Raw genomic sequence first — 70,831 nt, forward strand, 5'->3', positions numbered from 1 at the left:
TCCTGTCCCTTCATCTTTACAATCTAGGCTTCTTTGATGGGTGGGTCCTGTCACATGGAGTCAGTCAACTTTCAAGGTAGGTGATGAGCTGTCTGGCTCCTCTTACTGAGGAATGTTAAGCTGCCAGAACTGACATACTCTCCTTTCTCTGTCCTGTCTCTAGTCTCTCCAGTTAACAGCCCTAGAGCCCCGTCCCAGCCAACCACCCCAGGAAACCCACTAAGAGCATCTTTTAAAGTAGGAGAATGGCAGTGCCTACCAGGAGGCCTTTCAGGGACATCCTTCTTCAAAGGTGGGCCAGACACTGGGATACCCAGGAGAATTAAGCCAGGTCCCTGACCCACTTTAAGTCTCCTCCTAATGGGTCTTCCTCCAGCACCTTCTTCCTCCATTGGTTCCTCCTCTAGGCAAGAAGGGTTGGGGCCACAACCTCAAGTCTCTAAAGTGACATTTTAGCCATCTGTAGACCCCCCAGCACTGTCTCCCATTCCGCCCTTCTGTATTAACTGCCTGCCTTCTGTATTTCTCTTCCTTTGCCCTGGGTGTGGACTATGCACAACCATCCCCATGCACCTTTGGATTCTCTGCAGGCATGAGGCCATCTCCTTGGGATGGAGACAAGGGGGCAGGGGTGGGTGGGACCTGGGCTTCAAACCTTGGAACCTAAGGACCAACAAAGGCACCAGAGGTACATCTTGTCTCCGGACTTTAGTAAAGGGTCTTATCCCTTTGAACATGTGAGCAGCAACAGTAAAGTAAGGACTCTCATTACACCCGAGGACTTCAGTCTGGTACTCTGGCCTCTGTCAAAACTACTGAGCTCACTGTCTCTACCCAGGAGACCCACGATATAAGCTCTCCAGGCCTCAGTTTGGTCATCTCTAAGATGGATACAACAGCACTTACCCGACCTGGCAGCTGGGAAGTCAACGAAATGGCAGCTCTAACGCAGTGAGCAGAGAGAGAACCCTCAGAAGTGATTTCTTACCCTCATTTCCCCCATGCTTGTACTGTATGAGAGATGTGGCAAGGTTTATAGACACTGCAGCATCTGCACCACTCTGGCAGGGATAGCCTTCAACTTCAACCCCCGCCCCCCAGGTTTTCTTGCCTTGCCCCAGAGAAAAGACAAGTACAAGGTCGTTCTCAGCTACTTGCTCCGGCATCTGTGCTGTGCCACCAGCTCTCCAAGTGGAGCACCTACAAAGGAAAGCCCCTGGGGTACTCTGCTCTGAGGGTTCGTGGTTGCTGGATAAGACAGTCAGCTGAGACTGGAGGTTCCAGGGGAGAGGGAGTGTGTCCCTCACACAGTGGTTCCAACACTTGCTTTCTAGTTAGGCTTCAAGTGAGGTGCTGCAACCTCAGCCCACTAAAGAGTGCTTGGAGCCCTTACCCATCCCCTCCCCCACACATCCTCCACTGCAATATTCTCCAGCTTTAACCACTATACCTGTCACAGCTGCCTTCAAGGGAAGGGTCTCACAGCTCGCACAAGAGCACCCCTAGGCTGGACACCTTGCCCTTTCCGAGCCTGTGTCTTCACCTATGATGCAGGAGTAATCCTAATCCCATCTTGCTAGTAAGATGACTCCTGAGCCCAGTTCCCCAATATCCGACGATCTCGTGGCCAATAACTATTCTGTACACGATGTTTCTATTCATTTGGGGGGTTGAAGACAGCCTTTTATAAAAAGAGAAGTTTGGTGCCTACTTATTCCAGAGCTGCTGTTAAGGTCCCTGCCTCCTTCCTGTCAAGCCTGCTCCAGTTTAAAGTCCTCCAGGGTCATGCATAGTGATTTCCAGTGACTGCTTCAGAGTTCTCCAAAGCAGACAGTGTGAGGGGTGAGGAGAAAGGGTCACAAATTACAGGACAGAATGGTAGGCACAGCTGGGCACCCAGTTCTAAAGCCTGTGGCTTCTGCCTAGCGTCTTGGCTGGAAATACTGCAAGCTTGCCTGCAGCTTCCTCAGCTCTGGGGAGGTGGGGGAATGAGGTCCCTACAATTATGCAGTTGTTCATTCTTCTCCTCAACATCTCTACCTGGGATGAAGCAGCTGGCAAGTCCTGCTTCTGCACACTGCTGTATGCCTTGGCTCTATTCTTGCCTGACTCTGGGCTATATTCTGTCTGCTACACCCATTGTCTCATGGTCACCTTGCTATCCTTCCCCTACTCGGGCGAAGGAAAACATCTAAGCCTCATGTGTGATCATGATGCCCAAACCCATGACCCCTACGGCACTCCTTCCGCAACCCCCATCCTTTTCAAGCAGCTCTTCTTGTGTCCTTATTGGTGATGACTTAGGGCCAACAGGGGGAGGGACAAGACTGCAATGCTGAGCAGCAGCCTGGGATTCCATATCCACTGGGAATGTCTTTTTACTTTCGTCTTCCTTCTCCTCCTCCTTTCACCCAAGGCAAAACTCAGATGGCTATCCCAGGTGGCATTGGGGCCCTTGAGGACTGCTCCATATTGCAGCCCAGACTTCTGGCAGAGACCAACACACAGTAGGAAATTAGTATGCTAAATATTTAACAGTGGTGACTTTTCACCCACAACTCTGGAATACTTCTGCAGATGCATCTGTGTCCCCCCATCTCTCTCCCTGGGAGCTCCAAGGGGGATGCCTTGGACACTTGTGACTTCCTGCACTAAAAAAGGCAGTATAGGAAATCCCAGACTGTTACAGTGATGCTGGCTGTAACACCAGCTACCCAGGAGGCTTGCAAATTCAAGGCCTGATCAGTGACCAAAGTGAGTTCAAGGTCCTTCTGGGCCACTTAGTACTTAGTGAGGACCTTGCCTCAAACAATTAAACAGAAGTAAAAGGAGGATGACTGAGTGGCTCAGTGGTAAAGGACTTGCCTAACCTATGCAAAGACCTTGATTCAGTCCCCATTATAAAAATTAAATCAGGCCCAGGATGAAGAACCATCACTGAACGGGCAATTGAACTTTAGTCACCAAGTGTTGGCTGAGCACTTACCAACTCCAGGCTTAACGTTAGGCACAAAGGGTTAAGAAAATGATTCCTCTCAGGGTCCCCCACCAGCTAGGCAAGGTAGACCGGCACAGCAAGTGTCTGTGTTCTGGGTTCTGAAGAACCCTGACCTGAGATGGAGCCCCACCCTGTGTTCAGCTTTGGGGATAGCTCTCTCTTGCCACCGCACACTGTTGTCAGATTCCAGTCTCCCCATTCAGATCCAGCTTCCTCAGAAGTTGGACTCTGGTCCTGGCAAAAATCCACTCTTTGAGACTCTCTCAGCTTGTGATCTCTGCTAGGTGCAGTGACTTCCCAGGGGACTAGATAGAGCCCTGCCCAGGTTGTGGGACAGGTGGCCCTGGAAGCCAGCTGACTTTCTATGGTGCGCTGAAAAATGTTCTGGCTGTTAGTGCAACTTCAGGCTGATGTCACAGGTCTTTGCCCTCCCCAAGATGATTTTACTACAGCCCTGTGCATGAGTTGACAAGCTACCCTGTCCTGTGCATGAGCTGACCAGCTACCCCGCCCTGTACGTGAGCTGACCAGCTACCCCGGCAGGATCTTCCGAGTTGCAGTGTCTCTGTCTGATTTGTTTCCTATGTTCTGACGTGGCCTTTTAGGGCCTGGGAAGACCCTGCAAATGTTCCCAAGCCCAGAGAGGCTCTGCCCGTTCAATGTGAGATCCACATCCAACAGGGCTTTCCCATGTGACCTCCAGAAAGGCTATACTCCGGCCATAGTGGATGCGAGGAGAGACTTCTGCCACACAGACAAAGGTCTGCCACACAGACAAAGGAAACTGGGAAGTTCTGGCAGGCATACCAAGTCACACACCTCTCCCTTCTGTCCCCCCCTTCCACCCACAAGACCTTTCTCCTGAGCCGGTCTTGAGGCCAGCTTCCTCCAGAATTGCTCACTGAGCACTCCTGGAGAAAACCCACTTTTTGAAGATCACCTTTTCAGGGCAGTGGATCTTTGGTTACACAATGTGGGTGTTTCCATGGTGCCCAAGTATCTTAAGAGACACAACATGTAGGGTTGGAAGAGCAGGTCACCAGTCTTGGGTAGCCAGTGTTGCCCCATGTCCTGTGGCGAACATGCAAGGATGAGACAGAGCCAGCCTCTGTACTGTCTGTTTGCAGGGAGCTGTTGTCCCCGAGCCAGACTGATGCCTTCCATTTATTTATGAAAAACGGACACAGTGGTGGGTAGAACCCAAGAGGTGAGGCTGGGGGACTGGGGAAGGCACAGAGCAATAGCTCCCTTCTGCCTTCACCCACCCAATGGACCCTTGCAATACTCCCGGTGGCCTCCTCCATTTCAGGGACGCTGGCTATGGCTGCCTGCCCTTTGGTGTGGAGGGAAGCAGGAGTGAGCAGAGCCCAGGCTAAGGCGCAGTAGTGTTGACCTTGCTGTGGGGGCAGGCTGTCCATCACCCACTGCGCTTGCTGTGTGAGTATGGTTTGGCCAGAGAGATATGAGAACCCCTCTGACTTGGGCCCTTCCGCAGTCTCAAGAGCAGAGGGAGCCATGGGAAAGTGCCCACTTTGCACTGCCCCCCACTCCTGCAGTCAGCTCCAGGCTTGGGAGACACCCAGAAACCAGCAGACATCACAACTATCCCCCAAATACCCCATGTTCTGTCTGCAGCAAGATCCTTGGCAAGGCAGGCAGCCGCCACTTCCCACCCTGCAGGACAGAAATCCCTGAATATTGGTTTAAGAAAAGTCTTTGTGCGGCCTGTGACACAAGACCCCACTCGGGTCCCCTGCACAGGGGGCACCATTGGGGACGTGAGAGGCATGGCAGGGCACAGTGTGGGCCCACCTGGCCCCAAGTTTGGCCTTGGAGCCTCAATCTTGGGGCAGCAGGGGATGTCTAAGATGGAATGAGGTTTGGAAAGGGTGAACAGGGCCGAACTGTCTCCCTGTCTCACGCTGGGTTTGGAAGGAGTCTTCCACCTGCAGGGGGCAGAAGATCAAGGTGGACCTGGCCACAACTGGTCAGACCAAAGCTGCAATGGCAGGAACTATAAAATCCATTCAGCTGCCCCAAGTCCCTGTGAGCTGGGGGTCCTGCCAGACCCCATTCACCTCCCAGCCAGAGGCTACCGCATGTGTGGGGATATCCTGCCAATCCAGGCCACCACTATGCAATGTCTTTGATTCTGCGCATGTAATTGTGCAGGTCCGGGGGTGGAGTGGGCCGCGTGGTTCCCGTCACATCTGGACAACCCCAACCCAGGTCCTCTTCGTCCTCCTCATCCTCTTCGCCCGCAGGCACCGAGTCATAGGCCAGCTCCTCTGAGGGAAGAGTGGTGAAGGTCGTGAACTTGACCCTCTTGCGCTTGGACGTGGGCGAGCTAGCAGGGTCCTCTGTCTGGTCCCTGGCTGAGCCCCCAGAGGAGCCGTCCCCACGGCCGTGCACTTGGCTCTGGACGCTGGTCTGTGAACTGCCACTGCTGTGGTGATCACCATGGCAGCAGGCAGGCACGGTTTCCAGGGCGCTCCCTGCGGGCGGCGACAGCTCACCTTGCACCCGCAATGGCTGCCCGTTGCCCAGGAACACCCAGTGGTGCGAGTGGTCCATGCTGGTCTGGCCCTCGGGAGGGATGCGCTTGTGCCGGTATCGCAGCACGAACACGATGCAGTTGATGAGGAAGACAAGGATGGCGAGGCAGAAGACCCCCAGCAGTGCGTACATACCAATCTCTAGGTCCGTCAGCCCCCGGGGCATCTGCAGGAAGCCCGTGGGCAGCGGTAAGTAGTCCTCTGTGAGTGGCACCGGGCCAGAAGTGCCCAATCCAGGGATCTCACCAGCGGGGATGGCAGTGCCTGGCGGACCAGCTCCTCGGGCCTCGTCCTCGCCCCCACCAGGCCCGGGCTGGCTGGGCCCTGGGTAGTCATATGTGGGATCCTCCTCATCCCGCCCGAAGTGTACTCGCAGACCCACGGGAGTAATAGCCAGCACACTCTTACGCTTGGTTTTCTGGCAGCTCTCTGAGATGGTGAGCTCTGCACGAAGCAGATCTCCTGAGCCCTCTGCCTCAGCCACCACCAGTGGGAAAGCCTTGTCTTGGGTCACAGTGGCCACCCGCTCATCCAGGCTGCTCACCAAAAGCCCGTAGTCCCGGGGACTGTATAAAGAGAGCGGGGCTGTGGTTCCATCACTGTAGGATAGCCACAGACTCAGCAGGGCTTCCTGAAAGTGAAGACGGGACAGAAGTCAGGGCTGGTCTTAGCATCTTCTCTGATAGGTACCAGCTCAGCCTGGCTCAGCACCTGAGATGCTAGGTACTAGGTAGGACTCGAGACCACTTCTGAGGTATAATGTGAGGCCCCTTGCACTGTGGGGACCGGGAACACAGGGTAGGATTTTCAGGTCTCATCCACCACCCTGAATATTCCCCCTCTTCTCTTGACCTGAAGGTAAGTTCCTGGCTGGGTTTCCCTCATCAGCCACCGAGATAATCCCAGCTCTTTATGTCTGACCCTTGGCTACTGAAGCCCAGAGAAAAGAGAGGAATCTGGATCAACGATTAGGGGACAAGGGACCCCTATGGCCTAACACCACCCATCATCTTTCCATCTTTATCCTATAGCCGATACCTATAATCCATAGGTATTGGTACACTATAGACTCATCCAGAGATGAGCTTGGAGGGTGGCCGACGAGAGCGCCCACTGAGAATCCAGTAGAGGACCCTTGACAGGGACACTGGAGTCCTGTCCGCCCCCATAAAAGACTGAATGATAAGGTGCAGAGCTCCTTATATATCTAAAGACCTCTTCGAAAGATGGATGGATGACCAGGGCGGTCCAGGTCTCATTCCACACCTCACATGCTGGCTGGGGTGGGGGTGGTTTCAGGGAGTCAGTTACCTGCTTGGCGAAGCTGAGGGTGGGCTGCGCAGCTGTGGTGGCCAAGATGGTGTGGCTGCTCCCAGGGCTGGGTCGCAAGGACAAAGTGAGACTGGCTACCACCTGGGCCTGCAGCTGTGTGATACTGACCTTCTCCTCTGTCACTGTCAGTAGGGTCTCCCCCAGTACAGCCTCGGTCAGGGGGGACACAACCTATGACAGAACAAATGGTGGTGGGGGATACCTGGGAAGCAGCTGCCTTGCTCAGGGTCCCCACCCACGGAGAACTCCCAGCACTGGTGGGGAGAAGGGTGAGAGCACAGGACGCCTGCTCTCCCCTAGGTCTGTAAGGAGGAGCATGGAGAGTCAGGGGCTCCCAGGGGCCAAGCAGAAATGGAGATGCAGGTGAGAGAGGCATGCAGCGGTAACAGAACTGGTGGTTGAGCTGCAGGGACAATTGTTTTATAAACAAAATACTTCTGTAAGCTGTGGTCATTTACAAGCTCCTGGACAGCTGGTTTCTGCTTGGCCACCCCACTGTCAGGGAGGAAGGCAAGAGCTGAATTCTTAGACCACCCATAGTTTCCTTCTAGTGACTCAGCAGCACAATTTTTTACCCATGCCTACAATCCCAGATCCTGTTCCAATGTCTCCCCCTCTCTCTCCCCACCCCCAGAGGGCTGCTGAAGGTTTGCCTGAGAACGTCATCAAGAGGCGAAAAAAGAGCTTGGTCTTAGAAGGTGCAACCGCAGGGAGAGGAAAGAAAGGAGTTTCTTGGGGGTCACTGCCACGGCTTTTGGAAGTAAAGGTCCTGAGTTCACCTGAGGTCTCTACCTGTGGGTAACCCAGGTTCCCAGGTCTACCACTTTGTGCCTGGACAGAGCCCTTTCCTACCTTAAAGGGGGTGGTGCCTGGCTCCAGTCCTGCCAGCGTGCTGCTGTCCACCAAGTGGGCCACTCTGGGGTCACCCACCCGCATGAAGTCACTGACCAGGTCAGTGACCTCCACCAGCCAGTCAGGGCCCAGCATGGTGACCACCTGGTCGGTGCCCTCGGATGATGTCGTGTGAAACTGGGTGAAGACCTGCAGGGTGGCATGCTGGTATTGCAGAGTGCAGCCTCGGCTGGCACTCTGTCTCCGTTCTTCTTCTTCCTCCTCCTCATCTTCGCTCTCCCGAGCTGACCTGGGAAATGCCAACATCAGGACTGGGGGAGCACTCTCTGGCTCAGACACATCTCCCCCCTTGTAATTGTACTGCACCCTTTTCTCTCTGCCAGTCTTTGCATGTCTCCTCTGTGACTGTGTATGGAGCCAGCTATCCCAGCCTCTCTCACCTGGAGAGGTTCCTTCTTTCGCCTTCCCAACCCATGGCTGCCAACAGCTGGTATCCCATCCAAACAGTGACAATGGCCTCTTCCTCAGCACTGAGCATGCACATGACACGGTGCAGAGCCTTAGACTCTGATAAGAAGAGATCCTCGTCACAAGCTCAGCTGACATGTCATACGGTCATGTGTGGAACATGAATGATAAGGGATGACGTTTCAGTCTGACCGAGGAGACTTCAGAGCCAAGAGTAGAGGTGAAGCCAATTTTTTCTTGATGCTTTTATTTATTTATCTCTTCCGAAAGGCAGGCCTCACAGTTCAGGCTAGCTCTCCCCTGAATTTCCTGATACTTCTGCCTCAACTTCCCCAACTGCTAGGGTTGTGCAGGCATTCACTGCCACACCTGGTTTTGTGTGGAGGGTTGAACCCAGGGCTTCATGCATGCTAAGCAAGCATTCTTTTGCATGAATTACACCCTCAGTCCCCTCTCACTGCTTAGACTGAGAGAGGGGGGGGCATCAAGCAAAAGGGAACCTGGACTTAATGGCTTAAGGAAATCCTCAGCCGACATCATTGAAAAAGGATGCTAAAACCAGGAGATTCCCTGGCAGGGGGTGTGCACTAGAGAATAAGCTTACTAGTGCTTTGTTAGAATTAACCAACCAAGACAACCATTCACATGGAAGTCTCTTTTTACCTGTGTTAACGAATTTAATCCTCACTGCTATCCAGTCAATACTGCCCATTTCACGGATGAGAAAAAATGAGTCAGAGACGTTGAATGAGTAGTGTAAGATGCACTACTAGTAAATGACAAAACCAGGGTTTAAACTATGCTACCTGGCCAAAGGGCTTCCTACAACCCCAGCACTCAAAGAAAGCAGCTACTGCTCTGCAGCTGGTTGGCAAAGCAGAGTCCCAGGTTGTGCCCCAGCCCTGAAGCAGAGGCTGGATGCTGACAAAAGCCCCAGCAATGGAAGGGCACATTCTGGCTATAGGGGCTCCGCTACTGTCCCTCCCTGCTGTTGGAACCACCACAGCTCTGGACGTGAACCAGCTCTTCCTTCCCTCCCTACTCCTCTCCAGAGCCCTGGCTGCCTACAGAGCTCTGTTGGGCTCCACTTGGTGAGTGGAGCATGGTAAATAAACACATATGTGCAGGTGGGCACTGAGGTCCTGCTTCTTGGCCAGGGAGCTTGTGCAGACCTATGCATTGTGGTGAATCTGTCCCTATGGACCCAGGAGTCTGCCCTCAGTGCTCAGCCGAGGCAGTGGATCTAGTGTGTGTGCTGCTATTTGTGTGGGTATCCCTGGCTGGGGGACACAGGTGCAGTAACGTGCCACTGAGTTCAAAGGTGTGTCCAGTCCCCTGGAACCTATGGATCCCCAGCTGACCCCTGTCCACTTGTCCTTTAAGACTTAGCTCAAGAATCAGCTTTTCCAGGAAGCCTGGCTTTATTTTTGGATAAAGAGGGACTCCCTCATTCACGCCCTTTCATTTCCTGCCCACAGAGTTTCCCACCATGCTCTGGGATGTCTTCCCACCCCGATTGACTGAGAGCTTGGCTAGTCCCACTCTTTTCACATTTCAAACACCTGTCAGTGCCCAGTACACAGTGGCTGCTCAATACAAGCATGCTGTTTGCATCACAGCCAGCAGACAGGGTCCACCAAAGGCCTTATATGCGGGCAGATCAGACTACTGTCCCATGTTTACACTATGTGCTGGGGCTGTACCTTCGGTCGGAAAGGATAGGTACCCTCCATCCCTTCACTTGGCTGAGGCGAGCATCCGAGAGCTCGATGTGCAGAGGTAGCTTGGGGACCCAGACTGTCATTTCCAGGGGGGCACTGAGGACATCGTAGCGGAAGGTGACTCTGGCGTTCATGGACCCTCGAGACTCCTTCCCACTCACAAACACATAGTCACAGCTGCTGGACACCTGGGGAAGGGCGGGAACACGTAGCATGGGTATGGCTTGCCTTCCAGGTCCTGCTGGGCAGTTCGGGGTACTTGGGTCTGACTACAGGGCCAGCAAGGCTGCTGGAGAGCAAGTGGAGAGGACCACTAGGGGAGAGGCTTCCCAGGGCTGCTCTCTAGCTCAGAATACCTAGGGCTCTGGGTGTCTGCCAGATGGTTTTCTCCACCCCTCAGTGGCTGTTTGACTAGGTGAAACAGAGAGTTGAAGTAAGGACCAGGTCCCTGCCTCCTCCATGCCACAGTAGCATGGCTTGCTAGGTGAGTGGGCAGCTCGTTAATTTCAAATGAAGGGCTGTTTCCTGGCAGGTAGGTAGGAGCGGGAACGGGAACAGAGAGGAAAATTTGGGACCAGAGAAGCCTGAGTACAGGTGGGTGGATGGTGGCCACTGAATATGTGTGTAGAGTTTATGCAAATGTGTGCCCACCGGGCTAGCTACACTATGCCCAGAGGCTCCCTCACGGAACCCACGTGTCTGTTGAGGATATGTTGCTGGAAGCAGTGCTCAGTCCATCCCAGGGGGCCACTGCCAAGGCTTCAGGGTATGTGCAGGTGTCTGAGTGTGCTTTGGGTATCCACGCACACACCTTGAGTGGATCCCACGTGTACACATACACCTGGACACTATTGCTGGAATACACTTTGGGGCACCTCCCTAAGTCTTGGAGAAGTTATCATGTGGCCAGTGAGCTGGCCACATCCCAAAGCCTCTGCAGTGCTGGGGGTGCTAGAGTACACCTTATGGTGGTTTGAATCAGAGTGGCCCCTATAGGCTCGTGGCACTGCTTGGGAAGGATTAGGAGGTGTGGTCTTGCTGGAGGAAGTATGTCACTGGGGTGGGCTTTGAGGTGTTAAAAGGTTACACCCTTCCCAGTGTGCTCTCTCTGCCCTCCTGCTTTGGGTCATATGTAGGCTTTCAACGACCATGGCATCGTGCCTGCCTACCTGCCTGCTTCGGATCATATGTGGGCTTTCATATGTGGGCTTTCAGCCACTGCCACGGCATCATGCCTGCCTACTTGTTGCCATACTTACAACTGTGGTGGTCACGGACTAACCTTCTGCCACCTTAGCCCAAAATTAAATGCTTTCTTTCATAAGTTTCCCTGGTTATTGTGTTTTGTCACGGCAATTAAAAACTAAGACATCTCCCAATAAACTTGTCTCTAAGTTGCCTTGGTCATGGTGTGTCAGCACAGCAAAAGGATAGGAACTAAGAAATGTCTCATCCGGACATATGGATCCCTGGACCACGCCAAACCATTGACCATTTGCTCCTTGTATCTTCTTGGGAGATGGGGTGGAAGGGAGCAGGAAATCTCCTCTCCCACCCTGGAAGGCAGGGGATTCCAACCAATGGTTGGCTCAAGTACCACTTGAAGGCTAGCAGCCTCCATTTTAAAAAAAAAAAAGCCATATTTCACAGAGATGTATAGCAGTTCATTTAGAATCCTCTGAGTCCTGTTGGTGTCCTAGCTATCACAGGATGGGGTAATGTGCCTGAGAAAGCACTACATGTAGATTCTTGGGAGCAGATGAATCTGGTGTCTAGAGAGCATCTGGGGGTAGGAGGGAGCCATACTTGGGGGCATCATGGGAGGTTGTAGGTACTGGGGCATGTCAGATTCTCTATTCCTAAAGTTTCCCTCCCTAGCTCCAGTTTCTCCACCTTGTTACTCGCCTACCCAGGATGCAGGCCAAATCTATCCACCTTTCTGCCTTATTTGAGTCTGTCTTATACAGATCTCAATAGTGACCTGCTGGCTTGGAGTTACATTGTCAACACTACCCGTCCCCTTTTGGGTACCATATCTCACTGTTTTACTCTGCCAGGACAGTCTAGGTCTGGATGGAGTGGTTCTTTCAACTAGGAGAGGGAATCTGAGTCTACATGGGGATACCCACACAGATGGGACAGAGCTGGGGTGCCTGCTTAGGATGGCAGAGAGGAAGGACAGCTGCTGGTCCACGGCAGGGCAGATAGATGCATACCATCTTCAAGGATGACCTGGAAGGGTTTGGGGGCTCTGCTCTCCCAAAGACCCACCTTGATGATGTCCTCATTGTCAGACTGGCACTCCACCAGGGCAGAAACATCAAGGACAAGGCCAGACACCTCAATGGCGATGACCTTGACGGGAATGGCCACAGTCCGGCCTGTCAGTATGGCAGTGTTGATGATCTCTGTGTCCTGCAGGGAGGCAGGGGTGGGAGGAGCTCTGCTCAGTGTGTTTCCCCAGAGACATGCCTGTCACCCACTGCTGCCACTCCTCAGACATCCACTTCCTCTGAGGAAGTGGCACATGAGCGCAAGGGTCTGCCTCTGCCCAGCCCCAGGCTCGCCTCAGATGATCAGCCCAGACGGACGGCTGCAGAAGCCATCCCTGCTTTCCGGGAACATCCATCCCGTCCTCTGAGCCAAAGCTCTCAGAGTGACATCAACACACTCTCCTGGCTGGTCACAGCACTCTGGGTGAGTCACCAGTCCTCTATTCCACTATGCTGGTTACATCCACCGCCTCTCTAAACAAACCACCCATATTCCTCTCCATGTGCCTTCTCCTACAGGAGCTGAGTCCATCCAGAGCACGCTCTTCTCTTCATCTTAGATGGGATGAGTGCTTCCTTTCTGATGACTTCCAAAACCTCACGGGGACAACCACTTTCTAGAAGAGCTCCCCTAAGCAGCCCCTTCTCAGAGCGTTCTTCTATGGTGATTTCGCCAGGAACAGAGCTGTGCTTGCCTCCTGTGGGTGGGCACATGCCCAGTTCCACAGGCATTGTCTCAGAAGTGAAGTGGTCCTTCTTCCCTCCATCCACATGTACACGTGCACAGCCCTGCCCAGTCCCACTACACACATGGGAACTCATGGACCGGGCTGGGGTGCTTGGTCGAGGCCTGCTTACCATGGCCAGGGGCAGGATGGCTTGCACATCCCTCTGGATGACCGTCAGCTCAGTGACAACCCGCTCCAGGTCGGGCAGGGCACTGTGGCCTCGATAATCAATGTGCCACATGATCCTTCGCTTCACAGACTGGCTGGTGAAGTTCTCCATCTCGAAGTCCAGCTGCAAGATCTCCAGGGGTCCCTGACCCTCCCTGCAAGGCAGACAAGAGTGGGGAAGACAGAGGATGAAGGGGCAGGGCTCTGCAGCCCTAGCAAGATTGTGCCTCTTACGAGTAGCTACTCCCCTCAGTCCACCAGAGTACCCCAACCCCAGAATCCCATTTCTGATTCTTGGAAATTGACTCCCACCAGCACTCTGCGACGCCATCTTTCTCCACGGAGGTTAGTTACCCCAGTTCCCAGGTGCCTGCTCTGCAGAAGTGGAACTCACCAGGGAGGAAGGGGTGTGCCCTGGGCCCAGGCCACATCCACAGTGGCTGTTGAATGCTTTGCCCCAGTCAGCAGCTCTGAGGTCACACGCCACTGGCCACTTCGAGACTTGGTGCCTAGGAGGGTCACACCCTTCTTGGCCTTCACCCTGGAGCAAAAGTGAGGAAGAAAAGGCAGTGTGTCAGACTTGAAGGTAAAGCTTGCTCACTTGGTTACCGGCCCTAGGTTGGAGCTGGGGACCAGGGAAGCAAGTGGTGTGAATTACCATGGGATCTACACTTAACATTTGGGTGGGTCATCGGTACTCTGAAGCTGCAACTTTGGACATTGTCATCCCTTCTGTCTTGGCCCTGGCCTATCCCTTACTCAATCTCTCCATACATTAGTAACACAACAACATCTCTGTACACTCTCAGGTTTTCTCAGGAAGTCCATTAGAACCCACAGCAGCTCAGAGAACACACCTCCCCGCCTTTTATAAAGACAGGACATTAAAACAAGAGAGAGAGAGAGAGAGAGAGAGAGAGAGAGAGAGAGAGAGAGAGAGAGAGGAACAAAGACAGGACCTTATGTAGCCCAAGCTGAGCTTCAACTTTCTACATAGTCATGGGTGACTCTGAACTTCTGAAAATCCTCCTTCCTCCACCTCTAGTGCCCTAGGGTTATGGGTGTGCAATGTGTCACCCAGTTTATGGGTGCTGGGGATGAAATCCAGGCTTCATGCATACTAGGCGAGCACTGAGCTACATCCCCAGCCCGAGAACCATACCTTTTTATTGACATGAGACACAGCAACCCTGAGTTCTGCTGGGCCAGGAAAAGAACAAGTGACAACGCTTCAGAAAGCAAAGATGTGGGGGTCTCCTCCGAGTCTACAGCTCCAGCCCCGCCCATTGCTTACTACTGCGGTGTTGGAGGGGCTCACAGCCTCATCACTCCCCTCTGGATGTACATGAGATGCATCCCACAGTTAAACAAGCTTTGGCTGTGCTTTAATTACTGCTGGCTAAAAGCAGGCTGATGAGCGCCTCCCCACATGGACACGCTCTACTACTGTTAACGCAGCCCAGGATGGCTGGGAAAACTCATTCACATTCAAGTCTCCATCACCGAATCAGGTAGACACTCTCTGGGAATTTGTGAGCACTGTGGGTGTGTGCTCAGAGGAGAGGGAGTCTGGAGAGAAGCTGCAAGGCTGATGGGGAAATTCAGTTCCTAGACATGTTGTGTGTTTGTAAAGATGCATCTTGGTGGGATCTACCTAATGTCCTCAGAATCCCCGTCCTGACTCAAACCATGACTTCCTACTAAAAAAAATACAATGTCAAGTGAGGGTGGGATATGATCAAGGCATCTGTGAGTGTGTGTGCTCTGTGCAGAAGGGACTAAGCATCCTTACTTCTTCATGTCCTGGATTCATCTGTGAAATTCGGGTGAGCTGCACCAGCTTGTGTCTGAACACCTTCCCAGCCCTGATCCTGCCTTCTACATCCATGCTTGTAAAAAGGCTCATAATCACACCTGTTGCAAATCTTTTTTTTTTTTTTTTTTAATGACACAGAGAAAGAGAAAGGAGTTGTGGTCAGGAACTGGGGATATGGCTCAGCAGGTAGAGGCCTTGGTTACCAAGCCTGACTTGAGTTGGATCCCTGGAATCCACACGATGGACAGAGAAAACCAACTCCTGAGAGTTGCCCTCTAACCCCCACAAGAGGGCAATACCAGACAGGCTTCACTCATACAAAACGGAACAAAAAGAATCAAATTTAAAAAAAGGAAATTGTGGTTGCCTTGGACATAAGGACAAACAGGCTCAGAAAGGTAGCTGCTCTAGTGAGGTGAATCTGGAGGAGACAGGATGAAGATGTTGAGGTCCTGAAGGGATAGAGATGCACTTCACCTGGGCTAGGAAGCCCCTCTCATTCCCAGGTGCCTTACCTGAGTGTGAAGTGCTCCACGCTGGGGTTGGCAGCGGAGGAGGAGTTGGGTGCCAGGTAGAGGAGGATGCTGAGTACCTCGCCAGGCCTGAGTGGCCTGTCGGGCAGGCGGATCATCAAGTTGCTGTCCAGCCTATGCTCCTGGACGGCTCTACGCGGCGGTGGCCGGAACAAGCTGATGCTGCCAATGCGCAGCAGCGGGTGCTGCGTGGGGGTTTCCGCACGCGCGGCTGCTCCGGGCCCGGGTCCGCGCCGCGCGTTCCCGCAGCCGCCCGCTGCATCGGGGGCGTGCAGCGTATAGTAGAGTTCTACCAGCTGGCTCTCGGCAGTCGCCTCGGGCTCCAGTCCGTCGGGGGACTTGCGGCGGGCGCTGGGCGGCGCGGCTGGAGCCGAGGGTCCGAACCAGGCCAGGGGCAGTTCAGCGCGCACCAAGCAGGTGGCTAAGGCCCCGCCCAGGCGACACGAGCTCCGCACCTCACGTGCGTCCCGGAAGGCGTGCAGGCGGACACAGGGCAGCCGCTCGGTGACCCCGAAGTCGTCCCAGTCGCGGCCAGCCACATAGAAGAGCACTTGTGCCACAGGCTGCGAGACGGGCACGCGGGCGCGCACGATGAAAGCGCGTACTTTCCAGTTAACCGTCAGGCGCTCGGGGATGTCCAGGGTGCTGGACGGCTGCAGAAGTTCCCGCACCACCACTTGGCTGGTGCTGAAGGGTCCCAGGGACACGTTGAGAACCGGCAACTCCTTAGTCTGGAACACCACGAAGGGCTCTGAGCGCTGCAGGGAGCCGTTGATTGTGGCTGGCGGCGGGGGCCGCGCCTCCTTCAGGAAGAAGGCTAGCCGCGTGTGCGACAGGCGGTAGCTAACCGGTAGCACAGGGCTGGCTTGCGATCCTGGGGGACTGGGGCTGGCTGGGTGGGAGCGGCTGGCGGCTATGGATAGAAAGCACAGAGGTCCGGAATGGTCAGAAGAGGCCTCTGGGGACCTAATGGCACTATTCCTCCCACAACCCCTCCCCCCACTAATTCATGCATCCCATCTCCCCAGAGAGTCTTCAGTGGGGTTGTATCCATTGGTGTCCTGAAAACCTGCAAAATAATGACTTTCCATGTTGGCTCAGTGGGTAAAGGCACTCTCTGTCCAGTCTGACAACCCGAATCCACATGGTAGAAGGAGAACACTGACCCACCGCGAGCTGTGGCATAAGCCCCTTCCCCACAACACACAAAAACCACTGCAAAATGAGTAAATGGTTGCTGCCTCACCTGCAAAAGTTCTGTGCATAAAGGATTACTGCTTGTGCCCTGCTCTGGCACCAAAGGGCTGACTTAGGTGATCTTTGTCACTGTACACTGGGCTGGCATTTGGCACTTGGCACCTTTTAAAGTATTTGATCTCCACATCAATTTTAGGAGTGGCACTGTGATCTCTATACACTCAAGTCACTTACATCTTACAGATGAAGGATTGAAGGTGAAGGGCACTTGTCACCGTAAAGTTCAGGAGAAAATTCAAACCTGCCCCCTCCCAAATGGTGTAGGATCCCAGGAGCCCCTGTTATCTCAAGTCCCTTCGCCACACACTATGTAACTGGGGGACTTTGTCCTCAGTCTCCTAATCCTAAATGTGGCTCCTCCCCTGAGCCTTCAAGGAAGCTAATGGCTTCTGATAAATTTTGTCTTGATCACCTCTGTGTCCTGAGCTGCACTCCCCTCACCCCTTCTGACTTTCCCCCTTTCTCCTGGGCACAGATGGGACTCCCCTGCTCAAGTCCTGGGACAAGGAAGGCCTGCAGATAAGGGTCTATGGTTGGAAGTCCATTTTGTGTTTTCCTGTAAGCTTTCTGAACTTATCCCTTCAACCTGATTCAAAGTGGTGCTAACGCCCAGCCAGGTGCTGTACGCCATTCGTGTTTGCGAATTACATTTTTTAAATGGGATTTATGCAACAGGATGGAAATCTGTTCAGGCATTAAAGACTCTCTTGCCTGCTCCCACCGGGCACCTTACTATGAAATTCAAGGTCTTTGATATGTGGCATCAGGGTCCCCTGGCCCTAGTGCTCTTTCCTAGCTCCAGCTTGTAATGGGGCACCTCACTGTCACCCCTCTCCCTTACTGCCTCTTGTTGTTCACGTTCTGCTCTTCCCTTCAATTCTCTCCTTATACAACCAGGCTGTAGCCTCAATGCCGCCTTCTCCAGGAATCCCTCCGGGATGCAGCCTCCACCCTGTGAAACTTCCTTCTCAGAGGGGTGCTCTCATCTCTGGCATTACGGGGCCTAGCCTCCAGGGAGCCTTTAGCCAGTCCAAGCGCTCTGCCATGAATGACCGCAGACCCTCCATCCGTGTCAGGCAGTGGAGACCCCAGTCAGTACGTGCCATTCCATACAGTTCACCCATACCTGTGATTTCATCAATGTTATTTAGACCTTGCCAGATTCAAAACCATACGGACTGATTCCTCACAAAAGCTGTGAAGTCCAAGTGCCCTGATCTTGAGGTTCCAGCGTCTGTAACCTACTTAAAACCTGCAGTTAAATTTCCTAATTCAAAGCTAAGGTAAGGCTAGGGAGGTGGCTCGATGGCTAAAGTGCTTCCTATGCAATAATGAAGGCCAGAGTTCGAATCCTCAGAACCCATGCAAAAGCTCAGTGGGCAGACCAAGCCACCTTGGAATTCCAACTTCAGCTCTGGAGGGTGAGGATGGGACCCTCAGGGCAAGCTTGCTAGTGAGATGAACCTTACAGGGGAGTTGTGGGTTTGACTGAGAGACCCCACCTCAGTGAAAAGGTGAAAGAGTGATCAAGGTTGATTTTCAACATCAACCTTTGACCTCCACATACACATTCACATGTGTGCAGGAGCAACTCTTACACATGTTCCTGTACACATGCAAACATGAATATACACACATAGATATCCCACACAGACACACACGCACATGAAAATGGAAAAAGGAAAACTAAGGTAACTAAATCTGATGTGCTGGCTATAATCCCAGCACATAGGAAGTTGAGGCAGAAGGATGGCAAGTTTGAGGTTAGCTTGTGCTACATAGGGACACTGATTCAAAACAAAATGGAAAACAAAACCGAAAGCAATGGGCCCTTGCTAGGTCCCAGAATCCATTGTGATATGAGGGGCACTTGATATCACCTCATTGTCTTCTCTCCAGCTGCCCATAGGGTCACCCAGGGGTAGCATTGGTCCCTGCACAAATGGCTTCCTACTTTGAGCCTCTATTGCCACCTACAATTGCAGAGGTGACATCAGCCGCAGTCCTCACAGGGATCCTGAGAGCGGGAAGTGCAGCCTCAGGAGAGTGGGGGCTCTGCTATCTGTGAAGGGGCTGTGAAGACTGTGGCTGAGGTGGAGTTGCACCATGTTTGTCCCTCTGGCTTGGAGTAGCAGCCAACAGTCAGTGGACTGTGTTCTGAATGCAGACAGGGAGAGCCAGGCAGGGTGGGAGGTCAAAACCCTGACCTTGCCCCTGCCCTCACCAACAGTCCCATGAGCCTCCTGGAGGCTGCTAAGTGGCACTTCGCCCCATTTGCCCCCTTTACTCTCTTCATGGCTGACCATCTGGAGCCTTTGGAGGCAGCCTGGGAGTGGAGGCCACCCAAAGGGCACTGGACTCTAATGGAAGGGAAGGAAGAGATGGGGACAGCCCCTCTGCCTCCTGGGGTAAGGCCAGCCTGGCAGAGTCAAACTATCAGATCTTCCAAATCACCTTCTGTGTCCCATGAATCTGAGGCGCCCTTCAGGGCCTGCCTGGGGGCGGTGGGGTTGCAGGGCAAAGCTGCCGGGGGCCCTGGGCTTGCCTGGGCTGTTCCCAGACCTGGAGCCCTCTCTCCTCATAGCATGCTTTCTGCCTCTTACAGTTGTGTAACAATTTGTCCTGAGATCAAAACATTCCATCCTGCAGGGGAGGTAAACAACCCTAAAACAACCAGCTTCAAGAACTCCCTGAAACTGACCACATTCTCTAGGTCCCTCCTGGACAGTGTAAACAACAAAAGTTGAAAGTCCCTCTGAGGGGGGGGGGGGGGGCTGTGCTGCTAAGACTCAGACAAGCTGACCTGCCAAAGATTCAAAAGAGCTACAGAGACTCAGACCAGAGCACCTGCCTGGGAGAAGCTGGGACCAGCGAGTTGCCACAGAGCTGCCCTGGAGAGGATTAGACCAGAGTCACCCAGAAGGGACACTCTCCAACCTGCAGAGCTGCTTGCAGGCTGTGCACTGGGCTCCAGGTTCCCAGCCCAGTGAGCGGTCACCCATGCTGGGGTGAGCTCTGGTAATGCAGCTGCCTTTGAGTCATTCCTGATCCTGTAAGTAACCCCTCACCTATATTCCTGTACGTGACCCCAATACAAGTCACTGGTTCACCAAGTTGGACTCTGATGTTATCTGTCATGGGATCCCTATGCGGGGTCGAGAGAAAGTTTGTCACGCAGCACCCATCTTTGGTCGAGGGTATCTTTCCTGAGTTGAGGGACGTCGTTGTCAGCTCCACCTCTGCAGTCATCCTAGGCTTTTCCCTCTTTCTCCCCCCCCCTTCTTTGAAGGTGAGGTCTCATGTAGCCCGGGATAGCCTCAAACTTGCTATGTAGCAGAAGATAACCTGAACTCTTGACCTTCCTGCCTCTACTTCAGGAGTGCTGGGATTGCAGCAGACTTTTTTTTTTTTTTTAAGTATTGGGCATTGAATCCAAGGTTTCCTGCAAGCTAAGCAGACAATCTACCAATGGAGTTACATCCCAAGCACAGAAAGCTAGAGAGCCTGTCTTGATTTTGTTCCCTCATAGGACTGCCACTCAACTAACTTGGTGGACTGTGCAGGAAGCTGAGGTTTCTGCCCACCAGAACTTTGCTCCCCCAGGACAATGACGTCAGCAAGTATCCTGTATTACTCAAGCACTTAGGACATGGCCGACACACAGTAGATCCTCAACCAATGTTCACTGAAAGGATAAATTTCTCTGAGTGGTAATTTTCTCCTTGGTGAGGCCTCCAGAGGAGCCTGGATGGGTCCGGATGGGGGAGGCTTCTGACTCTGGCTCTCAGCGGCTCTTATCCTCTTTCTGTGACCTACAGATACGGACACTAAGCTTCTGAAAGGGAGTGCCTGCCCTAAGCAAACAGCCAGCATTCGAGCTGATCAGAGCACTGCCCCTTTTCCTGTTTGTGGCATGGTGACCCATAGCAGCCCCTGTCACCCGCACCCCCTCACCCCCAGAGAGACTCTGAGTCACTCTACCCTGCTGGCTCTCCTCTGTGGTGGAAGAGGGTTGGCCTCTGCCTCGGATCCTGGGTCTTTAGTCAAAAGGAAGCTGCCTGGCCTGACCTCTAGAGGCTCTGGTTTCCTTTGGGAAATAGGGGAGGCTCTGGATGTTTTCTTGGGTGGCTGCAAAGTGCAGGAAGTAGGGTTGATGGAGTCAGTAGAGGTCACTCAGAGGCCATGGTTTCAGAGCTAGTGAACATGTGCCTCCTGAGTGTAAGTGCTGACATGCGCTCTCTCTCTTTCTCTCTCTCTCTCTCTCTCTCTCTCTCTCTCTCTCTCTCTCTCTCTCTCACACACACACACACACACACACACTGTCCTGAGACTTAGATGACAGCTGTAAACATTGGACTTTGTGGAGCAAGACCTCCTAGGGAGAAGCAACACCTGGAAGTCTCAGTTTCTCTCTCTTTGTCTCTGTCTCTCTTTGGTGTATTTAAGACAGGGTCTCCCTATGTAACCCAGCCTGACTTTGAATTTGGGATGGTTCGGTCTCAGATTCCCGAGTTCTGGGATTACATACATTTGCACCCCTGAATCTGCTTTGGAAGGTTGCTGAAGACAGACAGATGTGGAGTAGCGGCTGGAGGTGCACACAACGATGGAGGTCAGGGCATGTCAGTGGTGGGAGACGACAGAGTGGTAAGGACAGCTGGGATCAGCCTTGGCAGATTCACACACAGCAGCTGCCAATGACCTGCATGACGACCTGCAGACGGGCCTGGAAGCCTACGCATGCCCCCTGCCTTACGTATTGCATACACATGTAGAATCTCACCCGTGCCTGCTCAGTCCCCCTGCCCAAGCAGGCTGCCCATTGCACTTCACTGGCAGGACCCTAGGCTCCAAGGTCACCTGGCTCATCTGTTGCAGTTACAGTGCCTGGCTCTGCCTTTGTATGAGTGGCTTCCTTCTGCATTGGGCCTCTGGCCACATTTTGGTGCCTGGGTCTCTTTTTCTTGTTAGCATCTCCTGCACAAGAGGATTCTGTCTTTTTTTGTCTTCTGATGTGTGTCAGGAGCTGGACTATGTCCTCCCAGTTCAGACAACCAAGATCTCAGCATGCGGCTATTTGCAGATAAGGTCTCTAAAGAGGCCCGGCAGGTACTGGGAAGCTGCAGGCCCAGTGTGACAAGATGTCTTCATAAGGGGACAGCAGACAGGTATTACCCAGAGGCAAGATGACACGAGACATGAGGGACCAGTAGGAAGAGGCTCACTGCAATAGATTCCACCCACACCACCTCTGTTGTCTGCTCTTAGAACTGCGAGATAACATGTCTCAGGTGCCCGAGCCACCCACCTGCTACACCTTATCCTGGTGTTCCTGGAAAATCATTACTTGAGAACGGGCTGCTCCTGCCCCTTCACAGCCTCGGTCTCCTCTCGTACGTGACTGCGTAAGTGTGAGAGAGGAAGAAAACTTGCTGGGACTGTCCATCTTTTGCACGTGGGATAGTGATGGATACTCGGGACCATCCCAACGCATTCCAGGTTATGCCTAGCCAGGGACCCTTCCTACAAGGGCAGGACCAGGTCGATCCTCCCCACCACTGGAAAGATGAAGGAATGAGCACAGTGTCCTGCAGGAAGGGCATCCAATCTACCAGGACACATGGGAAGGCTTGCCCATGGGATGGGCAGCTGGGGATGAGGCATTTCTCTCAGGTGCTGGCAATCCCAGCCCCTGAAGCTCTTCTCGCCTCTGATCTCTCTGTGCAACTCCAGTTCTGGAGCCAGTATCACGCAGACCATCAAAGAGCTCCCACATAGTTACTCAGTGATTATTTTCCTGGGACCGGAGGATGCTGGATCACCTCAGTTGGTCTGTATGGAGGCCCCTCAAACCACTTCTGCCATTAGACCTGCGAGCCTGCGTCTTGTTGCATCTGACTTTGCATCTGAGCTGGGGTATGACAGCCAGGGGCCAGACTGGCTTTGTGCAGTACAGTGAGGCTCCCAGTAGATGCTGGACAAATGGCAGTCATACGCCTTTATGGTGATGGGGACACGTGCAAGAAGGAGGTGGGTGGACAGAGTTCCCGCCCTCGGCATTTCAGACGGGCCTTAGGCATATGTTTGATGACTGGGTGCGGAGGCTAGTCCTCTCCTCTTTCTTTATTGAATGTAGAAATAAATCTCCCTGGAGGCTCAGGGCTGGGGGCACTGGCCACCTCTCTGCATCTAATCAGGATCAGATGCCTCCTGCCTCTACCTCTAATTGTCCCTAAATTAAAACTAATCACTTTCAAATTAGAAAAAAAAAGTGTCATTAGCTTTGGTGAGTTTGAGGCAATGGAGCCTAGCTGTGCTCATGGGTGTTGGTCTGTGTGCTAGGAGGTGGCTGTGACTTGTGTGTGTGTGTGTATGTGTCTCTCTGTGTGTGTGTGTACACGCACACCCACAGGCATGTGGGTCACACAGAAGGTTGGTGTCTGGGGACCCTTCAGTTCCTGCTTTGAAGCTGGAACGAAGAAGAGCAGATAGGGCTTTGAGACCCAGGCAGGCCGACACAGTTGGGATCCCACAGAAATCAGGTCTAGACTTCTGTGTCCACCTGAACCCTGGATACATGTAGTTAGCATCACAGAAGTTTAATTGGAAGGGGGTGAGGGCACCAAAGGGGCAGATTCTCACGGCCCAAGGGCAGCAATGATGACATTTTATGACAAACACCCAGAGCCCATGGCTGTGCCTGGACTACCAGTGCCAGAGGAAGGCTGCTCATTGGACCTGTGGGTGGGTACAGGTATGAGTGGATGGACAAACAAGAGGGGAAAGGAAAGGCAGGTGATGAGTTTCCTAGGGGCCATGTCATCCATGTTCAGGGGGCATCCTGCCACCAACTATTGAACCCTACACGGTGGAGGAAGTTGAAGCTGGCATGAAAGAGGGCTCAGCCCCAGGGAGGAGCGAGCCCAGGCCTGCTCTCCTTGGGCTGAGCAGTGGGTCTGGCTTAGAACGCTGTTCTCTGCCCTCCGTGACCTATATCTCAGCAGGCAAAAGGAAATTGAATAAAATGGCAAGCAGTGTCCCTGTGGGGCAGACTGCCACGGGGGAAAGCTTGCTTCGGAGAAAGCTCATTTAGATAATAAACAAACAACATCCACTGTTTGCAAGTATTAAAGACGCAGGGTGTTCCCTGGCCCCACAGCAACAGCGCCAACCACACCAACTGTCTAGGAAGCAAGTTCACACCGTGTGCACTGTCCCTGCCGCCACCAGGGCTCGGGATCAAACAAAGGGCCTGGGCCTGGTGTGTGTCAGGCAACTGCCTACTGCCAAGCAACACTCCAGACTCAAAGGTGTCATCAAGGGACTGGGGATGCCACTCACAGTCCAGCTTAGCACACGCAAGGCCCTGGGTTCAGTCCTCCATCACACACACACACACACACACACACACACACACACACACACACACACAATTTTAAAGGATTTGAAACCCTTCACATCTTTTCCTCAGCAAACCCTCCCTCGGGAGACTAATAAGCAGGAACACGATGGAGGATTAGTACAGAAATTGGCTTTACAGTCATGAGCCGAGTAAACAAGAGACAACTTAAAATGTCTGAAAGGAGAACTGGGTTAAAATGCAAATGTATGCAAATGAATACCTGATCGGTTGTTGATGACGTGTGCTAAGGGGAGGGACTCGGAGAAGGTGTGCTGGCTGAGAAGGGATGCCAAGCACCAGGGAACAATGTGTGCAGATGCAGACCAGCACGGGAGAGGATGCATCAGGATACTAATGGTGTTATCTTGGGCTGGGGGGAGTTTGGGTGACTGTCAATTTTTTATTTCATCCTTTTATGTATTTCTCAGTTGTCTACAACGAACATGTATGGCTTATAAAATTGAAAACAATAAATGCCTTTTTAAAAGAAGAAAAGTGGTAGAAGGTGCTCTGAGAATAAAAATAAAGGACTGTTAAAAAGGAAGAAAACCTGTGGGGCTTTGCTGTTGCACAAACTCATATTTAAGTGACAGCTCTAGCTGGGTGGCCTTTTGCAGGTTGCTTAACTTCTCTGAGCCTCCATTTCTTACACCTGTAAAATCAGAGTCATGGTCTATTTCACAAAGTCATTGTCGATAAATCGGTGTCCTAGGGATGGAGTTGGTGTCACGCATTCATTTCTTCCTGTGTTTCTTTACCAACACTCATTGGTCATTTAGCTCAAGGGAAGGGAAACGCTGACCTGGTTTCCTCAGTACTTAGAGCACTGTTTGGCCAATGAGAAGTGTCCTGTCAATTTCTCTTAGGTTAAATGGGAGAAGTTAAGAGGTGACGAGTGCATAATGCAGGGTCCCAAGAAGCACAGAGACTGGGAGGGGTACCAGCTCTTGGGGCCTTAGAAGCCAGCCAGGAGGTCCTACCGGTGGCCTGCTGTGTGGCCCGTGTCAGTGCCCATGGGCTCTCTGGGGCTCAACCTCTTAGCATGAGAGAAGTAAATCCCTGCCCTGTGCCACGTGGGTGTGCCCTGTGCCACATGGGTGTGTCCTGTGCCACGTGGGTGTGCCCTGTGCCATGTGGGTGAGCCAGGGAGGTCTGTTCTGGACAAAATGCATCTCAAAGGGAGAAAGCATTGGTAGCTGGGCCTCCTTCTCCTCCTCCTCCCAGGCAGGGTCTCCCTGTGTCTGGGGGGGAAGATCCTCAGCTTAAGTCCGGGAACCAAGTAGCTCCAGCTTTGCATACCCACCCAGTGACCAGGATGGGGTTGCTTCTGGATGTTTCTACATACTCCAGGATGCTTCTAACCAGCAACAGGCTGGTTCCCACAGCAGATGGAGGCAGATGGGGGAAGAAGAGTGGAGAAGCTTCCAGCAGCCCGGAGCTCCCAGATGCTTCAGCAGCCTCCCGAGATCCTGAAGCAGCCCCAAAGACTGACACTCCCTACTCCCCTACCCTATGCTGTACAGAAGCCAAGGCTTCAGCGAATGCCCTGTGGGTGGGATGCAGGACAGGTCCCCTTCTCTGTTGCTCTAACCTTTTCGGGGGCCCCACCTCCACATCTGTCTGGGCACTTCCATCTCTTCACTGAAAGGGCATCAAGAAGACGACACAGGCCATGGAGGCTGTGGTCAGCAGGCTCAGCCATTATCCGCTGTGTGGCCCTGAGTAGGGGGCTCTGCACTCCACCTTGGGTCCCCTCCCACCAGTAAAATGGGACTGAGAACAGCACCTTCTTTCAAGGGGATGCCTCTAAGGACTGCCCACAGGATGTCCCCAGCCCGGCTGATGCCTAAAATGTGATTATCACCACCGTTAACAGCATCCTCACACGGCCTCAAGGGTCAGTGCCCAGGGGTCCTCCAAGACCCAGCTACTGAATGTCCTCCCTCCCATGTGGAACCCCAATACTAGTGTTCCTTTGCTGACAGGGAGTTTGTTTCCTGCTTTGGGTAGGCCAGGCTGTTCTCTTGATTCCTGGCACCCAGCACACAGTCTGGTACCAGTTTCTTGCTGAATGGAGCACTGTATGAACGAATGAATGAAAGAATGAATGAATGAGTGAGGTGGTCTTAGTGAGGAGGCTGTGCCTGGTAACATGTATGTGCACAGTCTCAGTACCTCTGCCAGGCTCCCTGCACCCCCTCTCTGGGCTCACCCGTCCTGAACTAGCTACTCCCTTTGCTTGCTACCCACAACCCTCCACCAGCGAGACAGCTGCAGCTCCTTAGAGAGAAGGCCAGACAGAGCGGGGGATTGTATCCGAGAGTCACAAAGAGCACCAGGTACCCCAAGACCGGTGACCAGGGGCCCACAAAGCTTCTGCAGCGACATCAGCTAGCTGGTGCTGATTCAGGGAGCCTGAGGCCCCGGGAGTACAGCCTGCTCACAGTACACAGCCACCACAATATCAGATTCAGAGCTCCCTGGGTCTCTGCGTGCCAGCCCAGAACCTCACTACCAGGCTGAAAGGCTCCCTCTCTCTCTGGTCTGGGAGTTGGCTAGTCCCTGCTAGTCTCCGTTGTAGTGGGATTCTGAGAAGGCAAAGCTGCAATGGGGTCTGAGTGCCTGTGACTTAGAGAAGGTTCAACCCAGGCTGCTGTCCCTGGGCTACCGGAACCCCAGAGGCTCAGGCCTAGGGGAGCGAAGTCTAAGCAGGGGAGGATAAGCCGCAGGGAGACAGCCTTCCCTTGCCAGTTCAGTGACTCTTTGTCTCCCTGTCTGTGTTGAGAGCCTCTGTCTGCTGGTCCATCTGTATCGGTGACCCCAGGGTTGCCTCGAGAGGCCTGTGAAGACCAAGAGGCTTTGTGCTTCCAGCTCAGCGGCTCATGCCCTGAAACTGCTTTTGTGGAAGGCCCAGTAGTCACGATCTCCCATGTGAGGACCCTTCTGTGACGGGGGTGGGTGGGCAGGGATGGAGGAAGTGGGGTCAAGGGCCTGGGGTCAGTTAGTGGGTGTACACCGAGAGATGAAAGGAATCCTTCAGACTCTGGCACTAGCCCTTCGTCCCTAAGTGTCTCTCCTATCTGCAGTCCCTGTCCAGGCCAGCACCTATGGCATGGAGAGCTCCCTGTCCAAGCATCACCATTTGAGACCCCATCATGACCTCCATAGGTAAGAGCCTCTTGCAGGGCAAGGCTTCTAGGGTTTGAAGTGAGCATTAGTGACTGGGGAAGATGGTGAGTGCCTTAGCTTGGGTGTCTATGGCTCTAATAAAATACCATGAGCAAAAGCAGCTTGGGGAGGAAAGGTTCATTTTGCCTCTCTGGTTGCAGTCCGTCATCAGAGGAAGCCAAGGCAGGAACCTAGAGGCAGGGTCTGAAGCAGAGGCCGTAGGAAAACACTACTTACTGGTTTGCCCAGTCAGCTTCCTTATCCAATACAGGACCCACCTATCCAGGGACATCACTGGACTCCCTATAGCAATCATTAGTCAAGAAAATGCCCCTCCACAAACGTGCCTACCGGCCAACCTGATGGAGGCAATTCCTCAACTGAGACCCCTTCTTCCTAGACAGGTCTAGGCTTAGGTCAAGTGGACACAAGGCAAGGAGCACAGGGATGAAAGCAACCACAGGGGTAGAGCACTAAAGGGCCTCGGAGACAAAGAACTGCCTTCGCCAGCCAGGAAGGGGCACACATACAGCAGCGAGGAGGGCAGTGTGGGAGGGACAGGCCGAGGGAGGGCTTGAGACTATCCTCTGCACAATTCTGACTTGCTCTGGAATCCACCTACCTAACCCAGCAGGCTAGGCAGGGTCTGCAGAGGGAAAGAGACCTGAACTAAGACAGATTGAGAGAAGGCTGGAGGGAAGGCCTGGGGGAGGGAGGGAGGGCGAGCACAGTCGCTGCTGCTGCTGCTGTAAGGAGAGGGAGGAAGGGAGCCAGGGCAGGAGGAGGGCTCGGGAGGACTGAGAAGGAGGCCAGTACCTGTGCGAAGTTGCAGGCCTAGGCTGGAACTGAGCCTGCGGGGGAGGGCGGGGGAGGGCGCAGCGCCGAGTTACACTAAATGACTAATGTGCATTATCCTAATTATAGCGGAGCAAGCTGAGCCCCCCACCAGCGTGGGCCGCCTGCATGCATCTCCTAATAAACAATTAGCCCCAAACAACAGAAAAGGAAAGTGTTTCAGTGTGTGTGTGTGTGTGTGTGTGTGTGTGTGTGTGTGTGTGTAGAGATGGAGACAGAGACAAAGAGAGACAGAGAGAGAGATTGCATGCTCGCACACCTGCTGGGTAAGGGGCGGGGCTTGGTAGGGACGCGCTCTAGGGAGAGCTGGGAAGACAAGTCATCCACCCAGCCTGTTGATGAGGGTTGAGCAGAGATGAGGACTATAGCAAGAGCAGGGCCCTACCTGTTTAGCGTAGAGCGCATGAGGATCTAACTAACCTTCAGAGCTGCATCTGAAGTGCTAGGCATTGGGCCACGTCACTGGCCCTCACCATAACCCCTGGGGAGAACAATGGTGTCCTTAGTTTTGTCAATGAAAGAAATAAAGTTCAGAGAGGCTAGGAGGGATGCCCAGGACACACAACTGAGTGAATGCCCATCAACCATTTCGCCAGGTGGGTGTCATTTGCGGCTTCCTTGCCCACGAATGAACTGGAAGTCTTGACAGTGCTACTGAGGGGTGAGACTGGTCTCACTGTGACTACAGACCAGAGACCACCCTACTTAGGTTCTAAAGATGAGACATAGAGTAAGGTCCGACCTGCCCAGCTCTGGTAAGGGCCTATAGGAACTTCAGCAAGGGCGGCTGGGGACGGTCAAAGTGGAAGGAGCGAACCTTATGAGCCCTAGCAGGCTGTTCTCTTTGCCCCTAGTACTCTGCTCCTGTACTTTGTCTGGGCTGCTGTCCCTGCCTCAGTTCCAAATGCATCATTTTCCAAGAGTCTGACGTAGCCCGCAGCTTGGACCAGGTCACCAGAAGCTGGAAAGCAGGATGCCTGGGAAGAAAGCCCAGGTGTGTGTACCATGAAAAACAAAAGTCTAGAGGACCTGCAAGGGGGGCTAACTGTCCACCGACGACCCATGTGGGAGGGCCCAGCCCACTGTGGGTAGCACTGACCCTAGGCAAAGATGGGTCCAGAGAGGAAGAAATCCCTGTTAGGATCTCACAGGACTTCTGCCTCACGGCAGCTCTGTCCTCTCGGCCAAGGTGCTGACTTTCTGTGCCCCATCAACATTCCCAAATGCCCCCCGAGTCTCTCAGCGCCATGCAACATTGGTCCCTACTCTCTCCTGTCCGCTCTTTCTGTAACCTCGCCTTTCCCAACCCACACCCCTGAGCAACCCCAGCCATCTTTCCCAGGCCTCTGTGCCTCACACTTGTTAGCTCTTCCATCTGCTAAGCTGTGTTCCACCTCCTGGGCTTCACTTCACTGGTGCTCGACTTCTTACAGACGGGCATCCTCCACAATGGGGCTTTCCTTTCTTCCTCCTCAGGGTGGGTTAGGTCCTGTTCTCTGAGATGTGGGCACCCACCTCTCTGTGCTTCCTCTCTACTCTGCCAAGGTTGGTTTGCAGTCCCCAATTTCTCATAGACAGTGGCCTTGCTACGGACAGGGAGTGGCTGAGATTTCATGGAGCAGCTGGCCTCGAGTGCTTTATGAAATATTAGGGTTTGGAGTCAACCCTCACAGACATTCACCAAATAAATATTTATCCAGCTCAGCTCTTCAGAGACCCTGCTGGGAACCGCTGGGAGAGAGGGCTGCAGAAGGTACAGTCCGCCCTTAAGGAATTTGCTGGCTAACAGGGAGGCCAGACAAGTACATAAATAACGTGCTAAAGGGTGGGAAGTGTTGGGAGCCTTCACGGGAGTGCCTGGCTCTAGCACCAGCAACCCACACAGAGAACCAGAAACATGACGTAGCAGAGACACTGGGTTGGGGACTTCTGCGTGCGGAGGGACTGGGTGAGGTCAGAGACATTTCAGGAAGGGAGAACAAGGTTACAAAAGTCAGGGCTAAAAGGCAGTTTGGAAGGCAAAACATGTGGCAGAGATGTGCGGAGTGCCGGGACTAGACTAGGCAGCCTGACACCAAGAGGCCCAAGCCCTTGAATGTCAGGCTGAGGAGCTGAGACCGATTCTGAAGGTTCTCCAACATTCCCTGGAGCCCGGGGCTCTACAGAGTGGCCTCACTCCCAGCGGCAGCTTCACTGTAGATTTTCACACAGGTTCTACTTGTCTTACAGATTCTAGCCCCTTAATAATGTTTATCCACTGAGCCTTAGCAATAGGGAGCCACTTGAGCCCTGGAGCAGAGGAATGGTACTTTGTTCTAGAGCGCGCCCCTGCCCATACATGCAAACAGCAGCCAGAGGAAGCAAGAGAACACAGGCTGCTGCTCCCAGGGGCCACCGGGAGCTAGAAGCAACAGATATCCAGAGTTCATCACCCATGACATCAGCTGGGCAAGGAGGGCAAGGCTCCCCAGCTAGGGCTCTGTTGGCATGGGGTACGGGGTGCCTCCCACTGCCCTCTGGGTAAAGGTGTACTCCATCTGTCTCATCCCCACATTCCTGCCCTTATCTACTTCTACTAGAGGGTCCTGGAAGCCCAGCATGGAGGCACAGGTGGGGATAGGCAGTCTTGCATGGAACCGAACCCAGAACCTTCCCAGACATCCCCAAACTCCTAGGATATACTTCCTCATTACTGCTTCATATAATTCACACCATTTGGATAGATTTAGAGGTGCGTCTGCCTCCAGGAAGCCTGTCCTGACTGCACAGCTGGGCTGGTTCACTGCACAGCCAGGCTGGCTCACAGGTTGTTTTTATTCCTTCATTCCAAAAGGCCTGAGATGATGGGAATTCAGATTCAACCCCAGCCTGGAGTCCTGCTGTGAGGGCCACGTGGGAATGAGGCCAGTTCAGCCATGCCTCTACTGCCCTCACCCTCTAGACTCCAAATGTTAAGTGGAACATTCAACTAGGCATTGTTGAGGTCATCTCAAGTCCACAGCTTCTGCAAAGGCCACATAAAGCACCTACATCCTCCTTATCGCTGAGGCCACCCGCTCCCCAGGCTTGGCCTAACAAGATAACCCCTGTGTTCTGTGTATTTGAAGAGCCTGCAGTTGGCGCTGGTGGTCAAGCACCAGGTCCTCCATTGTAGGAAGACACAGAGGGCAGAGAAGTTGGCAGTCAACACTCCCAAGTCAGCGGCAAGAGAAAGGTCCCACTCAGAAGGTTACAGCTGGGCTGGGATGTATCTGGGTGGCAGATTGCTTGCTTAGCCTGCACGAGGCTCTTACGGCAAGGTTAAAAAAAGAGAAGGTCAAAGTTGACAGAGACCTCCACCCTGGGGCCTTGTTAGCAGTGATGACAAGACAGCAACATCAAGTCAAGAAGGCCCTCATGACCTCTGCCCTACATCCCTTCTGACCACAGCCATGATCTCAACCTTGGACAGAGGTCACAGCAGCTCAGCTGCATCCTAAGCTCCGAATCTGGGACTCTGGTCCAGCTTTACTGTCCTGGGGGAAGGGTGATTCTGTGATTTAAGATCTGTGTACTTAATCTTGTCCTCTGTTCCCACAGGGACTGCCCAGACTCTGGAATTCCCCTAGAAAGGGTGAGAGGAGCAGGATTTGGCAACCACAGAAAGCCCCTCCAAACACACTTGAGCTAATTATGCCAATGTGCTGATATGGGGGGGGGGCACCTTGATTGGCAGAAGAACCAACCACAGGGCTGGAGAACTGAAACTTTTAGCCCCACCCATTGGCCCTAAGCACTTTGGGACTAGGAGCCTGGGCTGAACATCAACACCTCAGGGATTTCACCTGTTATGTCTACTTAGGGAATCCTCCATTAGAAGCCTACAGCGAGGGGCATGGGAAGCTGCTGGCTTGGTAAACACATGTGGCAGGACAGTGGTGTGCCCCAGACTCAAAGGGGCAGATCTCTCTCTGCACACCCCTTCATGGGGCCGTTGGCTGTGCTCTTTATCAATTCTCACAGGAGTTGGGAACAGTGAGTGGCTGCCCTGAGTTCTTTGAGTGGCTATGTCAGCAAGCCGCTGCAGCCCACAAGTGCAGGAACCTTGGGCACCTCCTACTTGCAATTAGAATACAGAATTGGGAGTGACTTTGTGGCATGAAGTCCTTAACCTGTGAGTTCTGCATATCTCTAGAAGTCAGTGAGAACCTAACTGAGTGGGAGGACATCTTTTTGGTGTCTTCAGGAAACTGTAATATTACTCACTTAAGTACTTACTCTGAATCTCTGTGTTTGTGTGTGTGTGTGTGTGTGTATAATGTACACATTTGATGTGTCAATGTATAATGCATACATTTGGTCTGTGGGTGTGTATGTAATCTACACATTTGTGTGTGTGCAATGTACAGATTTGGTATGCGTGCATAATCTACACATTTGGGTGTGTGTAATGTACACATTTGTTGTATATATGTGTGTGTAATCTACACATTTGGGTGTGCATGTAACGTACACACTTGATGTGTACAATGTACATATTTTGTGTGTAAGTAATGTACACATTTGATGTGTGTGTGTGATGTACTTTGGGTGTGCATATGTGCAATATAAACACTTAGTGTATGTGTGTGTTTGTAATGTACACATTTGGGGTGTGTGTGTGTGTGTGTGTGTGTGTGTATGTGTGTGTGTGATGTACACATCTGGGATCCAGGTATTATAAACAGAGTAACAGACTTTCTCTTAGGAAAAGAGGTGTTTTGCTGCCCATTTAGGATTAAGGGGTCCCCCTATTCAGGACAACCATGGGTCCATCTTTCTCCCATCTAAACACCTTCCACCTTCCCCTCACACCATGTTGCTACACCAGTCTGCTTCCCTGTGGTCTGCGGGCCACAGGGACCCTTACCTCTCTCCAGCCCTAGCCAGTATGTTCCCCACACCACTGATATTATCTTAGGATCTCCCTAAATCCTACTTGAACTGGTCAGAGAACACGACATTGGAATAGTAGTCTCGGGTCAGAAATACCTAGCAATAAATATCAAGGGTTGCCTTACAGTGAGCTCCCCGTCCCCGGGAGGATCCCAGACATGAGAAGCGTGAGCGTTCACTAGGGAAGTTTCACAGCCTGCGTCATCTATGTGGCTGCCACTCAGAGTACTCTATTCTGCTTTATCTAAGTGTGGTATCCAACTGGAGAGAAGGAGGAAATGGAACCATTAAAGTCTCTGCTCATGAAGAGTTTCATGGGATCCAGGGTGGCTATGATTAGGGTCTGGTGGTAATTTCAAAGGCTCAGCCTGGTGCTACTAGGAGGTGGTGGGGCCTTTAGGAGGTGTGGCTTAGCAGGGTCTTCAGCTCATGGGGAAGGGTTCTTGAAACACTTAATGGGACTCCAGTCCCCTTCACTTTCTGTCTTGAAAAGGGAGGGTTTTACTGGGCCATGCACTTCCACCAGAAGCTGAAAGGCAATGGGTTTACTCCACCGCTGTCTGGGACCAGCAAAGTCACGACTGAAAAGCAGCCCTTTCCTTTCTGAAGATGATGATGTTGGCTACTCAACATATCTGTAGAGGACAGGAAAGATGGATGGAGGCACTGCTATCATATTCTCTGCTGTACAGACACACTTGTGTCCCACAGAGAGCATCGTGTACACTGTGAACGGTTTGTTTTTCTATTAATCCCCACTCACACCAGCACACACACGCCTGAAGGAGTACAAGGTTAAGTCAGCAGGTACTATCTAGCGAGATGTGACACTTTTGAACTGCATGAACCCAGACATGCAGAGAGGAGAGCACTGGGGTGACAGTGAGACAGCCACTGTCTTCGTTAGGGTTTCTACTGCTGCAGAGACACCATGGCCAAGGCAACAATTAGAAGGAAAACATTTAATTGGGGGGGCTCGCTTACAGTTTCAGAAGTTCAGTCCATTATCATCATGGTGAGAAACAAGGCAGCATGCACAGATATGGTGCTGGAGGAGTAGCTGAGGGTCCCGCATCTTGCAGGCAACAGGAAGTTGACTGAGACACCGGGCGATATCTTAAGCATAGGAAACCTCAAAGCCCATCCGCACAGTGACACCCTTCCTCCAATAAGGCCATACCCACGCCAACAAAGCCACACCTACCAGTGCCACTCCCTATGAGATTATGGGAGCCAATTATATTCAAATTCCATAGGCACATATATTAGGTCTCAGGAACGTGTCTAACCACCTTCCCAGAGTAGCGAGGCTGAGTTCTAGAATGACCTTTATTCAGCTCCCTCCCCTAATTCTCTATAAAGCCTGCTGGCAAAGACGTTAATCTGTTGCCTTCTCTGATTGCAGGCTTTCTGAATAACAGCACAACTTGAAGATCCATTTCCTATCCCCGTTCACTGCCTCAGCAGAACACAAGCGGTGACATTCTAGCTGCTAGTGACCGATGACCGGCACACTGGTCGTACCTGGTTCTAGGCTATGCACCTCTTTTGCAGCAGTCTGGGAGGCAGCAAACAGGCAGAGCACATGGTGCACACCAAATCCAGGACCAACAGGCAGAACCTGCGGCACATCAGATCCAGGACCAGGCTGGTGGTTCTTCTGTTCTATCCAGTCCTGCTGTATGGACTCAGGCAGGGTATGACTTTTCCAGTCCCTGGATTTCAGTTCCTTTTCTGGGTGGCTGTCCAAGCTTTTTTGAGGTCTAACCTCTGGTGTACTCTGATGCTGGGCAACAGGGACACTTCTGGTCCCAATTCTTTAAGCTCTAACACAGCCTGCTCTTAGCCTGCGTGAAAGAACACCATCCTCTCTGGACTTCGGGAGTGCTTGGCTTGGGGCAGCTGGTAATATTTCCACCCACAGGGCACCTACCCATAGAGGCTCGCAAGACAGTATTGTCAGTAATGGCAGAATACACCATACTGCAAATTGGACCAGGTATATAAAGGGTGGCAAAGCCAGGTCTGGCAGTACAGGATTGTCACTTCAGCATTTGAGAGGCTGAGGCAGAAGGATACAGATACATAGCTGGCATCAGATACACTGCAGGTTCACAGTCTGCCTGGGCTTACTTACACAAGACACTGTCTCGCAAAACAGATCAAAGAAGTGGCCATTAGGAGTAACCTACAGACAGCCCAGTGTGGTGGCACAAGCCTTCAATCCCAGCTACTCAGGAGACTGAGGCAGGGGGATCATAAGTTAAAAACCTGCCTGGAATGTCAAGAAAGTTCAAGGCAATCTTGGTAACTTACTGAGACCCTGTTTCAAAATAACTAAATAAATAGAGGACTGGGAGACTTGCAAGATGGGTCAACAGATACACAAGCTTGCTGCCTGAGTCCAGCAAATGGACTCAGTTCAACCACCAGAGCCCGGGATGGAGGGAGAGAACTGACTCCTGAAGGTGGTCTTCGGACTTCCACACAGATGCAGTGGCATGTAAGTGTGAGCGCACACTCACATACAAAGAAAGTATTTTTTTAATGTAATTTTAAAAAGAGGACCTGGGGAGGTGGCTCTGTGGTAGAGGGCTTGTTTAGCTTGTAGAAGACTTTTGGGTCATTTCTTAGCAACAATCCCAACACACACTCACGACACACACACATAGATACACACTCACCAAGACAAAGACACTGATGTGCCTTAGCACAGAGCTCTTTCATCTTCTGCTTGTATGGGACATGGTTCCTGCCTGGGTAGTCACAAGGCTGGGGTAGATTGGTTTCAGCAGAGGGAGGCCTTCAATAGGTACTGGCATTAAAATACTCCCTCCATGACCCCATTCCCCACAAAGCGGGCACTGAGGGTACCTAGCTTCTGTTCCTAAGGCTTTGCTGTGCCCGGCTTTGACTCACAACACAGTTGCTGAGCTGGACCCAGCCTTACCTGTCATACTGTTCATGCTCTGAGGGCCTCAATTGACCATGTAATAGTCAAGAGTAAGAGACCTGTGTCTGCTCACTTACGACGTCATGGCTGATTATATAAGAAAATACAAGTGCCTTCCAGGAAGTAAAAGACCAGGACAGTCTGCTCTTGCAACTTCCAAATGTTCTGCTTCTTCCTGGGCTACCCGGTTCCCCGAGCCACACAGGACAGCTGGGTTCAGGCCCCAGAAGCCATAAGTCTCCCTTCTGCACCCAGAGAAGGTAGTTTCAAATCCTAGTCCAGCCTCTTTCCTGCTGTACAACTTTTAGCAATCTGCTTAACCTCTTGGGGCTTAGTCACCAGTCCTTTACAGTGTCAGCCACCTTCCCACCTTCCTCTTGGGCCCACAGAGGGACAGGCGAGGATTTCCAAAGCCCGGTCCAGAATTGCCTTGGTAATGAACGCTGGCAGCTGCTATAAATAGCAATCTTTTACTCAAGCCATGGGCTCTCTCTCCTCAGAGTGCATCTACTCTTTGGTTCCTTCCTTCCAGGCCCTGATGAGTGCCGGGGGAGGGGGGTTCATAGGGAGGTCACAACTGGTCTCTGAGGGGACAGAACTGCAAACAACTAACAATGCTTCTGAGGACGTAGTGCAGGGGTGAGGATCCCCACCCGGGAGGCCTGCGCAGAGCCGACAGTGAGGAGAACAGCTAGGGATTAGCTAGGAAGCCAGGTCTGATAGTGTCGAGCCATAATCCCGGCACTCTGAGACGGATGCAGGAGGATTGCAGTGAGTTCTAGGTCATCCTAGGTTATACATTGAGGTCCTGTCTCAAAACACAAAACCAACAACAGAAATACAGGCAGGAAGAGCAAGTAGGTGGTGGTCAGAGAGAGAACTGGGGTCCCTCAGATGCTAAGTTCTGATGTCACTGGTCATTCGTATGGGGTGAGGCACGTGTGTTTGAGGGAGAGAGTAAGGGAATGCGTGATGCACAGAAGAAGCAGTAAGGTCAGAAAAACAGGGTGATGGGAGTCACTACTTGGAACTTGGGGCATCTCCTCTCCTGATGGGGGACAGAAAGTGTTGGGGACAAGTTGGCTGACTATGTGAGAAGGAACTCGGAGAGCAGGCTGCAGGGGGCGCTCTAAGGATGCGATTGCCCAGGTCTAGCTGAGTGACAGCTCCTGAGCATCAAGAATGGCAGGAAGGACCCTTCCTGAGAGCTCTCTGAGGAGCACAGACTATCTGCTGAGGCCTGGCTGCTCCGTGGTGGTGGTGGTGGTGGTGGTGCTGGTGGTGGTGGTGGTCTGTGTGCGTACGGTATTTATAAATTAAAAGCCCCCAGTAATCGCCTCCTGCTGCTGCTGGTGTGTGTGTGTGTGTAGTTTATAAATGGAAAGCCCCCAGGTCAGGGCCCAGGACCATCTGGGCACATGGTACATGGCGCTTACTGTCATTTTAGGTGTGACTTTCTGGTAATAAAGTCCAGACACCAGGTGGGCTCGGGCCAGGTGTGGCGGGAAGGGTGGGGAGGAAGGGTATGCAGGACAACAGTTATGGCTCCTATCTGACATCTGAGTAAAGGGAGGGACAATATTGGGTCCAGTCTAGGGCAGGGGCAGTGTTGAGAACCTACACAGAACATTCAAAGGGCATCTGTCCGCTGGATCTTGAGGCTCTCAGCAGAGATGGGGTACCCAGGAAGGCACAGCAGCTAGGGGACAGGCACTGTAGAGGAGACTTAGAAAGGTGGGAAGGCACATCCTGGGAGCCCAGAAACACCCCCCAGGAAAAGGCTGGCTGGTGGCGGACCTTGTCAAGATCATACCTGGGAAAGGAGAAGTGGTGAGGGGCCCTCCATGATTTAAGCCAATGTGCCCTCAGCTTCATTATATGTACCCATTTGTCAGGCCCCCATGCAGGCAAACTACCACACACTTCCCCTTCTCCCCGGGTACCCAGACAGCATGGGTGACAATTCAGCATGAACAAGGAGGCCACTGGACCTGAGAACCATGGGCTGCCCCCATGGCATGTACCTTCACAGCTTTCTGGCTGGGAACCACCTGGGTCTCCATATCTACACCAGCAGTGAGAGAAGGGACCGAGCCATTCCCTCAGGTCCCTGTGGGACTCTTGTCCGTGAGCCCCTTATCAGCCTTTAGCATCACACCCTCAGTACTGATGCCTAGGCAGGTGAGCAGGTCACACGTGAGACACACCTCATGGGCTTAGCCTTGAGGAGGGCACTTGGTGGAGGAAGGGGACACGGATCTCTTGCACTGCCTCTGCACCTTAGCCCCTCACTTCTTCTCCCTTCTATCCACTAGGTTTGTCCACTCAGATAAGCACCTAGGACTCAGCCATGGAGACCACTGGGCCCACACAAAAGAGCTCAGAACAAGGGCCACAGCTTATGGGACGGTGTCTTTGATGCCACATAGGACAAGTCCAGTGAGCTGTATTTAGAGAGAAAGCACTCCAAGTCATGACTCACACCTCAACTTGTTTCTGTCCCCTTCTGACCTGTTCCCATCATCACCTGTCACAGGGTGGGCTCAGGAAGCCATCCTATGTGTGTGCATGACTGCCCCATGCGTGCACAGCTGGGACTGGATCCTGCCTAGCTCTCTTCCCCGGCTGCCTTCTCCCCAGAGACTGCTGCCCCTTCTCCCATGACCCACTGACCCGAGTAGTACCTCCCTCCACTGAGTCTGTGGAGATGACGCAACTTCTTTGGGAAACACAAAGAAGCTTTGTGTCTTCTTGGTCCCCACGGGTTCCTATATATGACAACAGTTCCCTGACTCATTTGTCCAGAGTGGAGAAAGAAGTAACGCGACATTTCCTAGGCAGGAACAAGAGAAAACTGCCCATCATACTGTAGCACTACCTCTAGGCCAACCCTCCCAATATGAGAGCTACAGGAGCCCAGGCCAACCATCGCCCTATGCCTCCGGGGCTAGGTATAGGTAAACTGAGGCCCAAGAAATGAAGAGGCATGCAGGGCTCACAGCAAGAGGAGACAGGGCTGTGTGGCAGTGTGTCTCTGACCTTTGTTTACCCAGGCTAACGGTGGGGAGGCCAGACTTGTGGGTAGGTTCATTATAATCCCACAGCCAGAAACACACTCAGGCAGCACTCTTCCCTCTGAAGCCATCAATTTTTGAGCCTTCTTCCCTTTCTTCTGAGCAAGGTAGAACCTGATTTACCTCAGAAGTGAGTTTCCAAGGAAACCTGAGGAGGGGGTTTCATAGCGGCAGGACCAGCCCAAAGCAGGCATCTTGGGGAAAGGGCAGAGGTCAGAAGGTACCGACAGAGTAATCCTGCGCCTTGAGCCCCACGGCTGTGTTCCGCTCCTTTCTGAGCAAACTCTGAACAGCTCACTCTGCTGCGAGACGAGGTGAAGTCTGGGGCAGCTGCCGGACGAGGCTGCTGACAACACCCTCAGGACAATGCGAAGGTCACAAGGGTCCAGAAGCCCCCTGAGCCCAGGGCTTTGGGGTGTTGTGGGGGGAGGAGACGAGCCTTGTAGTCAGGAGACTCCTCCTCCCCATTTTTTCCTCCCTGGTCCCAGAGGGGCCAAAGCCATTACAGAGAGGGGACATCCAGTCAACAAAGACAAATTGGCTTAATTGACCCAAATTAGCAGCAGGGAGGGCCCAATGGCCCAGCTGCTGGTGCATTTAATCACTGTCACCCTGTGTGGTCAGGGACAGCCCCTCCCCCAAGGCCACCAGGGTCATCTCCCCTGTGAATGGCTGCCTCTCTGAGTCCACCATCCTCAGGAAGCAGGGCTGGGGCTTTGGGGACAAAAGTGGCCTCTGGGTGAAGACCGCAGTCCCACTAGGGCTGACGGAACAGCTTCAGTGGAGACCCCAATCCCCTTATTCCAAGGGCAACCCCTGGGATCAGTGGAAGTGGGGCTCCAAAGACACTCTGCATGGGGTCTTTGGCAATTTGGGCCTCCTAGGGGGCAGCAGCAGAACAGGCTCCTCCCAGAGCTGGGTGCCACTGTTTCCCTCTCTTAGGAGCTTTCTCTCTCCTCAGAAATGAAGGGGCAAGTTAACTAACCCCCCTCCATGCCTGTCTATCGGCCAGAACTCCTTGAGTAACTTAGTCCCCAGAATGTCTGTTGACTATTTGCCAGAATTTTATACTTCAAGAAGGCAGCTAGGATGCCAGGAGTTGGGGATGCATGTCTTTAATCCCAGACTTAGTGAGGCAGGGGCTAGTGGATTTCTGAATTCAAGGTCAGCCTGGTCTAGAGAAGGGGGATCCAGAACAGCTAGGGCTACACAGAGAAACTCTTGTCTCAAAACAAAACAAAAAAAACAAGAGGAGGGAGAAGGACAAGGAATGAGGAGGCAGAGGCGGCAGACAGGCCACTTGTCCATCGATCTCCATTACCCAAGTCGGAGGGAGATCTTTCCTCTGCCACAGTGAATGTCAATGGGAGTCCATGTAGACCTAGGGCTTACGTACCCCAGCTCCCACAGACCCCTTCACTGGGCCTCACACTTCCCCCTCTCCAGCTGCATACCTCCTTTTCTTGCTTGGAATCTGATTTATGGGAGCTGTTTCTTTGGTCTCCCCCCTTCAGGCCCCTAGAAAAGCATCACCATGCTCTATGCATTCCCAGGTCCACTGTTGGCTCAGGGCCAGGCCTGTCCCACACCTGTCAGCTCTTCTCTGGTCTCAGCTGCTTCTCCTTGACTCCAAATCCTATGTCCACCAGTCTGCGAACGAAACACCTCAGAGAGGACCCTCAAGAGACTCCTGCTAGGAGGGGTCAAACAGGCTATGTCTGTCTAACCCTGCCCCCCCCCACACATTAATGTTCCACCCAGACTTTTTAATTTTAAGTTCACTACTTATGAACAGCTGACTGGAAATTGGCAGGTGGAGCCTGGAAACACTTCTCAGGGCCAGAAAGGTCTTGAGTTTCAGATTTTTTTCAGTTGGAGACATTTTAGGGATGGGACCCAAGAGTAAACACGAAATTCACTTATGTCTTGTTCAAATATGTACCTTGATGGTTATTCTATATATATAATTTCTAATGCATCTGCATTTTGACTATGGCCTGTTAAATGAGATAGGGTGTGGAATTTTCCACCTGGGGGATGTCACATTTGCGCTCAAAACGTCTCTGAGTTTGGAGCATTCTGGATTTCAGATCTTCAGGTCTGGAATGCTCAGCGTGTGGTGTCTGTACTCATGTTCCAAGGCTAGCCCACCAAACACATTATTCACAATTCATGCAATGAATAGCCCCATCTACATAAACAGAGAGACTGGCCTTGAGCATCTAGACCCAGAACAGAGAACCAAGTGGGAAAGGCAATGACAGACACAGATAGGAAATGAAAGGAGGTTTCCTCCAAATCATTCAAACATCGGTCTGGGGACTGAAATGAGATGGTTCCATTGGTTAAGTGATTACTGTGCGAATATGGAGACCCATATAAAAATCTAGGTGTGGTGGCAAGCACCCGTAGCCCTAGCACTGGGGAGGTAGAGTTAGTTAAAGAGTATATGAGGCTTCCTGGCCAGCCAGCCTCGCCAATTCAGTGAGCTCCAAAAGTTAGTGAGAGACCATGTCTCAAACAATAAGCCAGAGAGTGGAAGCAGAAAACATCTAACATGGACTTTTGGACTTTACATGCATGTGTACATACATATGTGCATGAACCTGTACACACAAACGCCAATAGCACAGACCCATCTCCAATAAACTTTCTCCTCTCCAAACCCTGTCCTCTGACCCCTGAGATCCTTCCAGATCTCCCATCTACCAGGTCTCAGCATTGGGGAATCTCCCTGGACCAATCTCAGGGCCAGGAGCCTTATGCAATGCTGGCTTCTGGGTCCCAGCTATTCTCTACTCCCTGTTTTACTTTAGCATTGGGTTAGTCTAAGAATTAACTAGGAGTAAATTCATTTGTTAAGCTGGATGGCAGACTCTACTGAGTGGCCAAGACCACCATCCTCTGACTGAGTACTTCTGTACCCAGACAACCCCAGATCCCAGACAACCCCAATTCAATCCAAGTCCTCAACACACAGTTGCAAAGGGATTTACCATCCACTTTGTCTCTGTCACTAATAAAGTCTTCCTGCCCTAAAAGCCGGTGTGCAGAATCTTACACCAAATGAACCATCCCACCATGGTTCCATTGCCCAGAGGAGAGTGGGTATAAATGATGTCAGCAAATGCCTCTGAGGGTGGGGTGTTCACTGCATGGGCTTCTAGGACACTCCCTAAAGTGAGTCATTAGTCTTCCATGCTCTGATTCTTCGTATATCTGACCTTGTTCCCTCTGTCAGGAAAGACAGACTATGGACAGTCCCAGGAGCACATCTCCTTCCTTAGAAAGCTTTTGCCTAAGGCTTCTGATGTTCCAGTTGGATTCCTCTCACTGTCCTTGGTGGCACCCATCTCTCTGCCTTGATTTACTTCCTATGCATGTTGGCCACTTATGAGGGGCGAGCAGGTATGCGTGAGCTCAGGGCTAGTGATCCATGCCTAGCACAGAGACAATCTAGCAGGGTGTGAATGTCTGAGCAGAGGCTGAAGCCTGGAAGGATTACTCTGCTCAACAGCCAAGAGTTGGGGTGGCGGCTGGCTGAGTTTTGTGGTAACTAGTGGAGAGGAAGAGTGGGGAGCTCTGGAGGTCAACGCACCCCACTGTGGGGATCCAAGCGCTAGGTCAAATCTGTCTCTAAGAGGCCTGCGGCTCATGCTGTGTGCAGGCCACATCCCCAAGCTGTGGAAGGTGATTTCACATTTGTAACAATTATTCACTTAATTGGGTTCCAATTAAGTGGGAGAGGGAGCGGAGGCTGTGTCTGTGTTCATCCTCCTTCCTTCTCGGCACATCAAAGGGAGCACAAGAAGATGGCAAACGGTGGTTCTGCGGCATCTGAACAGTCGTCCGCGGGAAGATAGACAGGACTAGTACGGGCACCTGGCTGCTACCACCCAAGCATTTCCGGTGCCTGTGGCTCTAATCCTACATCTAGTGTCCATGGGTGCTGGAGCCAGTCCATCTCCCTGGGGCTCACCTCCATTGGAAAACTGAGGTCTCAGGGAAAGGGAGCGTGGAGGTCTGCGGATGCTTCTATCAGCAATGCCCTGTGGGCTCTCAGTGGCACGGTGGCAGCAGACTTAGTGCCCGTCTACTGGCTTCATGGATGGGTTTGAGGGCTGCCATGGTGTCCTGAGGAATGTGGGACTCGTGAGTCCTCACTTTCCTTCATTCACCGGCTACCTTTCATCTGCGCCACCTAACTTTTGTACGTGTGTGTGGTATGAAGAGGTTATGACGTATTATGTTATCATGTGTGGCATACATTTCTGTGCTTAAAATTATTAGAGAAAATCACTGATTTCATCCAATTTTATTATGTTTCACACAGAGAAACTGGCCTGGGCAAGGAAAAAGGTCTTACGGCTACATGGTGATGTCAGGGCTGGCAATGCCAGGCAACCGAAACACTTCACAGTAGCAAGCATGGTGAGCACACAGGAGAGAAGCAGGAGAAAGTAGGCCAACTGTCCCAGAGCTGCATGCCCCTACCTCGGCCCTCCCGGCACAACAAAGCTGTGGTCACGATGGCATGGGGGTGGTCTGAACTGGAGCCTAGATCTGAGACCATTGGAGTGGCTTCCATGTTAGGCCTCTAGTGTAGGTCCTGCCCTAAGAGAGCCAGACCACGTCTAGGGCCTGGTTCTAGATCTCCTCTAAGTGGCTGTGCTTGCAGGAGGAAGTAACCAACCACTTTCTTATTGGGTTTCAAGTCCTCTTCACAAGATGGAATTCGTGCATGGTACAGTTAACAGAAACAAGAACCCATGCCGAATAGGTCATCAGCCTCAGGGGTGAACCTACTACTATTCTTTTGCTATAGACATAGTATCACACTGCCTCTTTCTGTTTATCTTTATGCCCAGAGATTAATGCAGCGCTCAGACCGCGTCAGGAAAGCTTCATCCCGAAGGCTCTGACACACAGCAGGTGCTGGGGAACGCTGTGCAGGGTGACAGATGATCAAACCAATCAGCATGTGCCCGAGGTCTGTCTGGGAACTGGCCTGTGCTGTCCGAACGTTGGTGGAAGAAACCAGGCTCTAGACGGGATCCGAATCCCTCTGGTGGGCAGGCTCTGCTCTTTTCCAGGGAACCCCTACACTGACAAGGGAGGTCATGTCCCCAAGGAGATCTGGAGCGGCAGGGCAGGTTGAGAGAACTGCTTCTGGTCTGATGGCCACCTCCAGCCTGAGGGAGGAGGCACTGTTTGGGATTGTAGGAAGAATAGGTGCAGGCAGGAGATTCATCAACATTCTGGTCAGGCAGCTGGCACTGACATTATTATTTCTTTTTCTCCTCTTTTCCTTCTTCCTTTTTTTTTTTTCCTACTTAGAGCAATTTGCAGAAATCATTTAGGGGCTGTTTAGAGAAAAGACAAAGACTTTTAAAGGCAAGGCCTAGGGATAGTTTTATGCAAACCAACTTATACAGTCTTAGAGCAGGAGTGTGATTCTTGGAGATGGGGCTACAGGGTTGTGGTACCCCAAGGCAGAGCATGGGACCAGAGGGAGCAGCCATGGACCAGGGAAAAGGAAACAAAGGGGTGAAACAGTGAGGGAGGAAATCAGCCATTCCGAGCCTCAGTTTCCCCCTTTTGTGTTGACTTGCCCACAAGGCATCTATCTACCATCTGCTTCTGGAACCTCTGCTCCCACTGGCTTGCTGACTCCCAGGATTCCCCCTTCATAGATAAGAAGATTGAAGCCAGGAAACAGTAGTGTGTCCCCCAGTGTGGTATAGAGCTGAAACACCTTTGACCCCTGCCTCACTGCATACTACATGGACCAGTGAGCAGGCTCCAGAAAAAACTCACATTCAGGCATACGTATGCATGCGTACACACACACACACACACAGCCATGGCACTGCTGTGGTTTACACGACAGGAAGCCACCTCTGGCCCCCTCCAAAGCCCAAGTGAGACCAGGTACCCTGCAGGCACCTCTGCCACCTGGCATCAACTGCACTGCACCAACCCTGCTTGCACACTTGCCCCGTGCCAGCCTGTGGCTGCCATATACACATCCAGGGTGTGCTACATGCTCCGTATAGAGAAAGCCTTCAACGGCATTTAGTTAGCAATAGCTACCATTTACTGAGCAAGTACCACAAGCCAAACCTTTCTCCCGGCCCACATTATCTCCTTTATTCCTTGTACTGACCTCATGAGGAACATACGGCTAGCACTCCATTATGTAAATGAGGAAACCAAGCACAGAGAAGGTAAGCCATCTCTCTGAGACGGCACAGCTAGGATCTGACAGACGAACGGTGAATGAGTTAACTGTGGGAAGGGATAACTTCTCTACCTCTGTCACTGTCACCTATTTAAGAACTAGTTTGTTTGCCCAGCAGCTCAGGAGGGGGCCATACCTACCTCTGACTTCTTCCTTTCATGTTACAGACTAAGAATCCCTGTGCTGGGCCCTGGTCCAGGCGCTGGGTACAACACTCAACAAAACAAATGTGTTCTCTGCTGGCAGGGGCCTCCCTTCAGCTGGGGGCTCAACCTCTTAGCAAGTAGGCCCAGCTCTGGACTATGTCACAGGAGAAGTCCCAGGGTTGTGGAAGTGGACAGAGGTAGTTAAAAAAGTCTGCACTGGTAAGAAGCATTTCAGAGACCAAAGGACAGAGGGGCCTGAAGACCAAGCCTCTGAGGCACCACACTCAGCATGCTGAGGACAGTTGGGAAGCCCATGTGGTGTGAGCTGAGAGGTCAGAGGCAGGGTGAGGGGAAATGACAGTCCCTGTAGGCTCAGGAGCTACTTCAAGGGCTCTGGCTCTCTCTCCTGGTGAGGTGAGGGGACACTGAGCAGAAGGGTGACTGAATTTGGCCTTGATGGCCAGAATCCGGCAGTGGGTTGGGGTGAGGTACAGAAGCTCCAGGCACCATCTCTGGGGTCACCATCATCTCTGGGGTCACCATCATCACTGGGGTCACCATCATCACTAGCATGAATCACCGCAGCTGGGAAAGGCAGGGCCAGTTCTAAGTTGGCAGGGGACTTTCAAGGATCAAGAGAAGCCTTTCAGGACTAGGGGGGTCCCCTAAAAGTAGACCTTGGAAATGTCTCTGAGGGGAAGAGTCCTGGGTGCCCCCAGCCAGCAGGGTGAGATATGTGTGGTTTGGAGCTGGTGTGCCTGGGGGTGGGGTTCAGAAAGGAACTCAGCCTGCTGCTGGCAGAGTGGAAAGCCAGAGTTCTGAGGCTGTGACCCCGACAGAAGGAAACAGGAACTCGAAACATCCACTCACAGCTTCCCATGGGCTTCCATGAGGAAACAACCATCTTTTGCACAGATGGATGGAAATATATTGTTAAAATTACTTTGCGGCAGACACATGGCTCCTGCTATATTACAGTTGGGTAATAAGGTCGGGGACCCTAGCCCCCACCCCCAAGCCCTGCAGGATAGGTTTGATCATTCATGCCATCACGGGGGAGGAGGATAGGTGGGGAAAGAAAATAGCAGAAGAAGAAGAAAAATGCAGGTGGTGGGGGCAGGAATGGGTGTGAGGGCCACTGAGACAGGCCTGTGGAAATCGATTCATTCCATGTTGTCCCTGTGAGCTTCCAGGCTGCTGGAGCAGGGAGACCAGGGTTCTGAGCCAGAACCCTGCCCTGGGACCCTAGACCTGGACCCTGACTATGGTGGTGGAGGTCATCCCCTGTCCAGCTTGAGGATTGCTTAATAGGGATGTGAATCTCAGGAGGTCAAGGCCCCTCTAGGCAAGTGCCATGCTTGTGCGAGGGACCTGGGCTGCTGCAGAGACCTGGGTAGCAGCAGGGTGGGGGGTGGGGGTGGGTATTGAGATGGCTACTGTGGTCCTAAAACCCAACAGTGTGTTGCTAGGAGGCATTAAGGCTTAAAATAAAAGACTCCAACAGAACAAAACAAAACCCCCAATCACCAGACAACTGCTCTCCGGGAAGCCTTTGGCACAATCTTGAATGTGCTTCCTGGCAGGCAGAGGCCTGACTCTGGGCAAGAGAGAAAAGAAGAAACCTGTGTTTACTCAGCCCTGTGGCAGGTGCCTGCTGGTTGTTCCCAGTGCTTCCACAGTGGGCTCTACCCCTGCACATCTTCCTGAGAGAAGGCTCCAATGCTCCCAGGCTGCAGGTGGAGAAGCTAAGGCTCTGGGGACCAATTTTCTGAAGTCCCTGGCTCTCAGGTCACCTGGCTTCACTGTAGTGGTAAGGGTTGCGCAGGCTGGGGTGCCATGGAGTTTCCCCAATAGCCCCCCTCCCCATGTGACTGGGCTCCTGAGCCCTCCCTGCAGACCAGAGGCTTGCAGAAGCCTTTGGCTGAGGGATGGACTATGAAAGGAAGCTGGCTGGGCCTCCATCACACAGTGAGGGGAGTTGGGGTCTCTGGGCTTGGGCTCTGATGAGTTGTCCAAGAGTCCATAATGCAAGTAACTCCAGGAACTCTGAGCCTTGACAGTTCCATGTCTGGAGCCTTGGGCCACAGGCTCCCCACCTTCCATCTGCACATCTGCATACCAAAATTTGTAGGTAGAGAATCCAGCACTTTCAGCTCCCCAGCCAGCCACAGAGGCAGCACTTGCCTTCAAATCTGGTTCTGAAAGCGAACTTTTCACCGTCCAAGGGGGTACACGAGATGACAGTTAATGGCCACTTCCAACGCCAAGACCCACAATTCCAGATGGTAGCACCACAACTTCCTTCCACTCTGGACCGATCTGCAATTTTTTTTTCCCCTGACCTGGTCGCTGTTAAGAATGCTACCTGTGCGGCATCAACCTCAACTCTCAATAGCTTCTGAGCACTTTGTGGAACATGAGGTCACAGCTTCGAGAGGTCTCTAGACAGAACATCTCGGAAAGGAATGGCTACACACATGCCTGGCATTTAGCTTGCCGTACTGCTCCCCAGCACGCAGCCTCAGTTTACCTGTTCACCTCACCCCTAGGTGCCGAACACTAGGCCAGCAGGTACCTTGCCCCGGTTTTGTCTCCCCTGGAGAAGATGACACTGACTACCTCACCTGCAGAACAGCATCCTGGAACCTGACCAGGGCTCCTGAGTCACCTCTTCCCAGATGCCTCCCATGTTCTCTCTAAATTACTAATTCTCCCTTCCTTTCCCCCTCCCTCCTCCCCTCCCTGCAGCATTCCCAGTCCCTTCCGTAGTGGCTCCAGTTGTTCAGTGACAAGTCTCCTCTCTCTAAGACATTGCATTAGAAACCTCTTTAAGAACAGATTAGCAGAGACAGATAGCTTCGTCTTCACACTCAACATGGCTCCTGGCACACACTAATAACATTAGTAATGATAATATTGACAACCGTCATTTTTATGCGTTTGTTCTGTGCTGGGTACGATCTGCTGAAATATTTGGCATAAAATAACTCATTGAATCATCACAATACACCCCGCAAGCGGAGTGCTTTGACCATCATCCTTTGCAGAAGAGGCGCGTAAGCAGAACGTGGTTAAACAACTTGGCCCAAATCACCACGCAAGGGGCAACGGAGTCAGGGAGTTTAAAGCCCAGTGCAGGGAAAGGGTGGGTGGAGGAGGAAAGCTCTGAATGTCATAGCCAGGTGGACACAGAACAGGGTCCTCTGCTGGCTCCAGGGATGACTCAATGCCCGACACCAGCTAGAGGGCACAATCAGTGCTCAGCAGACAGAGCAATGGCTGCCCAACACAGGTGTGTGGTCAACAGAGGCCAAGGCTGGGAAGGGCTGTCAGGGCCCCGGGGGGTGTGGGGGACTAAGCCCCATCACCACCTGTCCTCTCTGCCTTCTCAGGTCTCTCATCCATTGGCTGGCTACCGGCAGATTTTACCTCTCTGAGAACAGCCACAGAAAATTGAGATCTTTTTTTTTTTTTTCTGTATTGACAGCAGAGAAAAATGGCCATTTTTCCTATTTCCAAAGGAAGAGTTTCTTCCCATTACACAAAGGCCCCCAAACAGCTATGGAACCACAGGAAGAACAAGGCAAGAGACAGATGGACCCCTGGCTGAGATGTGGGCACCAGGGAAGACCAGTGGTTAGTGTCTGACGGTGGGAGGCTAGGCCAACACCAAGACACTTGCAGGTCAATGATGAGGGAGGCAGAGAGGTCCCAGAGCAGGTGACCTGGAACCACTGCAGGCGGCTCAGAGACTTACAGGAAGCAGGCTCTGTGGTCTCTGAATGCTGGCAGAGCCTCCACCTCTTGATCACAACACCCCAAATCCCCAAATCAAAATGGTATAAAATAAGGTCAAGTAAAAACATGTCACACATAGGTCCTAGTGAGCAGGATTATTTACAAGGTTAGATAATTAGTTCAAAGATGAGACTCTGGAGAAGGAGAAGAATGCTGTATGGTCCTGTGAGGTGACCACAATGGCATTCGGCCTCCTAGGGAGGTCAGGAGGCTCCTCTCTTTCAGACCCCAGTCCTGCCAACCTCCCACCTTCTCAAGTGACCACACCTACCCAGGGCTCTTCACCAGCCTTCCTCTGTGAAGGCCTGTAGATACCGAAGGGTCTCACTTTCATTCCCTCTCTCCTTGGAATTCATACTTAACAACGCCCTATTCAGCGGGAGCTCACTTTGCTATGACAGACTGCTCGGCTCAGTTGCTCTACAACTCCCCACTCCCCTTAAAGGATTTTTGCTCCCGACAGCATAGCATACCCAATGAACGTGTGTACTCCCGACTACTGTCCCCCACTGACTGCATCCAAGGACAGTTAGCCAGCAGCCTGCGGAGTTTTGTTCCAGGACTGCCTGGGAGGATAGCTGACCCCGTGCAATAAGTAAGTACCAACTGAATACTTTCTGAGGGCTGAAGATGGTGTTTATGTATACTTCAACATACGCAAGGGTTTATGCACTGATTTATTTAGACAATCAACATATACACCATGGGCCAGCATGCCTCTGGGGACACCAGGATGGCACTGACAGGAAAGGGTCACATGGCATCCAGGCACATTTATGATCATGGCCAGGAGGGAAGCCAGGCAGTGTGCCATTCAAACGGGGAAAAACCAGAATGGGTAGTAATGTTAGTGAGTCCTCTGTTGTCTGAGAACCATGGTGGGTGTCCTTGCTAGTTTTATGTCAACCTAACCGAAGCTAGTGGTATTGGACAGGGAGCCTCAATTCAGAAAATGGTTCCATAAGCAAGTCTGTGGGCATTTTCTTAACTAGTAATTGATGTGGGAATGTTCAGCCTATCTGGGCGGGGCCACCCCTGGGCTGGTTGTCCTAAGTTCTGTAAGAAAGCATGTTGAACAAGCCATGTGGAGCAAGCCAGTAAGCAGCACCCCTCCATGGCCTATGCATGAGCCCTGCCTCCAGACTCCTTCTCCATTTAGGCTCCTGTCCTGACTTCCTTTGATGATGAACAGCAACATGAAAGTATAAGTCAAATAACCCCCTCCTCCCCAGCTTGTTTGGTTATGGTGTTTCAGCAATAGAAACCCTATGACAGTGGCTTTCTGGATGGAAGGAATGAATTGCTCTCTTGAAGACTAGGTTGGTAAGGTGAAGTGTGTGTGTGTGTGTGTGTGTGTGTGTGTGTGTGTGTGCGCGAGCGCGTGCGTGCGTAAGCCATTAAGAGATTGAACACACCTAAAAGATCAAGGGAGAGAGGGAATCTGCAACAGTCTACTGGGTTCACTGGCCCCCACTTTCTCTGCCCACGTCAGTGCTGTCCCTAGTGGCAAGAGAACCCCAGGTACAGAGTGAGAAAGCCTGGATTTAGAGCTGGCATGGCCAGAACTGCTCACTGGGAAGTGGTTTCCCATGATGATCACCTGGGACCACAGTGGGAACACTGGTCTCAATTGCAGACAGGTAGGAAGGAGTTTTGTGCCCCTGCTCTTAAGGGTCCCACATTGCTCATGTTCATGCTCGAGATTGGTGATAAGAAATGTCTCTGAGAATCTGGACCACATCCATCCTGATGTCCCTGGACATGTCATTCTCCCAGGTACAAAGATAGGGCCAGGAAAATAAAGACAGGCTGACAGGCTCTACAAGCCAAGTATGTAATTACCAGCTGTTTGATGGACTGAACTGCAAAAGCCATTTGAGTGAAGAAAGCAAACTACTCGCCTATTCTCATGGACCAAAAAGTCTGGGGAGAGAATACAACAGGAAGGACTTGTGTTTGATAAACAGGGGAACTTTCTAAAAGCAGATTATTTCCTAAATAATTTAGTAAAAAAAAAAGAGAAAAAAACCCCAAAACAAAGGACTTTCTTCAATTACCTTTTCTACTCTTGCCTCTTTTATTGCAGTGAATTATTCATTTTTGCAACCATTCATTTATGCAGCAAGCATTGAATTATCTAGGTAATTGCTTCTATTTCCCACTCATCCTGCTGGGTGCTGAGAGCCAACAAGGCCTGGTTGGTTGTTTTTTTTTGTATGTGTGTCTGTGCGTGTGTACTGAGAGGTGGCAAGGAAGGAAGCAGAGCCAAAGGGACGAAGGGCAAGACACAGCAGTGACTCACGGACGCTAAGACCATGGGTGATGGCTACCCTGAATGTTGGCTTGTCTCTGTTACCCCACTGGCCTCACCTGTCCCCTTTCTAAAGTTCCATTCGTCCTCCATTGACAGCATTTGGCTGGCTGAGCATTGGCGCTGGCTTTGGTGGGTACAGCTAGACAGAGCACTACCAGCTTGAATCGATGGCAAGGCAATGCCCACTTTGCTTTTCAGCGAAAGGGACAGAGAAGGAAAATAGAAAAAGGCATTTGTTTTCTCAAAAATACACAGGTACACACCTGGCTCATTAATTTCATATTAAAATTCTGTGTCGGGTTCAAGCAGGGAAGAAGGGAGGATTGCCAGGGATGGGGCAAAGGAGCAGGGAGGGTCACTGGAGCCACGTGTTGGCATTTGCTGCAGGTGGAAGGGTGGAAGGGGGCAGAGAACTTGGAGGTTAAGAATGGCAAAGGTGGAAAGCAGACTCAGGAGAAAGGAACTTCCTGGGGCTAAGGCATGCTGCGTGTCCTGCAATCTGAGGACTCCAAGCCCCAACTGCCTTACAGAATTGCTTTTGTGCTGCTGAAGGGAATCAAACCCATTGCCTTGCACAGGGCAGACAAACGTTGTGCCATTGGGAAATGACCTGGATTTCTCTTTCACCTTTTGAGACAGTTGTCCAGGCTGGTCTTGAACTTGAGCTGTAGCCTAAACAGGTCTTGGGTTTGGGTTCCTCCAGTGTCAGTTCTCTGAGAAGCTGGGCTCATAAATCTGGATACAAAAATGCCTCGAGGTGGCTCAAGGTGGGGGTCTTTGGCCTCTGTGGCTGGGCTGGGAGGACCAGCAGGGAGTGAGACTCAGCCCTGAAGTTCTATCAGCTGTGATGTGTGACCAGAGGTGTTAGGGAAGCCTAATTAGGACTGTCAGGATGGCTGACCACTGTGAGCTAGCTTGGGACTTGCAGAATATCTTGGGAAGTCAGGGTACCCTGCCCTCTCTTAGGACTGGAGGGGGAGGGGGGGAAATGGGAAGCAGTGGAAATTTTCAATGGTATTATTTATAAATAAAAAAAATCTAAAAAAAAAACTGCCCAAGGGCTTTGGCCAAATAGGCTTCAGGGTTGGTTTATTTTTCAGCATTATCTTGCTGCATGAGTTCCAGGCCTTTTCCTGAATGTCTGCTTCCTCATCCGTGCCTACTAGAAGGCTGGGATTGGTTGTCCTACGGTCTCCTCTTTCAGTGTTCGAAGCTGACAGGGCCAGACCTTGCCCAGGTGGGTGGGCTATATCCTGATGGATGGAGGCTAGGCCTGTAGTCCCACCCCACCCCCAACCTCATGGGTGCTTTTGCAGGGCCCAGTTCCAGTCTTGGCCTTCAACAGAGCCTCCTCTAGCTGGAACCCTGCACCCAGCCATTCTCAGGATACATTCCAGCAAAGCTCATTCTCTGCCACCAAGTTTAGAACACACCCCCACCTACTGGCCTCACACGTTAACAGAGCTGAGCTCCACAACCAACACAGGCCTTCAGGCCTGGCCTGCTGCTTGCCCAATCCTCCAGAAAGACACAGTAGGGGGGTGGGAGACACAACCTCCACGAGAAAGCCGTGGGGTGTGTCAGAGGGCCCGTGGCTTCCTAAGAGCATGGCCCAATGTGCTACCTGCGATTTACAGCCTGGAGGAGTCACTCAAGGAGTGTGGTCTGGGCCTGCCTCCCCTTCTTCCTCTCCAAGAGCTCCACCTGTCTCTTTCCCTGCCCTCTTCCCTCCTTATCCCAGCGCGCCAGCTTCCCCTCATCCCTTTCTTCTGACCCATTGCTGTGTGTATGCGGCACAGGAGAAGGGACTGACAGGAGAGAGTGTGCAAAGCATCGGGCTGGCTTAGGGGACTTGATGCATGTGGATGCCAGCTCCAAAGGTAGCTGGTCAGAAGTCATAGGAGAACATTCAGGAGCCTTGAGGAGCTGGGGGTGGCCTGAGAGAGTCCCTGGTGGAGGTGCTTCTGGATCTGGGCTTTAAAGGCTGGGGTAAGGGTTTCTGAAGGCAGGGTGCTGACCATGGAAGGCTGGGAAGTGACACAGGGCACCTGAGGCCCCAGGAAGGACAGAGCTCAGGAGCACCGTGGGGAAGATGTACACTGGAACAAGGTCAGGAAGGACCCTGATACCAGGGCAAAGAATGGGTCTTCGGTCCCATAGGCAATTGGGGAGCCAATAAAGGTTACTGTGTAAGAGAACAGACCAAATCAGCTCCCCAACAGGCTCAATCACCACCCTGACCCCCAGACTCCTGTTGAAACTGAAAATTAAGGATCATCTCCCAAAAGACAGATACTAGAAAACAACCTTCTTAGCTCTTTTCAGAGGTAGTCTCGAGACTGGAAACGCCAAGAGGTAGCTAAACACCCCACTCTGACCACCCTGCAGGACTGAGCTGGCCCCACCAAGAGTGTGGTGCTCTGTCCACACAAGGGCTCTGCCCAACAGTCTGGTGGAACCCGTGGAACCCGAGAAGGAACTTGTGGGCCAGAGACCACATGTTGTGGCTGGGAGGAGGGGGACAGGACACTAGGGAGGCAGTCCAAGGTCACCCTGCCCAGTGGCGACACAGTCTGACAGAAGCCCAGGCTGCCTGACCTCTAGTCTGGCTGTGTGATCAGAACCCCGTGGCCTCTGTCGCCTGCCAGGCATTGTACACTGCAGCAGAATCCCCCATGCCCCTACCTTAAGATAGTCTAGAAAACCTACTCATAGTTGGCCTAAGTGACAGTAAGTCCGTGTATCTTCCTCAAACCGAGAGGAGGTGGCAGGAGGGTCCTAGGCAGTCCTGCGGGATGAAGGCCTGGAGCTCAGGTTCTCTTAATTTTCACATTATGTCATTTCTTTCATTTTGTTCTTGCTTGTTGGGGGTATGTCCGAGTTTTAAAAGTAAAACTGAGGCATGGGTTGACAAAGCGACACTCGAGCTTCGAGAAGGACTTAGAAAGGAGCCAGAAGTGGGAACAATAGGGCACTGTCCACCTCCTCCACTATCTTCTTCCAAGTCAGCCCTTAGTCCTAACCATGCAAGTACTGTGCTAGCATTGAGTGTGGACAGGTTAAGGACAGCAGTACCTGTGAGCTGTGGGGTACCCTGGACCCACAGACAGTAACATCATGAAGCCCTGGCTAAGGTTCACAGCAGGCAGGACACCCCAGAAGGCCTGCCTAAGACAGGGGCTTAGGAATCAGACCACTCTGACAGGCCAGGAAGAGAAACAGATCTCTGCAGCCAGGCCAGAGAACAAGCAGGGCATAGCAAGGATCTATGGATAGCAACTGAGCTGCCCAGGGGCCAACGTTGAGCTGGTAATGGGACCCAGGCACCGGTAAGAGCCACTCCTAGACAGAGGCCTGGCTAGCTCCGCAACTGTCTTACCCTTCCTTACCCACAGTCAATCTCTCCAAGGGATGAAAATTCTTCTCTGGATGCACCCTAGGTGCCCTCCGTACCCTACTCCTGCTAGCCATTGCCTGCAAATTTCTGAGGAAACAAGGTAATCTCCACTGAACCAAAGGCAAAACAGTTCACCCCACAGCAGGAAGAACCCAGCCACCCAAGGGGGGGAGGGGGTAGTTGGTTCCCTTCTGCCTCCCAGTCTTTGGATCCTACAGTTCCTAGAAATCATTCTTTCTTATTCTTTCAGCCATGAGAATGAACCCCAGTTGGGGTGAACAACGCCCCTGGTTAAAGACCTTAGGTGGATTCACAGTAGGCTCAACCAGGCTCCGAGGGATTGCATAGATTGGGGCAAAAGCTGACCACCACACGTCGAGGGTTCTAAAACCTCCAGATGGCCTGCTCCACCAAACCTCTCTCCTATTCTGTCCTTGGCTCACCTCTCGAAGTGGGACATCAGAGTCCCTCACCCCTAGTCAGACCTTTGTTGGTTAGAGAAATGTCCTGGGTCAGCTGCGTCCACGTTGGGCGCAGCAGAGAGCTGTACTCTCACCCCGCCTAGGTCAGCGCCCCTCGCCTCTTGGAGCATCTCCAGCTTGCGGAAGCTGCCACAGCATCCTCCTGGCTCAAAATCTGAGTTCCCACTCTGGGTGGGGAAGGCTGTCCTGAGACTGCTCCCTCCCTCCCCCCCGCCCCGTCTTCAACCTGCATCCTCGCTGTCTCACTGCACAGGAACACTACCCCAGACCCCTCTCACCTACCCCAGTCACCTCTTTCCCGCGGAGCCCGGAGCCCCGGGCGAGCCTGGGGAGCAGACGCAACAGATTGCAGAACGCGGGAGCGCGGTCCCGTTTCCTCCGCGCGCCGCCAGCCTCCCGGCCCGTGCCCGCTGCCCAGACCCCCGCCCGCCTTGCTCCGCGAGCCGGCCGGCCATCGAGATGCAGCTCACAAGCCTCCCGGGCCCCTACCGTGCGCGTCCCTGCCCGAGGCCCGCTGCAGGAAGCCAGGCAGCGGGCCGCACTGCTCGGAACCCGCTTGCGCGCCGGGGCCGGCTAGCCGGGATCCCGTGGGTCCCAATAGTTCCCAGCCTCGCGGGCTGCACGGGGCAACGCGGCCGGGTGCCGGGGACCCAATCTAGCTCATCTCTAGCATCCCTCTAGATCTTCGTGGGCAGACACGCCCCCAGGGTCTCAGGTTGGACCCTGCAGTCTAACTCGGAGACCACGGGAAAGAACCCCTTCTCCAATCTCCCCTGGACCGACCTAGGTCCCTTCAGCAGGCTCTCGAGGCAGGCGGGGACGCCGTGCTGGTAGCGCCGGCGAAGAGTCCAGGGGAGCAATAGGATGAGGGTGTTCCTTCCTACCATTCTCCCTCCGCCCCCTCCAGGGGCGCCCGCCGCATCTTCACCCCGAGTCTGCGCCGCGACACTTACCGTGGGCGAGCAGCGCGGAGAGGCAGAGCAGGGCGGCGCCGTGGCGGCCCGACATTCCTGGGGCCATGGCAGAGGCGGGGGCGGGAGGGGTCCTAGGGGGCAGCAGTCCACGGCGACTCGGTCTCAGGCTAGGATCGGTCGCCTCCCACTCACTCTGGAGTCCAACTGTCTCTGTTGAGGTTTCAAGGGCCAGAGAGCGCAATTTGGAGACACTCTGAGGGGAGGGGGCGTCCCAGGCACCACCGGCTACACCCTCGGAGCCAGCGCGGGCGCAGCTCCCGGCCGGAGGAGTCTCCACCTCCCAGGGCTGGTGCCCCCTGCAGGATCTGAGAGGCGACGGGGGAGCCTCACGTGCGGTCCCGGGGTTCTGTGGCCACCCACCTCTCGGAGGTTGTCGAAAGCTGCGTGCCAAAGCCCTTGGCCTCTCAGCGCCTCTCCTACCCGTCCTCGCTTCAAGGTGCAGATCCCCAACGCGAACCCGGATAGCTTTGGTTTCGGTGGTAACCCCACACACACAGCGCGGCTTTCTTCTTCCTCCAAGCACCCTGCAGCAGCCCGGAAAATCCCACGTCGGGAGCAAACGAATGATTTCTTTTGCAAAGAGAGAGAAAATCCAGGCAACTTTAATCCAAATGGGAAAGGAAAAGTTTCCTTGCAGGGATGAGACAGGCGACGCAGGTCGCCACCACCCTAGGCGACGCCCAGATGGAACGCCTGAAGTGGGTGACCAGATGTTTGTCCCTTCGCAGTGTTCGGTCTTGGACTCCAGCGTGCTCTCTCTAGTCTCGACTCAAGTCTGCGCTAGCACAGGCCGACTCGGCGCCTCCTGGCCGGGCTGGGGCTTGATGGCTGGAGCAAGGGTGGAGCTCTAGGCACCCGCTGCCCCATGGAAATGGGGCTTGGAGTAGCGAGGGAGCGGGAAAGCCAGCTAAGGCGCCCCGGCTCGAGCTATTTCTTCCCGGAGCGTCTCCTCCAGTATCCAGCCCGTGAGCGTCGTAGAATGGGAAAGGGGTTAGTCAGCCCACGGCAGCACTGGGCTACCCCCTCTCTCCTCTCGGGTGGGGTGCCGCTGTCTCAGTAGAGGTGCCCTGCCCCGCCTCGCATCGCATCGCTCCTCGCCTTCCCTGAGGGAACCTGCACAAACCTTGAACTTTTCCGGGGTTCAGAGTCTCCGAAGCCTTGTCCTCCCCATCACCCCCGCTTTTCCCCTAGACACCCGCTTGCCCGTTGCCTTGGTGCGGCAGGGAATAGGCTGTAGCTCTTTCGGAGTCAGTTTGGGCGAGCGGATCGCCGCTCCAGTCCCGGCTGCGGATGGAGAGAAGCGGGAGTGCGGCCAAGGGGCTAAGGCATCCGCACCTGCGCAGCCCCTGGCCGAGGAAGCAGCAGCTGGTGCTTAGGAGGCCCAGCGAAGAGAATGATGCCGGCAGGGGGGCCAGCTCTCCTTGGACGTGAGGGGGGGGGGGAGAGGGAGAAGAATCAAGGAGCGGGGAGGGGGGCGGGGAAGAGGCGGGGGGGGGGTGAGCCACAGTTGCTCGAAGCAGTCGCCACCGCCTCCACGGCGCTCCTCAGTAAATGATTCCAGAAAGAGACACACACACTGATGCTCGCCACCCTCTTCCTCGGTCCGGCATCCAGCGCCCACCAGGACCGTAGCGGGCGGGCGCCCAGCTTGGCGCGCTCGCTCCCTTCTCCCTCCCCCCTCCCAGATTCCCCGTGATCACGTGGCCCCGGAGCGCGCGGCCCACGGCTCGCGCGCCACGGAGACTCCCCCCTCCCCCGGCTCCCCTGTCTGTCCACGTGTCCATTCCGCATTCCCAGCCTGGGGGCGCGCGCGGCTCCTTAATGAGAGTCAGCCCAGGGCTGGCCTCGCCGTTCAGTTCTCTTCGGCTTTACATTTAAATTTTTTTTTTTCCTCAGCGGTTCAGGTTGGTGCTGGGATCCGAGTGGAGCCGGCTGGCTGCTGCGACTGCGGTTCTCCTGTGTAGACGCCACCGCAGACGCCGCCGATGTCCCTTTTCAAAGGATGCCAGCTCCCCGCTGGGTGCCGGAGATGTTTTCAGCGGTTCCACCCGAGGCGCGGGTAGGGGGCAGCCTCCCACAGCCTCTGAGTCCGCGTGGGTCTCTGCAGGGCACCCGGTGGGAATCAGCCCTGTTGCCGCGCCCAGCTCCTCTGGTTGGAGCTCCTCGGGCAGGGATGGGCAAGGGGCGCCGCTGGGGGCAGAGGAGGGATTTGCCACTGCCTACAGGTTGTTTTGCAAGCCTCAGGAGGGGCTGGGAGGATATGAGAAACTGTCTCTCTGTACTCCACCCAGTCATTGGCTGAAGAGGGAGTGATACGGGGCGGACATTCGCTCCCACCATCACACCTCGTCCATTAGAAGGGAACTCAAATCAGACCCGACAGTCAGCCGTCAGTCAGACGTGGGATCAATGGCAGTGACTTGACAGCGTTATTAGGTGTCATGAGGGAAAATCCTGAAAGGCTAGATCTTAATCGGCCCTATTCCGGAGGGGCAGACTCCGTCCCATGAGAGGATGAAACTTGTGTGTCACCCTTCTATACCGGATAGAATATGGGGCTTTGAGGTCAGAACAAAGGTTGGTGGACACCCTGTCCACACCTCGTCTGCCCATAAACAAGTCCTAGCTCTCCGTATCCCGTGAGTTACCTTTTCCTCCAGAAAGGGTCACTTTGAGGAAAACAGGCTTGAATGGCTATGGGAACCCTTTCCCTCCAAGCTGCTGATTGTTCCTGTTTGGGTTTCCTATTAGAACCTGCCTAGCTCTTCTTGCACCTCCCCCATAGCTGACTGACTGTAACTCAGAGATCCACTGGGGAGGACTATCAGGTTCATTGGAGGCCCTGGGGACAGATCTTGCTGGGGTAGTCACAGAAGGTAATTCTCATTAGGTCCCTAATGCCTGGTGGCAATTAATGTCACCTAAGGACTTCATAACCATCCCAAGGAGAGGCAAGCCAGCAATCAGCTGCATGCCCTCCCTCCCGGCGCGCGTGTGTGTGTGTGTGTGTGTGTGTGTGTGTGTGTGTGTGTGTGGTGTTGGCGTGAAGAGTACAGATCCACTCTTGAGGTAGGGATGATTCTGTGTAAAGAGGAATACAAGCTGATCCTTCTGTTCTGCCCCCTCCCCCTTACAGTGGGGACCCAGAACTTGGAAGTGGCCAGAGGACAGAGACACACTTCTCCCCAAGGTTCTGGCCAGCGGCTCTTCTCCACAGCTTCTGTCTCTGACTCAGGAGTCAAAGAGTCTGAGGGCTCACCCTCCTCTCCTGGCTCTAGCTAGAAATAGCATAGTGTGCTGGGCAGGTTGCTAGTAACATGGGCTTCATGGGTTTCTCTTTACCTCGACTCAGCTCCCCCTTCTTCCACCCCAGCTTTCACACAGTACTGTGACTCTCTAACCTCACAGGTGCCGTGGGACTAACCATGAGGAAGCGAGAATTAGCTCTTATTCCCATAGACCTTCTGTTCTGGAAGGGAAGGATGCTAAGCTCATGAGCCGGACAGTGGGGTTACGGTCACGCTTGCTTTACTCCTGGAGAAGATGCAGGCTATCTCAGGAAGGCTGAGGGGCCTCACCATCATTTTTGTATGTGTACATTTTGTATGTGTATGTATGTGGGTGTACATGTGCCTGTGGAAACCACAGGTCATTGTGAAGTCTCTTCCTCAATATCTCTCCATCATCATCATCACCATCATCAGTCTCTCACTAAACATGGAATTCACTGTTGGGGCTACACTGACTGGCCAGTGAACACCAAGGCTCTATCTGCCTGTCTCTGCCTCAATGTGGGGGTTACTAGACTCATTTCACTATGTCTGACTCCTACGCATTTTCTGTTGACTTGAATTCAAGTCCTCGTGCTTCGGTTGCAAGTACTTCACTGAGCCAGCTTGCTAGTCCATGGTCCTTTCATCCTTACAGAGTGGAGTTCTTTTCTCTAATCCTATTCTTTTCATACCGTCTATGGGCATATGCCCTTCATGGGCCAGGAGCTGCCTGCCAGGTCCCCAAATGCCACATGTCCCTCTTCTCCACCTCAGGAGTAAGGACTGTTCACTCCATCTGGAAAGTAGACTACCCAGGGAACCCCAGTTCTACTGCTATCCAGGTGCCCTATCCCGGCTTCCCTAGAGAGGGGCTAGGACCACCTCTTGTCTTCTGGACCATGTGACAAGCACCCTTGGTCTCACCAAGAAGTCTTGGTCATGGTTTCTAGTGAGCTATGCCACTGGGATCAAGATAGCAGAAGTCAAGTACGTGGAGGCTGGAGAGAGGCCTGACATGCTTTGTTAGGTCTGGCCCAGGACTGTTTTGTCTCCTTGCTTTTCTTTTCTGAGTGTCTTTCTGGATGGAACTTTGGCAATGGCTGGGGCTGTCTCTGTTGCCAGCTCCTTTGTGATGCCTAGAACAGATAACAAGGAATAGGGGGAGGGGAGGGAGTGGGGCTCTGCCCCAGCACCCTGTGCACATGCTCCTCAAGACCCAATCCAGAGCCAGCATGGCTTCCTATCTGCCTGAGGAGCTCCTTTGAGTGTGCCCTGGCTTTCAGAAGGCCCACTACTAAGATGGTATAGGCCAGGGTGGGCACTCCCAAGAGGGTATTCTTGGGACCTCCTGGAGCTCCTCTTCAGATTCCCTAAGTTAGCTTTCACTCTTGTTCTTATTGCAGACATCACAGCCTGTTAACTCTGCATTCCATTTCATTGACTACTTTGATTTCGTGAGTGTATCGTGTATGCATGTGTATTGGGTGCACTTGCCCTCAACCCTGTGTGTGGCGGGGGAAGGGGGAGCGCTACAGGCTGAGTTTAAGCATCTTCTTATAGCGCTTCAGTTTTCTTTTTTCTTTTTTTAATTTGGAAAACAGGATCTCTTACTGAACCTGGCGCTCACTGTTTCAGCTAGATTGGTCGATGAGCCCTGCGATCCCCTTGTCTCCATCCTGCCCAGCATTGGGGGCTTACACCTACACATTGCCACTCTTAGATTTTTGCATGGGGATCTGAACTCAGGTCCTCACACTTTGTACAGCCAGCACTTTCGCCACTGAGCCATCTCTCCAGGCAGAAACAAATCCTTTTTTATTGAGTGTTGTGTTAGGGATCAGAATGAATAGGCTGAGCTAGATAACACCCAGATGGTAGAAGCTAGAGAGCCTCGGAAAACTCATCAGGGACCCGGTGGCACCGAAAACTAACATTAGGAGTGCCTTTGATGTGCCAGGCACCGATCTTGGGATTTTGCATGCATTGTGTGAATCCTTGCCACACCCTTGTTCAATAGACACAGTTAATACTGCCTTATCCAGTTGAGACTCAGAGAGTGGACGTTTCTTGATTAGGGTCACTCGACTAGAAAGCAGCGGCAACAAACAAAATGTGTGATTCTAGAAACCAGATAGGCAGCTCACCTGACCATTTCACTCCCCTGGGCTCCATGGTCAGCGGGCTACTGTCTCTCCTTGGTCATGCTTATGGCTAGGAGGGTTCTAGGCACACACAGAACTTCCAGTCCAGAGAAGCCATTGGGGCAAAAGGAGGCTGGTTCTGGGTGTCTGGGAGCAAGGGACCACTGTTTCCTGTGTCCCTGTCCGCAGCAGTTCAGCCTGTCACGGCCCTCCCCACCCCCAGCAGTGACTCACAACTACACAGTCAATCTACATGGAGTCTAGCCATGGCCACACATGCTTAGGGTTATCATCACCATCACCCAGCCTCTGGCCTGCAGGCACCTCACCTCCCCCTGCCTGATGGGCTCCTAGCTAAGATTCCAGGGTCATTACTAATCTCTGTCCATGAGGATGTCAGCACTGAAGGCCAGAGACCTGCTTCCAGTTCTGTAAGGCAAGGCAAATTCCTTGTCTCCTGCAACTTCTGTAATAAAATGTCACAGGCTGTGTGAGTTAACACATTAGCAGGCTGGAAGTCCAATATGAAAGTGTTGGCAGGGTTGAGTCTTTGAAGGGCAGATGGATGTCTTCTGTGTGGTCATATGGCCACTTCTCTGTGCTCAGGAATCCTGGGTTTCTTTTATTTTAATAAGGACACCGGTTTGGATGAGAGTCCCATGCCAAAGGCCCCATTTCAACTTAATCACCTGTTTAGAAACCTTGTCTCCAAATACACCTGCATTCTGTTACTTAGAGGCAAACCTTGTTGATTTTAAGAGTTCACAGTTTAGCTCCTAACAGCTAACTCATGATCCACACTGGGGTGTTTTCCAGAGGAAGAGGAATGCTAGGAGAGATGATCTCAGCGAAGCAGCTGTACAGGACACAAGCAAGCAAGGGAAAGCAGAACACTGGGCCCCATTTCTCATCTGGTGGCCTTTTAAAAGCCCCAAATCCCTCGTGTCCTCTGAGTATTTTTCCCCAGCTCAGTTCCCTTTCCTAGCTGGTATCATCATTACCTGGTGAACCTCAGCCCCACATCCATCAAACATAGTGTCATGTGACCAGCTTAATACTCTAGATCAGAATCTGCCTTATTTTTTTTTGTTGTTGTTGTCATTTTGTTGTCTGGGACGAATGAATGGCTTTGTACAGGCCAAGCCAGTGCTCTACCACAGAGCTCGAGCCCCAGCTCTGTTTTTTATTTTGAAGGACAAGAAAACCAAGGTGTACCAAGAGCTAGTGATGGACCTGAAGTCCTATGGGTATCCGCTTAACAGTCAAGGAATCCCTACAAGAGAATGTACCTGGCTCCCGCCCCTCGATGAACCCATTGTGACACACCAGTATCACTGCCTGACTTAGCCACACAGCAGACTTGGGAGTTCATTTTCTCTTCCCCAGATAGCAGGACTTCCTGTCTCATTGCTCCAGGTGCAGCCTGGGCTCAGTTCAGACCTTGGACTGAACTACCAATAGATCGTTTGCACATGCTCACTCTGGGTGTGTCTTCCTCTGTGAAGTCCTCCCAGTCATTGACCAGCCTCTGCTCTATGCCAACCATCATCTAAGCCCCCATGCCTCCTGCAGCTGTGTGTCTATGGGGTCGCATTGATCTGTCTGACTTTCCCTGCAGAGAGGAGACCCAGGAACGCCGGCCTTCTGTGTCGCTCTCCACTGTTGCCCTTTGACTGATGTTTCAGTTGGTGGCCACTAAGTTATTGAACTGTTGGTGGTCCCTCCCACATGCCACTCTATGTGTTCAGAGCTTTGATAGATGCACAAAATGGTCCCTGGCTTTAAGGGACCCACCCAGTGGAGGCACTGCACGCCAGAGTTGTAGTGTTCTGGGCAGTGAGGACCACTTCAGAGGGGAGCCAGAGCCCTCAGGAATCAGGCAGATGAGGGAAGGCTTCCTGGGCGAGGTGACTGTCACCGCACTGAAGGAAGAATGAGCCGATACAGGAAGGCCTGACAGAGACAAGGAGGTGGTAGCAGAAAAGAGATTAGATTTTTTAAACAGGAGGTTGGGGGTCCAGAGAGTTCTCAGAACTGAGAATTTCATCATGACGGGGTGGAGTGAACAGGAAGCTGAAGAGGCCGGCAGATGCAAAAGTGTGTCCTGTAGGAATTATATAGTTGGAATTATCACATTCAGTCACAAGAAACCTCACAAAGAAGGACAAAGACATCAGGACCCTTATCCATACCGACATGATACGTGTGCATGCACCCACCCCCAATATGTAGCATATATATCATCTTTGCAGAATGAGGTACCCCCAGAAACATCTGGTTAAAGACCCTGGGGCTCACATTTTCCTAGAATCTTCACTTTGTTCCTCTCTTGAAGCATACTCCTTCCAGTCCCCATCCATGCCCGGCTGTCCCTTCCCTCCCTCCCTCCCTTGAATATACATGGCCAGTAAGCTGGGACCACCCTGGGCTCCCAGCCAAGAAAGGATTTGGATTTGGGCCAGACAGGCTGGACTCTGGGCTCCCCCTTTCCCTCCCATCCCCACACAGCCTCATTTAATTCCAAGACAAAGTGGTGGTGGTCGTGTGTGTGTGTGTGTGTGTGTGTGTGTATGTGTGTGTGTGTGTGTTTGTGTGCATGTGTGTGGTGGAACAGAGACACACACACAGAGAACACTGTGTTTATAAGAGAGATAAAAACAGAGATACAGAACCCTGTGGAGTTTGTGTGTGTGTGTGTGTGTGTGCGCACGCGCGTGTGTGTGTGTAACAGAGAGACAGAAAACACCCTATCCATGTCCCATCCCATCAGCTAAACAGCAGTTAACCCTGAGAGAGGAAGAGCAGGGGCCTCAGGGTCAGCCATAATCTCTGCTGCTCTTGTGCCTCAAGAGGCTGCCCATCCAGCGCTGCCTGGCCCTGGGGTTGGCACAGCCAAGTCTTCCTGCCTTGAGAGAGAATTTCAGTCAGGGCTACTGCAGAGGCAGGACTGGGAAGAAGCTCTGTCACTGCAGACTGCATGTCTAGACAGCCATTAGAGGACTCGTGTGCTAAGAGAGGAAGGCGAGCCCCAGCGCCACAGATACCTCTCCTGATTTCACATAGGGGCTGGGTCCAGAAAATCAGCAGTGGAACCCAGAATCTCCTTCCTTCTGTTTCCCAACCTACCTCTCTCATCTTAATTCTCAGATTCTTAAGTCTTACTTTTGCTGCTGTATGACCATCTGTGGCTCCCTCTTGCCTGTAGGACTAATTTCCACCTTACATTTAGAGCTTTACAGCCCATCTTCAATTGGCCACTACCCCCTTGCTCGGCCACTATTCTGTCCTCCCCATCTCTGGTGGCTTTATGAAAAGACTGTTTCTTCCAGCCTAGATAGATTAGTCCTATCTCCTAGTTAGAATTCACCCAGCCCGTCTTAGCTTCCTCTACTCAATTGCCAAACTCTTAAAGACAAAAGCTGTGTTTCATCCATCTTTAAACTCTCAAAACTAAATAGTTTCATATATAGAACCATGTTTTTAAGCATCTACTAACCAAATGAGTGAATGAATGAATGAATGGTGAATGAATGAAGGGCACACGAGGCAGCAGTTGAGATGCCAGTACTTGGCACCTTGTTAGGTACTTTCTAGCTGCCATCCTTGGTATCTTCTTTGGACTCCACATGGCATGCACTTAGCATCTCCACTTAGACAAGAGGTGGCTGAGCTCAGTGGGACAAAGCCATGTGCTCCAAGTTGCAACAGCTAAAAGTGACAGAACTGGGTTCAATCCCAGGCCTCTTGACCCCCCAACAAAGCCTCCCTGCTCAGAATAACTCTGATTATACATGTCCTGGAAGCTGATCTCCCTAGGACACCTCAAGTCCACTTCACAATCCTCCAGTAGGAGAGAGAGGGTACTAGGGAGACTTGAACAGCCTGCCAGCCCAGCCACTAAGCAGCTCCCTCCTCGAGGGGGGGAAGAACAGGGACCTCAGCAGCCCCCAGAAACTCAGAGAGGACAAGGACCCTAAAGAAACCCTCATTTGGAGGGTCCACTTCTTTCCTTAGGCCTAATGAAGCCTTATTTGAAGCTCAGGAGACAGCAGAAAAGTTATCCATGGTCCCAGGGGCCCCATTTCTACCTCAGCCCTGACTTGTTGGGTATTTCAGTGGTTCTCGGATGATATTTACTGTGCAATGTGAACTCAAGCTCCGGATCCAGGTTACCAGGTTACCAGCTAACTCTCCAGCTGTGAGATCTCAGACAACTTCCTTACTCTTGTCTGTGCCCAGTTCTGCATTGTCCCTTGGGACCATCAGCAGCACTCCCCTGTGGTGGCAGTGTGTTGTGGCCGTGGCTGGCCCTGGCGCTCTGTCTAGTTTGCCAGAGCTGTTTTATCTTCTTCCACCACACGCACCCAGACACAAGGCCTAAGGGACCTACCCTGTCCTCCTGCAAGGATTCGTCTGGGCATACTGGACAGGTCTCTGGGCTCTCTGGGCCTCCCATGTAAGGCAAAGAAACAAAATTGGGCTGGGAGAACAGCGCGAAGGAAAGCCAAATCAAAGTGACTTTTGTGGTGACAAATGCTTAATAATAACTTTACAAATCTAGTTGAATTACTATGAATAACAGCCTCCCTTTTCCTTCTTCGCTTTGTATGGATACGGCTCCCGTCTCCCAGAGAGCACACAGCTACAACCCTGAAATTCACCCAAAAGAATCATTACTGGGAAAACAAACTAAAAATAACTGCAGAGGAAACAGCGCCGGCTCAGAAGCAACCTCTTCAGAGGTGGGGGTGAATAAGGCAACTTTTCGGTTGCTCCTGGGATGATGGAGTCTAATGTTTAAATGTGAGGCTGATTGATAATGTGTCCTGTCTCCAGCCCTGCAGTCTGGGCCCCTGGACAATCTTTGGGGTTCCTCCTAGGCAGCTAACCCATTCCTGGTAGCCCAGTCCTGTGAATTAGCCTGACCCAGACCATCCCTTTTCACTGAGGAGCTCCCATGTACCAGGGGGTCTGCTCAGCCTTTCTCCTGCATCCTCCGGGCAAGTCCTGTTCACCCCAGGTAACGAAAGGGTACCCAGAGAGGGTGGGTGACTGACTTAAGAACACACAGGAATGTGAATTCAGGTCAGATTGGAACAAAGAAGGCAAGGATCACAAAGGCTCCTCTGGGTAGTCATGAGTGGAGGACTCAGTTTCTCCAGATCCCCAGGGGATGCAGGAAGGTTATTCATGACTGGGCAGAGGTCATGCCTCTCCTTCAGGTGCAGCATCCCAAGGTGGGTTCTTCGTATCTGTGGTTGAGGGAGGGACTTCTATCGCTTGTCTCTCAGTATGGGCTCTCTACATCAGAAAGCAGGTACCCAGGGGTGGGGCAACCCCTACTGATGTCCTCCCTTACAGCCTGGAGTCCTGAGGCAGAGGCTTCCCCCCATTTTCAGATTGCTTTCTAGAAGGGCCCAATATCCCCTATCAGGCAAGGGTCATCTGCCAGGGGCCATCAGCCCATGCCCTTGGAGTCTCTTCTCTGCACTTGCCACCAGGATTTCAGACTTTCAGGCTAACAGTGACAGATGACTGATGGGCTGGGCTGTGGGATGAATGCGGGGTGCCCCTTGGCAGGGACCAAGGCTGTTTGTCTCCTCCACAGAGATGGATGCCTGTCCCTGAGAAGGCTGACGGCTCTCTCTCTCTCTCTCTCGGAGTGTACTGCAGTTCCCTGTGATTGAAATGTGTTCTCAGGGTGCTGAGACCAGATCTGGGGCTGTGTGGTTGTGCGTCCCCTCTGTCTGTCTCGTGGGCTCCAATTGTCTGTCTGTCTGCCTGCCTGTCTATTTGTCCGTCCATCCAGCAAAGATAGATGATGTTATTATAAGCCGGGATGATGCAACCAAGGTCAGAGGGAAGTGTTTAATTGGAATGTCAGAGGCTGGGGATTGCTCTGCCCCGTGATTGATTCCCCAGAGATCCTGTCAACCACACGGTCACTGCAGGGGAGGAGTTAGGGGGAAGCTGGGGGGACTTGGGGAAGCCAGGGTAGAAATAGGCTACCAGGTTCTGCCTGCTTCTGCAGGAAGGCTACCCAATAGACTCTGCCTTGGTCAATGGCTGACCTAAGGCATAGAGGGAGGCTGTGCTCTTGACCTTTGGGTGTCTAGCTGTTCTGTTTCCTTCCTCCTTCTTATTCCCCCTGGGTTCCCTGATTGGTTCTGTGTTAAGTGGAGAGAAGAAGGAGGGGCTGTTTCTTGTCATAGAAGGCTCACTGTCTGTCCACGGCCTCTCTGCTCTGGCTGCCGCCCAATGAGGATCGGCTGGATGGCCGCAAGACTTAAGAGGCTGATGTTGCCTCATCTACACTCTGTGAAAAACTTTTCTCATAGGTCCCAGAGACTAAGAGGTAACTTTCTTGGCGGGGGGGAACTGAGGCAGAGAGCTGGACTTGGTACCACCCTGTCCCAAGGATGGAGAAAGCTGATGTGGCAGTAGCAGGGCTATGTCCTGCTGCCTCTTGTCAAGTTGACCGTGGGTGGAGCTGAGTATATGGAAGCCTAGGCAGTGTCCATAGGATGCTGCTAGGTACTAATAGCTGTAGTAAGTGCGCTCATGTTCCCTGCCTGGATAGCAGTGAGTTGAGGGGAAGAACAAGAATGTCTAAGTGTGTGTTGGGGGCAGAGTTAGCCAGGGCAGGGTGCTAAGGATGCAGAGGCAGGAATACATACAAGCTTGATACAGGGTGGACCCTGCAGGACAGAGCTTGGAGGAGATGGCTCAGGGGGCTAGAACCAGGCTCTGAGCTCTGGGGTAGTGTGAGGGGGATGGGAGATCTGAGTTGATTCCCAGAGGTGGAAAGGTGTGTGGTGTGGTGGAGGAACTGCTGCTCCCGACACATACCTGCTAGCTCCTGCCTCCATGCTGGGAGCGTGGTTCAGAGATGCACTGTGCTATTGTAAACATGATCTCCAACACTGACAGCATTCCCACTACCACCACCATCAGTGTTACCCTCACCACCACCAATATTGCCACAGTCACCATGACAACTGCCATTACCATCATCATTACCATCATTGTGCTCATCACCATAATCACCACCATTATCAACACACAACCATCACCACCATTATCATTGCCATCATTGATGACCATAACCACCACCGTTATCAACACACCATCATCACTATCAGCATGCCACCACTACCATGATGGTTGTTATCACCACACTGTCACCATCATCACCACCATCATAACCACCACTGTTGGCCTTTGTCACCACAACCATAATCATCATCACCACCACCATTACCACACCGTTATTATTACTATCATCATCACCATTCCACCACCGTCGTTACCATGGCCACCATTATGAGCATCACTATATTCACCTTTAAGAGCATCATTCCATCACTGCCATCACCACAACCACCACCCTCGTTCACCCTCACTGGCATCTGCTGTCACTGTCCTTTCTTTGTTCCCTATTTCTGCTTTATGGCTTATTTTTTAACTGAAAGCGTCTCCCTATTCATCCTCAAATAAGAAATTACCCAGAGGTTTGTAAAGCCAGCAGGGGTGCTCCCATCATGCCCTCTTCATTTCACAGAAGAGGAAATGGGTTCAGAGATGGTGGGTGGTATGTTCAAGGTGAAACAGCATGTTGACGGACAAGCTATCGCTAGAGTTGCCTCCTTGCCTGCTGGTCTGGAGCTCATCCTCCTGTGCGACCCTGATGTGGACTCACCATTGTCCTTTTCACCCCGCTTCTCTTCCTTCTCCGGGGCAGCAACACAAACTGATGAGAAAATTCTAGTTTGGGGAAAATGAGAAGGCTTCCAACCATAGCCGAATGAAACGATATGTGTGCTCACAGGCAAGAGAGCTCTTTCTCATGGTTTGGTTCCAATTCCTCATTCTCACAGTGTAAATCTGAGCCCAGGAAAGCCTTTTCTCATTGTCTAGTCTACGACAGAACCACAGAAAGAGTTTTAGAAACAGGGGACAAGACAGAAAAAGAAACACAGACATAAACGCTTGGAGACCAAGGCAGGGACCCAGAGAGAACTGGGAAGACCCAGACAGCTGGCTCATTGAGATCCAGGCAGATACACAGTGGAAAAGACAGGAATCAGAAGGGAGAACAACAAGGGAACTCCCCCTTGCCTGTGAGGACATGGAAGAAGCCAAGGCCCGAGAGGGCTAAAAGCGTGCGAACGGGACTGGCGGCTGCTGCTCTGTGTTCTGGATAATGGTCTTGACTCAGGATCTGTATTGCTTACTGAAGGGAGAACTGGCTTCTATAGAAGCAGTCAGCTGTGGGCATGAGAATGCAGTTCAGCCAGTAGAGTGCTCAGCTACCATGAACAAAGCTCTGGGTGAATCCCAGCACGACATACATCAGGTATGATGGCTTAGTCCTCTAATCCCAGCACCCAGGAGGTGGAGGTAAGACGGTCAGAAGGTCGGGATCATCCTCAGCCACAGTGTGTGATTGGAAAGCCAGCCCAGGATACCTTAGGCCCTGTTTAAAAAAGAAAGGAAGGAAGGAAAGAAAGGAAATCCAGAAATAAACAGACTAAAGCTAAACTGGTTGGCCTTGGCCTCACAGTGTTTATGTAGGGCTTGGACTGAGACAGCAGTGCCTGTGTGTTTGCGGGTACATGTGGGTTTCCATGTTTGAGCCGTGGGCTTCCGAGTGTTTTTAGTAAGATGCTGGGGAGGATGTCAGGGCCTCTTTCAGGACCCCTGTCTCCCCGTTTTAGAACTCCCGTCTCTCCTTTCTCATGACTTCTCAGGTCTCCCTGTTACCTGGTCCTCCCAGCACTGAGCTTGCCAGTTTCAGGCAGAATGTTCAGAAAAAACTGCAGGGTGAAGACATGGGGCTCCAGGTTTCAGCTGCGTTCATCAGGTCACCATAATGGGAGCACACTTGGACATGGTTCCTCCCCTTCTGTGATGACTCTTTGTTCGTTCCAGGGACAGAGACCCAGTTACAGTAGGTTGGATTGGGCCCAAGCCCAGCTAGGGTCCTCCACAGTGGGCAG

The 70,831-nt window shown here is 52.6% G+C and overlaps 1 protein-coding gene across 1 annotated transcript; it reads right to left on the bottom strand.

Moving 5' to 3' along the window:
• Nucleotides 1-4,109: 4,109 nt before the first annotated feature.
• Tmem132e (transmembrane protein 132E) lies at nt 4,110-57,852 on the bottom strand. Its single transcript, XM_087910222.1, has 9 exons — nt 56,399-57,852; nt 15,427-16,357; nt 13,490-13,636; nt 13,058-13,250; nt 12,198-12,341; nt 9,909-10,114; nt 7,738-8,026; nt 6,865-7,056; nt 4,110-6,184 (listed from the first exon to the last, which is right to left on the bottom strand). Exons 1-9 carry the CDS (start codon nt 56,463-56,465, stop codon nt 5,132-5,134), a joined length of 3,222 nt encoding a protein of 1,073 aa, XP_087766348.1. The 5' UTR covers nt 56,466-57,852; the 3' UTR covers nt 4,110-5,131.
• Nucleotides 57,853-70,831: the final 12,979 nt, after the last annotated feature.

Source organism: Myodes glareolus, chromosome 9, assembly GCF_982192425.1.
Source record: "Myodes glareolus chromosome 9, mMyoGla1.1, whole genome shotgun sequence".
Taxonomy (NCBI): domain Eukaryota; kingdom Metazoa; phylum Chordata; class Mammalia; order Rodentia; family Cricetidae; genus Myodes; species Myodes glareolus.

Bases quoted from the DNA above. Each gene is read 5' to 3' on its own strand.
- Tmem132e (XM_087910222.1), bottom strand. From the start codon at position 56,465: ATGGCCCCAGGAATGTCGGGCCGCCACGGCGCCGCCCTGCTCTGCCTC. The intron at 10,115-12,197 runs GTGGGTCTTTGG...GCCCTTCCCCAG, and splicing joins ACAATGAGGACATCATCAAG to GTGTCCAGCAGCTGTGACTA. The intron at 7,057-7,737 runs GTAGGAAAGGGC...GTTCTGTCATAG, and splicing joins CAGGCACCACCCCCTTTAAG to GTTGTGTCCCCCCTGACCGA.